Raw genomic sequence first — 71,701 nt, 5'->3', positions numbered from 1 at the left:
GTGTGTCTCCTGTCTGTCTGTCTGTCTGTCTGATGTGTGTCTCCTGTCTGTCTGTCTGTCTGATGTGTGTCTCCTGTGTGTCTGTCTGTGTGTCTGTCTGATGTGCGTCTCCTGTGTGTCTGTCTGTCTGTCTGTCTGTCTGTCTGTCTGATGTGTGTCTCCTGTGTGTCTGTCTGTCTGTCTGTCTGTCTGATGTGCGTCTCCTGTGTGTCCGTCTGTCTGTCTGTCTGTCTGATGTGTGTCTAGTGTCTGTCTGTCTGTCACTCTCTCTCTTGGCCCAGCTGTTTTTGGTTGCTAGGTGACCGTTGGCAAGGGCCGTAGCAACGGCCTGTGAGGGAGCTGATTTGAGAGCAATTTCTGCCTCACATCTCGGACGTCAAACTAGTGCTATTTGGTCAAAATCATACATGATATCGACAATTTTTTTTCACGATCGAGCCAGAAAGGCCTTAAAGAACACACTCATTAAGTTTTGTGGTCCTAGCTTCAGAAATGTGGAAATGGCAGCGAGTTAAAAAAGCGTGCAGTTTTGGAAATCCTTCTCCCGATTTACATTGGAGTAAATGGAGCATTTCAGAGCTACTCTTGTCGGTTAGCGGTCGATAATTCAAAAACCGTAAATCCTACCGATAAAGTGGACACATTGGGAGAAAGAAGACAAGTGTGGCTACAAGTCTTGAAAGTATCACTGTTTTTGAGCCTAATTTGTGGCCAGGATCGTCACGGAAAGAGAAAATCTCTGAGCGAATTTTTGAATCTCGCTCACTCTGTCAGTTGGTCCTCTCCACTGTGCTGCACGAACATTCCGCCATACACACTCATTGAAAACCCTGAATTTCTCCAAAATCACTCACCGCCATTCAAGGGTCACAGTTCAAAAACTACACATCGTAGGAAAAAAGTTCAAATACAACAAAAATACTCAGGACTTGTGCCTACATTTTAAAGCTGGAATGGTGTTTCCACGTGAACGTATGCCCGAGCAGGAGATGTTTGAAAAACATCGCAGATTTGCGAGTTTTTTGACCTCGTCCCATTCATTCCTTATGGGAAATTTGTCGCAGTTTTTCGCGACGTACGTCGCGAAAAATTTATATTTTCCTGAGAAAAATAATAGCATACCGAGTCCGCCCGAGCCGCACGTTTTGATATATTTTTTGTTGGTATTTGCTCAACGGTGCGGGGCGTGAAAAGTGCCAAAAAGTAGCGGGAGGAAGAATAATAATATTAAGAAGAGGCGCGAGCAATAACAATAGTGGGCTGTGCTCCGCACAGCCCACTATGGACACCTATAGCTCTGCTATAGAGGTGTCCATAGTGGGCTGGCGAGCACAGCCCACTAACTAGACAATTCCCCGCCGGGAAATCGCGAGAGTGGGCTGTGCGCTTTGCCCCGTGAAGAAAAAGCAAACATGGCATCAGCAAAGTTTCCTCACCATCAAGCGGGAAAGGCCTTAAGGAACACACACATTAAGTTTTGTGGTCCTAGTTTCAGAAATGTGGTAATAGGAGCGAGTTAAAAAAAGGCCGCAGTTTTGCAAATCCTCTTCCCGATTTACATTGGAGTGAATGGAGCAGTTGAGAGCTACTCTTGTCGGTTAGAGGCAGATCAATCCAAAACCATAAATCCTACCGATAAAGTAGACACATTGGGAGAAAGAAGACACGTGTGGCTAAAACTCTGGAAAATATCACTGTTTTTGAGCCTAATTTGTGGCCAGGATCATCACGGAAAGAGAAAATGTCTGAGCAAATTTTTGAAGTTCTCTCACTCTGTCAGTTGGCCCTCTCCACTCTGCTGCACGAACATTCCGCCATACACAATCATTGAAAACCCAGAATTTCTCCAAAATCACTCACCGTCATTCAAGGATCACAGTTCAAAAACTACACATCATAGGAAAAAAGTTCAAATACAATTTAAATACTCAGTACTTGTGCCTACATTTTAAAGCTGAAATGGTGTTTCTACGTGAACGTATGCCAGAGCAGGAGATGTTTGAAAAACGTTGCAGATTTGCGACTTTTTTGGCCTCCCCCCATTCATTCCTTATGGGAAACTTTATCGCAGTTTTCGCGACTTATGTCGTGAAAAATCAACATTTCGTAAAGCTGAATAATAGCAACCCGAGTCCGATCGAGCCGCACATTGAATGAGCAAAAAAATTATCATTAAATGTAGTTTAAATGTTGGGAAATATACTGTGTGTGCGTTTGTGGGCATGTGAGTGCACGCTTAAGCATTGCTGTGTGTGTGTGTGTGTGTGTGTGTGTGTGTACATGTCTCTCTGTCTGTCTGTCTGTCTGTCTGTCTGTCCGATGTGTGTCTCCTTTCTGTCTGTTTGTCTGTCTGATGTATGTCTCCTGTCTGTCTGTCTGTCTGTCTGTCTGTCACTCTCTCTCTTTGCCCAACCAATTTCGGTTGCTAGGTGACAGTTGGCAGGGGCCGTAGCAACGGACTGTGACGGAGTCAGTTGGCCCTCTCCACTCTGCTGCACGAACATTTCCCCATACACAATCATTGAAAACCCAGAATTTCTCCAAAATCACTCACCATCGTTCAAGGATCACAGTTCAAAAACTACACATCATAGGAAAAAAGTTCAAATACAACAAAAATACTCAAGACCTGTGCCTACATTTTAAAGCTGGAATGGTGTTTCTAGCTGAATGTATGCCAGAGCAGGAGATGTTTGAAAAACATCGCAGACTTGCGAGTTTTTTGACCTCATCCCATTCATTCCTTATGGGAAGTGTCTCGCAGCTGTTCGCGTCTTACGACGCGAAAGATTAATATTCTAGAGAACTGAATTACAGAGTCCGATCAAGCCGCACATTGAATGAGTGAAAAAATGATCGTTTAATGTCGTTTAAATGCTGGGAAATATACTGTGTGTGTGCGTCTGTGTGCATGTGAGAGCACGCTTAAGCAGCTCTGTGTGTGTGTGTCTACATGTCGCTCTGTCTGTCCGTCCGTCTGTCTGTCTGATGTGTGTCTCCTGTCTGTCTTTCAGTCTGTCTGATGTGTGTCTCCTGTGTGTCTGTCTGTCTGTCTGATGTGTGTCTAGTGTCTGTCTGTCTGTCACTCTCTCTCTTGGCCCAGCTGTTTTTGGTTGCTAGGTGACCGTCGGCAAGGGCCGTAGCAACGGACTGTGAGGGAGCTGATTTGAGAGCAATTTCTGCCTCACATCTAGGACGTCAAACTAGTGCTATTTGTGTGGCTACAACTCTGGGAAATATCACTGTTTTTGAGCCCAATTTGTGGCCAGGATCGTCACGGAAAGAGAAAATTTCTGAGCAAATTTTTGAGGTTCTCTCACTCTGTCAGTTGGCCCTCTCCACTCTGCTGCACGAACATTCCGCCATACACAATCATTGAAAACCCTGAATTTTTCCAAAATCACTCACCGTCATTCAAGGATCACAGTTCAAAAACTACACATCATAGGAAAAAAGTTCAAATACAACTTAAATACTCAGGACTTGTGCCTACACTTTAAAGCTGAAATGGTGTTTCTACGTGAACGTATGCCCGAGCAGGAGATGTTTGAAAAACGTTGCAGATTTGCGACTTTTTTGACCTCGCCCCATTCATTCCTTATGGGAAATTTATCGCAGTTTTTCGTGACTTATGTCGCGAAAAATTTATATTTCGTAAAGCTGAATAATAGCAACCTGAGTACGATCGAGCCGCACATTGAATGAGCGAAAAAATTATCATTAAATGTAGCTTAAATGTTGGGAAATATATTGTGTGTGTGCGTTTTTGTGCATGAGAGTGCATGCTTAAGCATGGCTGTGTGTGTATGTGTGTGTGTGTACATGTCTCTCTGTCTGTCTGTCTGTCTCATGTGTGTCTCCTGTCTGTCTGTCTGTCTGTCTGTCCGATGTGTGTCTCCTGTCTGTCTGTCTGTCTGTCTGATGTATGTCTCCTGTCTGTCTGTCTGTCACTCTCGCTCTTTGCCCAGCTGATTTCGGTTGCTAGGTGACAGTTGGCAGGGGCCGTAGCAACGGACTGTGAGGGAGTCAGTTGGCCCTCTCCACTCTGCTGCACAAACATTCCCCCATACACAATCATTGAAAACCCTGAATTTCTCCAAAATCACTCACCATCGTTCAAGGATCACAGTTCAAAAACTACACATCATAGGAAAAGAGTTCAAATACAACAAAAATACTCAAGACCTGTGCCTACATTTTAAAGCTGGAATTGTGTTTCTAGCTGAATGTATGCCAGAGCAGGAGATGTTTGGAAAACATCGCAGATTTGCGAGTTTTTTGACCTCATCCCATTCATTCCTTATGGGAAGTGTCTTGCAGCATTCACACTAATTATTGTATCATTTATACAACACAACAAATGCGAGAAAGTCTTTTGTCAGCTGGCAATGAAAGTTAACACATGAGCTAAAACAGGCTGAATCTCGCCCACCCTACTTGTTGTTTCTTCCCATGGCGCCATTCAATGACAGCTGAACAGTTGGAAATGGGATTCCCATCGTGGTCCATCTTGGAATCATCATACCCCCTTATGGCATCAGTTTTTATCTTGCTGAGCTTCCCAAAATCCTTCCCTTCACTCTAATGCACCACGGCAAACTTCCTCTCCATGTGTCCTGAAGAGGTCAAATAAATCAAATCTTTGCTTAGCTCAGCAATCAATAAATAGAGTGGACAGAAAATATGAATAAGCTAAAAAACCTTTTTCGGACAAAAAACACTTAAGGTATCTGCAGGTTTAGGCTAGTTAGATTTAATTTTTTTTGATGCCGCTCAGAATTAAATTTAAGACAAATGTCATATATATCGTGATATACAATTCTGTTATCTAAATTGATAACAACAAGCACATGATTTGATCTGAAATATTTGAAGGAATATAATTGAAAATTGCATTTTTGGTTTTATACCACACTTTACATTACCACGCAGCTGAATGTGACATAAATCTTGATTTCACATAGATGAGCACATATTGTGATGTACAGTATATCGATATTGAAAAGTCCTGATGATTATTGTGATTTTTACTTCTTTCATATAGCCCAGCCCTACCTGAGAGCAGCCGCCACAGCCTACAACCAACCAGAGAGGGTCTAGTGCAGGGGTGTCAAACTCATTTTCAGCCCGGGCCACATCAACATTATGCTTGCCCTTAAAGGGCCGGTTGTAACTGTAAGACTGTATGAATGTAACTACTCCGTAAAATATTGTAACAAATAAGTGTCTCTGCATTTAATTATTATTTATTCAACTGTACAAATATTGAACAAGCATTTACATAAATGTAAAAATATATTTAAGCACATTGCTCTGTAATTATAACTGGTCCCTTTAACTTATCAGGTTAAGAAACCCACCATTACTCCATCAATCACACATCAAACTTTTCAAATTAATAACAAAGATAAGCCAAATATGATCACACACAAGTTATTACATCAACTTTGTTCAAAATGTTTTTGTCACTGTTGAGTTGGGCAGAACTATGGCACACAAATACTTCTGAGCTGCTAAAACACGTCTCACGTGTGTGGCATTTTAGAAAAACAAAAAGCAGAGAGCCTTGCAGAGTTAATGAGAGATGGTTTTGATTACAGTAAATATTTGAACACATACACCTGTAAACACACTGAATATGTGGCATTAACAGAGCACATGAAAAAGCACCAGGAACTGAGGCCGAGATGCTTTGACAGACAGGAAAGTGGGCAACATTGTCCTGTTCCAACTGGGACCTCCACAGGTGTAGTTTTCGCTGGAAAGCTGTGACCATGTCGGACTTCTTGTGTGATGACTTCACTAATCCAACCAAGCCCGTTTTTCCTCCACACATTGCAGATGCACCATCGGTAGTTAACCCATCAACTTGTCCCACGGTAATTTAGTTTTACTCACGGACCTTTCCACCGCATCAAAAATGTTCCTGCCCGTTGTCGTCGTCCCATGCATGGCAGCTACATCCAAGAGCTCGTCGCTGACGGTGAAGTCTGCCTTCACGCCTCTTATGAAAGTGGACAGATGCACTTTATCCATGTTGTCCGCGAAAAAGCAGGTAACTGCGTGACTCTTCGGCCAGCTGTGTTGTCAGATTGTCTGCTAGTTCCTTAACTCGGTCTGCGATGGTGTTTCTTGACAAACTGATATTGTTAAAAGTCTGATTCTGGTCGGGGCACACCTGCTCACACACCTTTAGCTTGCACCGCTTCACAAATGCGCCCTCCGAAAAACACTTGGACGCTCGGGTGATTTCTTCAGCCACAATAAAGCTAGCTTTCACTGCTGCATCACTTTTAGCGGTAGCTTTGGTGAACACATTCTGCTGCAGCTGCAGTCTGCCTTTTAATTTGTGGACAACTTCTCCATCACTTCTTAGAAATCCGCTTTAGTCAAACGCTGATATGGAAACACTGGGATCTCGCGGCAGGATGCGGTCTTTTCGCGGGTCACACAATGCACGTCGGGTTATCGGGTCATCGACATGCATTGTGGGAGATGTAGTTTATGGTCACTGTACACTGTAAAGCAGTGTAGACTTTTATTTTAAGACAATTGTATACCTTTTAAGCTCTCGCGGGCCACATAAAATGACGTGGCGGGCCGGATTTGGCCCGCGGGCCTTGAGTTTGACACATATGGTCTAGTGGGTCTGGTGTTTGCTATAAAAGACAATAGAGAGATGCAGGAAACACATCACTGGCTACAAGATGTTCTTGATTATGGTTACAATGGCCAAAGGCTGTGCAACCAGATATAGTTCATATATAATATAAATAATTATTCTATTTACTGATTTAAAGGGATACATGTTAAGTTTAGAATCAAAAACAAATATTCTGTAATATTGCAGCAAACAGAATATTATGTATTATATGCTTAAAACGATAAGCTTTCCCGTTGTAATCTATTCATTCCCCATGTTTCTGTCTTGTAAACTGATAATTCCATGGGACAAATGGATCTAGTTAACAGCTGTGCAGTCCTGATCATCTGCTACCTTAACTTTACCCATGTTTATAAACAAACACACGTGGCTATGCTGTATATACATCTCACAATGCTCTAGTGAGAAAATTTATCTTGCATGCAGATTATGTGACTCACCTGTAGCTAGAGGAGAGACCCCGTCGCTCTATTTTGTTTCTCATTAACGTTAGATCTTTTTTCATCTGAGAAATTATCATTTTCGCTCTTCAGTACGGTGGCCCTGAAGGGCAAACGACAGCGACAAAAAGAAAAACACAACAACATTAACAAAAACACAATCACAAAAACAAAAACACAACAACATTAACAAAAACACAATCACAAAAACAAAAACACAACAACATTAACAAAAACACAACCACAAAAACAAAAACACAATTACAAAAACAAAAACACAACAACATTAACAAAAACACAACCACAAAAACAAAAACACAACAACATTAACAAAAACACAATCACAAAAACACAACAACATTAACAAAAACACAATCACAAAAACAAAAACACAACAACATTAACAGAAACACAACAACATTAACAAAAACACAACAAAAACACAACAACATTAACAAAAACACAATTACAAAAACAAAAACACAACAACATTAACAAAAACACAATCACAAAAACAAAAACACAACAACATTAACAAAAACCCAATTACAAAAACAAAAACACAACAACATTAACAAAAACACAATTACATTAACAAAAACACAACGACATTAACTTCTACCGGAAAGGGTAGGTACCTTCTACGACACGGATCAATGCTGATTGGACGAAAGCACGTCCGTCTTTTTAACAGGTGGGAAGGGCTGCTTTACGCCACACCAGAGGGCTGTACTGCGAAGCCAGTTTAATGGGTTAGCAGGTATGTTGAGTCTAAAGCCAGGCTTCTCTGTACTACAACGGTGGCTCTCTTTTAACCCGGCTAGATCACCATGGTAACTTATGCTTGGCTCCTAACCTGGTCCCGACCAGGTTCTATTAAGAGTTTCAGCTCAAAATCGGCTATAAAAGCGCCGCTGTTTCACTATGTAACTCATTCGGAGATGGTGTCACCATTCATTGAGAACCCGGTGGACCTGGGAGCAAGAATAATTCGGGCAGCACTACGACGTGAGCGGCGCTGATCCGCTGGCATTTCCTGATGAAATTCTCTATGAGCGATATAGATTTTCAGCCGAGGGAATACTGTACACTCACATATCGAGCAATAAAACTATATAATAATTAACTTACAAGTTAATTTGCAAAGAAGCACAAACAATAACAATGAAACCCCGCGACATGATGTGCGGTCAATATGACTACTTGTGGCTGAAATAGGTTAAACATATATTGTCTTTGTCTTGCGTGTGATTTATATAAAAACTATTCTAAAATAAAATACAAAGTTATTGCACATTTGAAAACGGCCAAAATGACCATCTCGGCAGTTGAACTGCTAGCAAGCCCTCACTTGAACTCTTTACTGCTACTAATTATTACTCCGTGCTTCGATCAGCTGAGCTGGCTTCTCTTTTGTCAGAGTTTACAAAAACGGAAGTAAATTAAAATGTGGCGTTACAGCGTAATGGTTGAACAAAGGGGATAATTGAGTACAGTAATTTCTATAGTTGCAAGTAGATATTGTTATATATTACTAACCTCCTAATCACCTAATGATGCAACTTCCACTTCCTTTGTGTGGGTCCAGTGCAGTTGAACATGTGAAATAAGTTGACATTTGTAAATTCCTGTAAGTTGCAGGGAAATATTGATATAGATTTCTAACCATCTAACCTTCATTTCTTCATTCATGTCCTGTTATTTCACAGCCTAGTAGATGACCCTTGAATAGTTTCACCCCTGTAATCATTCATTGGTATTTCACATAATTACTGAATAATCAACTCTGGTAACAAGTACTGATTGGGAAGTGCTATGTGCATGCCATGTACAGGAAAATATGTTTCTAGGTATTGTACTGTACACATCAACGCTTAAATATAAAAGTGGCTGGTAAAAATGTCGAGTGGCTGGTAGATTTTAGAATTTACCAGCCACAGTGGCAGGTGGACAAAAAAGTTAATTTCCATCCCTGCTACGCACACTCAGTCTCACTTTCAATAAAACACACACGCGCATTCTATAACTGAGATCAGTAAAATGTGAAAACAATATAGACATCATTCAAAAATGAAAAAGATAGTTGTTGCTTCAGTTTATTTATTTTTAAATGGATGAGGGTTAATATGTAAAAGTTGCACAATATTGAGCATTCAGATATTAAAACACTAAGGGCTTAATATAATATTGATCATAATATTAATCATTGTTAACTTAAGCATTTACACCGTCAGCACTTTTCTGCCAGCAGCCCTCCCTCGCTCTATTGGCGGCGACAGTTTTACTACCGTGATGGTTTCTTTGAATTCTTCATAGCCTTGCATAATAAGAATCTGCTCATCTTGAGTAAAATATGTGGCCCGGGATCGATCCGTTTTCGCACAGAAGTAGAATAATATGACGTCAAACGCCCCCTTTTATGTGTAAGCACGCAGAGCACAAAGCAGAGAACCGGACTTGACAAATTAAGTTGATAACCACCGTTGCAGTACCGTTTAACTCTGATTGGGGACTTGGGGCTTTGTTGAGCTGCATCATGAGCACAAAGCCTGGCTATGTTGAGCCCCCTTCACAGTACAGGCCTCTGGTGTGACGTAAAGCAGCCCTTCCCACCTGAAAAAAAAGACGGACGTGCTTTCGTCCAATCAGCATTGATCCGTGTCGTAGAAGGTACCTACCTTTTCCGGTAGAAGTTAATGTCGTTGTGTTTTTGTTAATGTAATTGTGTTTTTCTTAATGTTGTGTTTTTGTTTTTGTAATTGTGTTTTTGTTAATGTTGTGTTTTTGTTTTTGTAATTGTGTTTTTGTTAATGTTGTGTTTTTGTTTTTGTGGTTGTGTTTTTGTTAATGTTGTGTTTTTCTTTTTGTCGTTGTCGTTTGCCCTTCAGGGCCACCGTACTTCAGTGACAGAATACTTTAATCCCCTTTAACGTTAATTACTAGGCTACATGACTCAATGTATCTGTTCCTGCAAACATGAGGGTTTTCGGTTCCACTTGTGTTATTACACTTATCGTATTAGAGCTAATTTATGTGAACATAATGTTACCTTCTAAAATGCGCCACTTTGGGTAATGTTAACGGTTAAGATTAATGTTAGCTAAAAGTGACTGTCAAGTTAGCTAGCTAAATGAACGCTGAAAATGAATTAACTTTAGCCAGACAGAAAATCAACTGTTACATGAAAAAGTCAAATTTAAGCTAAAACATTTAAATACATTCGTAAATTCACTTACCTCTAAATTCACCCAACTGTGTAGTAGCAAAATCTGGTGGCCGCCGTCAAGTACCGCCGTTTGTCTTCATTCAAAGATGCAACGTTACTTTTGTGAGATCTCACGAGATCTCGCACAATGTCCCTTCCCGGGCACCGTACACACCGTACAATCCCTCCACTGAATGTAAAGTTATCGATAGTTTGCTAGCTTTTGTGAGATCTAGCGAGATCTCGCACAATGTCCTTTCCTGGGCACCGTACAATCCATCCACTAGATGTAAAGTTACCGGTAGCTTGCTAGAGGTAAAACTGGTTACAGCGTGTTTAATATACAGCATGGATAACAAGGACATAATGTTAGCGTTGCTTACCCAGTCCAGATGACTAACGTTAGCAACCCTACAAGACAGTAACGGTAATAGCTATGTCGAAAAGAAAACACAACGTTACTCCTAACACAAGAGAAAAAGATTGGTTGAGAGAAAATGTTCTAAGATGTACTTTGACAAGATGGAAAAAAAAGGTTTGTGCTACATCTATTTATTAATGCATGTGTAATTAATAATTACAGTGATTCTTTCCTAGTTAACGTTACTGTCGACTGTTTCCTTAGGAAAGTCAGCAGAACTTTGACTGACATTGAAAAACACACTGCGCAACGACATGCAAGTGTAGCCCGGTTCTTGTCCTCTCTGTCTTACGAGCTTAAGGTATACGTTTTAACAGTTATGTAATGTTATAAGATACTATTTTACTTATAGCCTGCCATACAATATCATTCAAGCCCTGACATGTGTGGACATACTGCAACAGTTACGAATAGCTTCACCAAAATGTGCACAGCTGGCACAGGTGTTTTTCATGTTGTTTATCCATAACGTACCTGGTGTTTAAAGACCTTAAGGCTGATGTAACATCATGTTAAAACGATCGGTAATGTTACAGCATTTACAGCAACTACTGTTAGTCAGCTAACTATTCACCTCATGATGTGAATTCAGTTCAATTCAAATGGCTTTACTGGCATTCGTTTCAACAACAATGTTGCCAAAGCATCAAAATACACGTTGTCTAAATATTTGGACAGTACCGAGTAACAGTAATATGAACCTTAATACAAGATTAAGATTGGTATGTATTGCATACAGTATCCTATTTATGCATCTGTGGCGAGGTGGAAGCTAGGGGTGAGTGTTGCCGAACAACGCCACCTGGGGAATTTCGCCACAGGAAGTAGTTACTGTTTTGCTAGGAGACTATAAGGTCACACAGGTTCGTAAATCACCACTGGGCAGGAGACAGTGTTCAAAATATAGAAATACTTTTATTGTACAATGGGTTTTTTAGTTTCAAAATTTACCAAGCCATCTCACATTAATCACTGGGCCACAAAAAGGGGATGGACAGAGCTGGGCTTGCCACGGCGGCCTGAAACCAAAGAGGAGGGAGAAACAAACCAAAATAATAATATCACCCGTGACACTGCACACCCACGCAACTGAGAAGTGAAGAACCCGCCACCAGGGATTGGGTCGCCGCTCTGAGCTCCAGCACCTGTCCACAAGGAGAGAGGGAGAATTAAAATGGCCTCACAGTCTGGCTGGTATCTCTCACACACACAGACACACACACACACACACCAACAATAAAGTATTACAAAAAAAAGGAACCCAAAATAACCAATTAAATCTTCAAATACAATTAAACAAAAACGATGAAAAATAATACAAAAACTCAAATTTACACTTAACAATAAACAAATTAATAAATCAAGCTTTTCCTCAAATCAATAAACCCATGCATAAGCCCCCAGAGAGCCCAGCATTAGGGCTCTGATGACAGCTCTGTGAGGGGGATGCTGGACCCAACCTCAATACAGAAAACCCCCAAAAAAAGAAAACCATAATTATTTTTTTTAAATGACACCGAAACAGCTGCCTAAAATCAGCAGCAGCCAAACAATGGAGCCACACAAAACAGCAGCGTCGTCCAGGGAGCCGTGGCGATGAATGAATGTTTAAATGGACCTCACCGGCGCAGCGTCACAGCAGGCCAGGTAGCAGAATTATTGCACGGCTTCTGCCTGATCCAAACTGTGGCACAGAATGTTAACAATTAGCCGGGGGTCGAGCAGCGGTTAGAAGGGAAAGAGGAGGACGGACAACGCCGACTTACCACGAGGACGCACAACCACACCCAGGAGGGCTTCCAGCGGAGCAACGCGGCCCCCACGGCGACAGCAGCCTGCCACACTACAGCAACAAAAAGGAGAACCGTGTCACCGATGCGCCCTGCGGCACACTAAGTGGGAAGGAGGACAGCGGTGCGCATACCTGTTGTGCAACGAGAGGAAACGTGCGCCAAGAAGATCCGCCACGCCAAACCGGGCTCCACCACACTCCGACACGCCACAAAGGCTCAAACACCTGCACCAGCTCTGCCACACCGGGCCACAGCCACCACGGAGGATGAGCAGAACCGGAAAGGAGAAAGGGATCGCAGGTGTGACCAGGCCAGTATAAATAAGCGCGCAGCGCCGCCCATCAATCAGTGCGTCAATCAAGGGAGGAGGAGGGGGGGCATGTGGGAAAAGATGAGACCGTCCTGCCACATAACCATGAATGCAGGGGCGTCGCTAGGAGTGCAAAACATCCGGGGCTTTAGCCCCGCGCAGTGTTGCCTCAGTTACCCTGAAAAAGTAATCTGATTACTGATTACTGATTACTCCTTAAAACTCATTCTAAGCTTGATAGTACTTTGTCGCCAGCACAGAGTGAACAACAAACCGTAATATTCTCATCTTTAGCTGAGAGGAACTCAAAATAATGACTATATTTCCAGCTAGAAAACGCGCATCTCTCTCCTCCCTCCATTGTTGTTGTGTTTGTGTCACTGCGTGGTATTACACGTGAGTTGTGCTCGTGCTGAAATGTGACTTGTTGCAAACGTGACATCACTCCCCGAGCAGAAATATATATTTTTACTAAGGAAAAAACAATGATAAGTAACTATAATCTGAGGTTTGGAAATATAAACGTGTTAGATTACTCGTTACTGAAAAAAGTGGTCAGATACCGGCATCACTGCCCGCAGATAGAGTCTTTTTTAACAGGTCCGGGGAAATTTCGAAAATTTCGAAAATTAGGCTGTTTAAAGATGCAATTTCAACGTAGTTTGAGAAGGAACGGAAGGCCAATCGTCGGGGTCCTCATCGTCCTATTTTAATCACAAATAAAGCTAATTTTCCCTCACTAGGCCTACAGAGTAATGTTTACATTAAAGATATTATAGTCAAGACCTGCGCTGTGTGCATAGGCTATTAGAGCAGGTACATTCCCTATTATAATTTCTTGGCTTCATTGTCTATCTGCATCAGGCCTACAGGAGGCTTTGTAGGGTATTAAGAGACAAACATCTTCATTTAACATCGTCAATAAACCCACAAACGTAATACAGATCTGCAGCATTTAATGTAATAAACCCACAAATGTAATACATTTTCCACAAGAGCCGCTGCCGACTACAAACGTAACACGCGATTTCCCACACATGTAATAACTGTTACGTTTGCAGGGATTTGTTTGTGGGGACGTGAAAATCTTTATTGTAATAACTTGCCACAAATTTAATAATACAATGAATAATGGTCGGGGTGGTTGTTGTTTGTTTGTTTGCCCATACACCTACTAAAACTGACCGTGGGTGCAAAATCCAGCTGCTGACTTTTCGCTGTCACACAACGGATACCCCATGACCAGAGTGTCAGTTGGACTTCAGAGGAGCCGGAATTCAACACTACTAGAACTGCCGTAAGCGGTCATCTGGACCGCTAGATTTAAACTCTATAATCTGTCATGTAAATACTAGGGCCGGGACTTTAACGCGTTAATTACAAATAATTAATTACGCAAAAAATAATGCGTGAAAAAAATTAACGCATTTTAATCGCACTAATTTTTGCACCGCGGAACGTTTCTCACTGGATGAGTTTCAGGGGTACCGATTATACTGGAGCACCAACAAACGTTCATGCATAGCGTTCATGCAGTGTTGGGCAGTAACGTCGCTACAAGTAGCGGCGTTACTAGTTTAACTACATTTCTCAGTAGCGTGGTGGTAGCGTCGCAACTTTCTGAATGAAATAGCTTTTCAGTAGCTTAGCTCTTTTATTGACCAAGTAGCACGGTAGCGTCCACACAAGCTACATTTTTATGAACACCTCTGAAGTTCAGCGCAGCGGAGCTTGCTGTTGCGGTCTGAAATGAAAGGATAAGTCGGTGATGCCACCGCCAACATGGCCGTGTATGTGGAGCCGACGGAAGCACTTCCGTATGACGGTGACACCACGGACTAATCCTTGCATACAACGTCTCTGCTGCACGGGAATACAGACAGGTTAGCTTCGGTGAGTTACGTTACTTGCAATTTCTACAAAACCAAAGTATGGTGATTAGTCAAAATGATTAGCTTAAAATGTATGTAGATATAGCTACTACTACAGAGTGGGCTCAATAAAAATACCACTTTTGAAACTGCCAGTTATATGAGACACTGGTTGATGGATAGAGTACTTTATTAATCTCAAAGGGAAATTAAAGTGTTACAGCCACTTGACATAAATCAAAATCCAAAAACAATGAGGTAGGTAAAAGAAACAAATACAATCAAAGGCTGAATTATATACAATAACTAAATAGACTAACTCAAATATCAAATATAAATTATAAAGCTGAAACTAGAAGACTAGAGAACCTTAACGAAAACTACAACTATAAACTATGAAAAAAAACAAAAAACAGTGTTTTGTTGCTTAAGCTTCTGTATTCAGTCATTATTCGATGGTATACTAAAATCCATGTGAAAAAAATTGCTTCTCACTGTTCTCAGGTCAAATATTTATATGCGATTAAAATGTGATTAATTTCGATTAATTAATTACTAAGCCTCTGATTAATTCGATACATTTTTTTAATCGAGTCCCAGCCCTAGTAAATACCCAACTGAGTGATGAATGCATTCATTGTGTCATGATATTTTTTTTAAAAAACGAAATAACGAATTAACACCAAAGTGTACATTTACAAGTTTAATTATAATTAAACGTAGTTATTTCGTTTTTTAAATGTAGGCCTATATTTAACAATATTCATCACACATAGTAAACCGTAATTATTGTATATTTACACATGATTTTAATAGAGAAAACTCAGAACAAGAAAATGAACTATTAAAAGTAACTTATTTATTTTAACACTTAATAATATATAATAAAATAATAATAGTAATAATCGAAAAAGCTGTAAACGAGCTGATCTAAAACAAAGACAAACAAAGAGTCGTTGTGATCACTGGTCACAGTCTGCTAGATTACCTCCGCTCTCGTACAGTTACCACACGGGTTTGTGGCATTTCAAGTGTCCGACGTTTGGCTCCGTTTGCACTGCCTCGGTGTCTGTGTCAGCGAAGATGGTCAGTGGCGGTCTTCTATAACATCCTTGACCTGGCTGGGACCAATGCCCACATCTTATTCAAGGAGCACCAGCAGCAGGAGAGCCCGGAGGAAAGTCCTGCAGCAGCGGGCAGAGGAGCTGAGGGCAGAATACACGGAGGGGAAAGGGGCCGCGGCAGTCGGCACAAGGTGGGCAGCAGCGGAAGCAACCACTGCAGCAGCAGACACAGACACGGAGGCAGTGCCGGTCCAAAAGAGCTGCAAACGGAACCAAACGTCGGACACGTGTGTGGTAACTGTGAGGAGAGCGGAGGTAATCTGTGACCAGTGATCGCAACGGCTCTTTTTTTTGTTTTACATCAGCTCGTTTTCAGCTTGTTCAATTATTATTATTTTATTATATAGGCCTATTATTAAAGCCCCTGTACAGACTTTTCATTTAGTGTTGATTTTGGCGGCCCCGCTGGACGAAAGCGGTAGTGTTTTTCCAGAATGAAGACTGCATTTCCCATGAGCTCTAGCGCCCACTGTCGTGAAGACGTTTGTCTGGCCGGCGCGTGTAGATTTGTTTTGGAAACGTCGGAATGACGACGGGACTTGCTTTGAACACTTTTTTTTTAGCAGCTATCTGCAGCGTGCATATGGACGAGGTAATGTGTCTATTTGTATTTCTACTTAATATAATATGCCGCCGGTGAAACAAAGTAATGCTGCTGTTGCACTGCAATTTCCCAGCTATATATATTACCCACGGTGCTACAGAGCTAGCGTTACAGCAAAGTCACAGTGATTGTGATGGATGTTTTGTTCTAAGTAAGAAACTGAATCATTTATAATGACAGAGGATATTACCGATGCATCATTGCAGGTCGGCTGGGCTGATACACACAGCTGAAATGGATGCGTGATCTAAGACGTTTGTTGTCGTTTTCACGAGTGTAGTATCTAGAGCTAATCTAGTGGTAATGTTAGCCAGCTTTGTTGTAACAACATGAATTCATGTATTGCTGTAAACTACGTCCCGCATTACATTTCATAAATGAAATAAAATTTACAAACCTGTCTAGGAGGAATCGGGCGAATTATGGATCCGACCCTCCCTTCAAGCCCCGCAACTCTCTCCATCTCTGGAAGGAATCGCCAATGTTTATCCGTGTTTTAGCCCTAGCTCGATCGGATTCCCTCTCTGCCTTTCGTTGGTCTTCGGTTCTAATTCTTTTTCTTTTCTTTGTCTCATTATCAGCCATGACAAAAGTTTTAGCTCGGTTAGCACTGGCTAGCGTAGCAACAAAACAGCTATGCCGTATCACTTTGGCCGTATCCTGAATGTCGTCAGTTCCGGTCTGACTGCCGTAAATCGTTTCGTCAGTGGTCCGACCCGACCAATGCCTTTCAGAGGTATAGAATTAGACTACTTAGAAAAAGCGTATCTTCACGCTGATGGGCTCATTTGCTGTTGTAGGTAACAGAGACACATCAGCAGAAACCAGAGACTTTTCTATATCCAGTTAAAAACTCCGTACAGGGGCTTTAAGTGTTAAAATAAAGTGTTTCATAATCAAATAAGTTACTTTTAATAGTTAATTTTCTTGTTCTGAGTTTTCACTATTAAAATCGTGTGTAAATGTGCAATAATTACGGTTTACTATGTGCGATGACATGAATGTTGATAAATGTATAGCCTAATTAAACTTATTAAAATGTACATTTTGGTGTTATTTCGTTTTTTTGTTTTTTTGAATATCATGACACAATGAATGCATTCATCACTCAGTTGGGTATTTACATGAGAGAATATAGGATTTAAATCCAGCGGTCCAAATGACCGCATACGGCCGTTACTGTTGAATTCCGGCTCCTCTGAAGTCCAACTGACACTTTGGTCCAATCAGAAACATATAAATTGTCTGGATCTAACTCTAGGGTTGTGGAAAGCGCATTGTTATGCCCTAACCAAGATATCGATCATTAAGATTAATTGGATCAGATCCGACTGGAATGAACCCACCACAGTGATAAACTGATTCAGTTCACCCGCCAGCACACAAACTCACCCGCATTTGGCGGAGGCAGGTTTAATTTCCATCCCTGTTATAAACGCTGCAGTGGTACTAAACAGCAGGCTAATAGAAGGGCTCTGGTAATTTCAGTAACGCATAGGGGAAATAATAACACTGATGTTGAATTTGCAACAAATTATTCGGACTCTGGTGAAAATGTGGCATTTGAGGCTGCTGGCCGTTCAATATGCAGCCAAATAAAAACCTTTCACCATTAGACAATTATATATATATATATATATATATATATATATATATATATATATATATATATATATATTTTTATTTTTTTTTATTTTTTTTTTCAAAGCACAGAGATCCGGGGCTATAGCCCCGAATGCCCAGGTCTAACGACGCGCCTGCATGAATGTATATTTGAGTTGAACTTGTTACAGTAAATGTTCTCTTTCTCTCACTAACTTTACAATATTATTGTAACAACAACTATCTCTCTGTTTCTGCCCCTTACCCCATCTCTCCCCCTTTATCTTTTTGATGAATAATGGACTTGTGTTCCTTTTAGGAAATTGATGGAGATGCCAGCCAAAGCGAAGAGCAGAAAGCAGAGCCTTTCACATTAACACAGGTTTTTACAATCTTCTCTCTCCCTCTCTCTCTCTCCTACTCAGACACACACACACACACACACACACACACACACACACACACACACACACACACACTCGCTTAAACTACAGCTAATATCTCTGTCTTTGCCCCTACCCCATGTCTCTCCCTCTTTATCTTATATTTTTGATGAATAATGGACTTGTGTTACTTTTAGGAAAGTGAGCAGAACCGTTCACATTAACACAGGTGAGACAAACTACAGTTTTTTACAATCTTCTCTATCTCTCCCTCCCTCTCTCCCTCTCTCTCTCTCCTACTCAGACACACACACACACACACACACACACACACACACTCGCTTAAACTACAGCTAATATCTCTGTCTTTGCCCCTACCCCATGTCTCTCCCTCTTTATCTTATATTTTTGATGAATAATGGACTTGTGTTACTTTTAGGAAAGTGAGCAGAACCGTTCACATTAACACAGGTGAGACAAACTACAGTTTTTTACAATCTTCTCTATCTCTCCCTCCCTCTCTCCCTCTCTCTCTCACACACACACACACACACAAACTCTTAAACTACAACTACTATCTCTCTCTCTGCCCCACCCCATCTCTCTCCCTCTTTATCGTATGTTGATGGTGAATAGTGGTCTTGTGTTCTTCTCAGTAAAGTGATGAAGATGCCAGCCAAAGAGAAGAGCAGAGAGCAGAACCCTTCACCTTGCCACAGGTGAGACTACAGTACACACATTTATGAAGTTTATTACATAATTTGGTATGAAATTAAATTATCACAAGACAACCAATGCACTGACAACATTCACACATTAATTTCCGCAGTTCATGTAAGTGTACATACACATTCCGTCCATCCTCTTTTTTGATTCTTCGTGTGTTGTGAATTCCATTGAATTTTTTGTGCTAAGTGTTGTACACCAAAAGAAAGTTATGTAATGGAAAAATAAAAACACATAACCTGATAAGTTTTAATACAACGCTTCTTTTTCTGTAATTTTAGGACAGTGTACCTCAAGCAATAGATGATGTCCACTCCCATGGACTAACGGAAGGACAAAGTTGCATCTCGATTCTCTACTTTACATTGAGACACAACACTACAGGTGTATTGATGGAAGACCTGCTGAAACTTTTGAAGTTACATACTGCTGGGACAAGTGCAGTTCCAGCAAGCAAGAGTAGTAAATACTATGTTCTATTGCGCGTGCATGTGAAAAATATGAATGCGCGTGCGCATGCACAATTTATGATATGATTTATGTCTGTTTATGATCTATTTTATGAGTGTTTATGGTCTATTTTATGTTTGTTTATGGTCTAATTTATGTCTGTTTATGGTCTAATTTATGACTGTTTATGTCCGGTTTTATGTCTGGATTTATGTCCAGTCAAATGGTTCTTATATTGTTGATGTTTACTCAACCTCCTCTGACCCCCCTGCATCCTCTGACCCCCATCCTCTGAGCTTCACACCTGTGAACTGCATGTCTTGTGTGTGTGTGGGGGTGTGTGGGAGTGGGGTGTGTTTTCAAGCTCTTCTGCAACCACCCATTCACGGTGATCTTGGGAGAGTGTGTGTGTGTTTAATTTGTATTTCTTAGATGTTTGTCAACTTTATGGCAAACAGGTGAAATAATTTCAGAGTGTCCAGGAACAAAATGTGGGAAGGAAATGGGTACAGACAACAGCTGTGATGGTGGGGAGTGTGTGGTTAATTTGTATTTCTTAGATGTTTGTCAACTTTATGGCAAACAGGTGAAATAATTTCAGAGTGGCCAGGAACAAAATGTGGGAAGGAAATGGGTACAGACAACAGCTGTGATGGTCTTTGAAGGCAGACAACTGGTGGAGGAAATTATCTTGTCTGGTGGTTGGAGACATTAAGTTTTGACACGTATATAGCAGACCACTGCTAAAGTCGTGAAACAGGAAAAATCTCTTTCCCGTGATGGCGCCTCAGAGGAAATGGCTGGAGACAACGTCTGGTGGTGTGAGACAGTAAGTTTATGAAGGTTCTTACAGACACTCTGTCTAAACTGTGTTTAATACAAAGAGGGGATATCTGGATTTTGTGTATCAATATTATAAGTTGTGTTTTAGTATTCCTTTGGTGTTGTTTAATGTAAGAAAGTTCTTCAAGAGAGTAAGCATGTATAGTTAAATCAAGGGTTGGCCTTTAAACATGTGGGCAGACACACTGAAAAAACTGATTCTGGTCATTAGTATATTTTGCATGTTTTAATGTAGCTTTTTTCATTGATTTTAATGTGTTATGGAATCATTCATATATTTTTTAATTAAGAATTACATGTATTCCCACTTTTTAAATCAATCGTAATTTACTCGGTTAAAAGTTAATAGAAAAAAATATGGGCAATTTAATTAGCTGGTACTGCGCATGTGCAGACTGTGCTGGAGCAAAATGAAATTCCGCCACTTCTTTCCCTTCCTCTTTTTCGGTCTCCTTCTCTAAAAAAACGCAGTAGGTCAGAAAATGAAATCATGGTAGCTCTGTGGTAAGCGATGGTAGAGTTCGGTGGTAGCAGTAACCAGCAAACATGCGAACATGAAATTCACGGATTTGGTAAACATACATTTCCATGGTAACTGCGAGATCCACCAATCAGACATGTCGCTGTTACATTCGCAATGGTTTGTGGGATGAGTAGTTCCCTTAAGATAATTATGTACACCGTCTTGTACCTTTGCTTTTTTCCCGTTTTCCTTTTTTTTTTTTTGTTGCTCCGAATTAAATGTTTAATGGTCTCGATTCATTGCATAGTTTATTGGATTGGTTCCAGGCTTAAACCTCTTTATATATGAATTTTATGAAACCTCAATGGAGCGAATGAATGGGAAATTCAAGTCCGGAACCGGAGCCGTTAAAAAGGTGGGCCGTGACTGTTGAGCTCTTCGCTCATATCCAGCAGGCTCAGCAATTTCGGTAAGTAAGCAATAACCATGTGTGGTTTATATTTATACCAAAAGATTGTTCTGTTAACACTCTCTCAAGTATTGTATTAGTTAGCTATCACCATTGTTGTGTTTTTGTTGTTACATTTAGGTTACCCAAGCCATTGCGGCGAACCTACATTTAAACTAGCTTAATTTCAAGCCTAATAGGCTATTTTGCAGACTAGTTTTAAGTATGTTTTCTAATCGTGTTTGTGTGATAACATTAGGAGAATTAAAATCTTATGAAAGTACGTTGTAAAAGGGGCTTATGGTGCTTTTTTCCAGCACGGGGTTAAGGAGAACTTCGGTCGATTTAAACATGCAGCTTCATTGCTCAAGCTACCCTTGACGTGCCAGTACCGAAGACGCCAACCATTTCAAAGCTCCGCGAACGGAGATTTAGCATTGACAGCTAACAGCATGGGGTCAGAACTTCACAGTGTTTTAAGCCTCTTAACATGCATAGTTAAAACAGTGTGTTTGTGCAAGGGGCTACATATCGGTTTGTTGACGTCCGTGTGTTCCGGTAGCTAGACCAAACTAGTTTATCCGTCGAGCGTGCGCTTAACAGGCTTAACAGGCTATTGTAAGGCTCATGGCTCATGACAGGCTGTAACATGGACATGTACATTATGAACAGAAACACGAAAATGCTGTAATATGTTTCCGTCTCAGCCAGTGGGGGAGTAATCACACGCTCGACGGATCGACTAGTTTGGTCTAGCTACCGGAAGACACGTATGTCAACAAACCAGTATGTAGCTCCTTGTGTATGTAGCTTCCTCGTATGGACGATCGGCCCAAACTATGCAAAAATTGTGCGTTTACACAAAAGAGCGTTTCCATGTGGACAGCCTCTGATGTGATCCGTGTGATCAGCTTTACCTGTGCTGCTTGTTGACACAAGTTACTTATTATCTGTCAATTAATTTTGTTGTCCCTTACCAAGCTTACCAATTTTGTTTTCATTACTGCTCATTTCGCAGGTTTTCCTGCTATTTTGTCGGTCTCCTTGACGTTGGCATGATGTGAACCCAACTCTTTCCGACCACATTGTTTTGGTAAGTGCATTTAATAAATGCTGAAATCCCCTTTTTACAAAAATGTTCACTACAATGACTACTGGTAGAAAAATGTAAATGCACTTGTTGTCACTTAAAGGTGGAGTCGGAGATTCTGGATAATGCTTGTTGTCAAATATTTTATGTGAAAATCAGTGAATATCTCCTCACGATCCACTATGCGTACGTACTGTGTGTCCGCCAGGAAAGAAATCCAGTGTTATACAGCCTAGGCTCTGTAAACAGGCATGGTGCTAGCTACGGTTGGCGCCCTTTATTTACATAGCCTTTGTTTACATACAGTACACACAACATAGGCCATGTATTAACACCAACAAAAAAATCATCGAACACACAGTACGGACAGGTAACAGCTTGTGAGGAGATATTGTTATGGATTTCAATCTCTTAGTATGCCTATTTAACAAGCTTTCATTTATGTTTACATTACTGCTCATTTTGCAGGTTTTCCTGCTATTTTGCCGGTCTCCCTGACGTTGGCATGATGTGAACTCAACTCTTTCAGACCTCATATTGTTTTTGTAAGTGCATTTAATAGCTAAACGCTGAAACGTCCTTTTTACAAAAATGTTAACCACAATGACTGCTGGTAGAAAAATGGAAATATATTGTTTGTCCCTTTTTTTTTTTTTTTTTGTTAAAGATGGATGATTTTGCTCGTTTCCTGATTGTTGGTGTGATGTGAACCCAACTCTTTCTGGAAGTCATTTTGTTTAGGTAAGTGCATTTAACAAACTTGAGCTCATCACTGGTGCACATCAATGAGAGGAGCTCTCATATTCATGCTGGAAAAATATCACTACAAAGACTCAATCGTGATTTAGCATTTTCTATGTTTGATTTTGCATCTTTGTTCTCTATATAGTATGATAATGACTAACGGTAGCAAAACGTACAGTTACTATCTTTATTTAATCACAGTTGATTCACACATTCACTCATGTAAAATCTCCCCCTACCCCCCTTTCTGTCTTTGTTGTTTGTCTAGTTTTATGTGGCAGTGTAAAGAGTGTGTTGCTGAAGTGTCTAGGCGGTCAGAACTTCTTAAGCATTTGAGACTCAAACATAGTCATTTTGGGCATGGTCATCATATTAAGTGTATATTTCCTGATTGTCCATGCCTTTTTAAGACTTGGAATTCACTTTCCACACACTTGTCGCGGAATCACAGCAATGCCTCAAAGCACTCTGACAGCGTGACAACATTTTCCTGTCATTTATGTGGCTTTAGTTAAATCGTAACCGAACGTGACTATTTTGTGCACATTCGGCATCATCTAAAAAACAACGAGACAGTCACTTGTGTGTTCAAAGGCTGTGAATACAAATCCAATGTATACAGCACCTTTAAGTCGCACAAAAGTCGGAAGCACAGCTTTCATTCACTGGTAGATTTTAAGGATGGAATAGTAAAAGGAATTTGTCTAGCTGGAACTGAGGAGCCTGGTGTTTCAAACAATGATGACTGTGTTAACAGTCAGTCTGATGTTGAATTAGATACTTTAACGGATCAGCCAGAGATAGTAGAAAAAAAAGTTGCCGCAGTGTTATTGAAGCTGGAAAATATCTTTCATGTTCCAAGTACTGCAGTTGATGAATTGTTGGAAGAATTACAATATTTGATGAGCGAAGCATCTTTGAATAGTACAAAACATGTGATACATGAAACACTGAAGAGTTACAACCTGCAAGTTGGTCAGTCAGTCATTGATGAACTTGCTTCTGCCCTGAGCACTTCTAATCCTGTGTATAGGTCTATTGGTAAAGGCTGTCCTTTGGCCACATCCTTTAAGCGCAAGAAATACTACAAGGACAATTTTAAGGTTGTCGAACCAATAGAATATATTTTGGACGACAAAGATAGAAGTACACTGCAGTATGTACCGATATTAAACTTTTTGCAGCAGCTTTTCAGTGATGGTCACATTCTTAACAAAGCATTAGATAGTCATCTCGTATCAGGGGCAAGGGGAGAAGAAGTGACGTACAAGTCTTTTCGAGATGGTTTGTTTTTCAAAGACAACCATTTTTTATCAGGAGGTGAGTTGAGAGTGCTACTGAATTTGTATGTGGACGATTTCGAGATTTGTAATCCGCTTGGCACATCTCGTAAAAAGCACAAGATCTGTGGCGTTTATTGGAATCTCAGCAATTTACCACCAGGTAGCCATTCTTCGCTGTCCTCTATTTATCTGGCCTTACTCTGCAGGTCTGAAGATGTGAGGAAATATGGCTACGAAAGAGTCCTAGATCCATTATTAAGGGATCTTGTTATTTTGGAAAATCAAGGAATTTTTATTGCACAGCTTGGAGATTTTGTTAAGGGCACAATACAGTGTGTCATAGCAGACAATTTGGGAGCACACGGAGTTGCTGGATTCATCGAGAGTTTTGCAGGTGAATACATGTGCAGGTTTTGTGTGGCACGCAAGAGTGAAATTCAGGAGAATGAAGTGTGTTCAGGTGCATTTACTCTCCGAAGCAAAGAGATGCATGAAATGCATGTCAGATCAGCACAGGAAAATGGAAAACATTGTTATGGTGTTAAAGGGAAGTGCGTTTTCTCTGCACATCTTTCTCATTTCAATGTCTGCACCGGCTACCCTCCAGATATTGCACATGATATATTTGAAGGGATTTTACCGGTCGAGCTGGCACACTGCCTCAACTTGTTCATTGCCAAAAAATATTTCACACTAGTCAAACTAAACGAGTCCATTCAGAAGTTTCCTTACAAGTGGACAGACAAGACTAACCGTCCTCATGCTATTCCGAAGACATTCGCATTAAAGAAAAGTATTGGAGGAAATGCTCATGAAAATTGGGCTCTTTTGCGGTTCCTTCCTTTTTTGGTTGGAGAGTTGGTCCCACCAGATGAGCCAGCATGGCAGGTCATTTTGGACCTTAAAGAGATCGTTGAACTAGTTGTTGCACCAATGCACACAACACAATCCATTGCTTTCCTCGAAGCCAAGATCTGTGACCATAGACATGGGTTACAAGAAGTGTTTCCAGATATGAAGCTTTTGCCAAAACATCATTTTGTCGAACATTATCCACACATGATCACATTTTTTGGTCCACTAGTTGGGATGTGGACAATGAGGTTCGAGGCAAAACACAGTTTTTTTAAGCAGGTTGTTCGTCACACACATTGCTTTAAGAACATACTCTTGACCCTGGCAGTGAAACATCAGTTCATGTTGGCATATCACTTGCAGTCAACCACAGTGGAAAAGTCCATCTTGACTGTTACAGCTGTCTCAACTGTTTCTGTTGACATTTTGCATCAGGCTGTACAGAAAGTTCTGAAGCAGAAAAACCCTGATATTACTCACATTCAGCTCACAAAGAATGCATCTGTTAATGGCGTGAACTACAGGGAAGGGATGGTTGTGGTCCATGGTTCTGTTGGTGGCTTACCAGAGTTTGCAGAAGTTATCCAGATGTTTGTGGTGGAAAATAACCTGAGCTTTATTGTGAAAGAGTTGAGCGCTTGGTATAGGGAGCATTTTAGGGCTTTTGAGTTATGTCCCACATCACAAGTATCTGTCCTTCAACTTGCTGCCTTGGTAGACCAGTACCCCTTGGCAGATTACAGGATTGGAGGACGGCGAATGGTGACACTTAAAAGATTCATACACATAGAAGGTTAGATCATTGTAATTTATGTGTTCAATTATGAATGATACTAACTTATACTAATACACAAAAATGGTAACAAGAGGGCTGCCTAATATTTCTTGCAGAAGGACTCATTTGGTTTTCAGCACTCAAAAAAATCATCCTTCTGAGATTTTTTTTCTGTTAGATATCCCTCATGATGCCATTCATTACAGAAGTTTGCATGTCAAGGGAAACATTGGTGACTAACAAAAAGCAAGTTCAAAGTTTGAAAAAAAATTGTGTGACGGTATGTTCTTGCTCGAATCAGTTCATAATGTCAATATATTTAAATGACATCAGTATCAAATATTAATATCTATTTTTTTTTCTCCTTTTAACCGTTAGATTGAAGAATGGCACAGCAACTTAAGTTGAGAGTCATTGTGGGCGACAATGACTATAGAAGACTTGATCTCCAATCGGGAATGTCAGAAACTTTGACAGACCTCCACAATACAATTCGTCAAGCATTTGATATTCAAGCAGACTTTCGTATTCAGTTCATTGATCCTGACTTCAACAATGAATTCATGAATGTTATGTCAGTACAAGACATACAGGACAGAAGTACAATCAAGTTGGTGTACATGCCAAAGGATGTAGGAGTGAGTCCATCTTCTCCAATGCAGAGTGCTTGCAGCCCTTCCTTATCTTGGTCACCAGTAAGCAGCCACTCCTCATTGCCCTCGTCATCCTCAACCGATTCTGAGAACACCATCATTCTGTCACATTCAGACAGTGAACTGAGAGCACACGCATGGCCACGTGAATTCCCCATTCCTCGCTTTCAGTACGATGTAGAGTTGCAGCTTCAACGTGGAAATGAGAGCTTCAGAGAAACGGGCTCTCTACTGAAGATCACTCCAGGGCTGAAGTCCAACATCTTGGAAAAGCTAGCCGAGAACATTTTCCAGTATACTGCATATCCACAAAATTACCAAATGGATGAAGTAGCAGGGGCACTCGTCAAAAAATTTCCCTGTTTGAAAGAGCAATCTGCAACTGGTTATTATGGCTGGATGATTTGCCTGAAGTATAAAATGGCTAATTACAGGACAAAGATGCGAAACATTGGTTGTCCAGAAGTGACTATAAATGCTTTGAAAAACAAGTCGGGGGATGACTGCCGCCCAGCCAAAAATGTAAAGAAACCTAAAAAGGCTGAAGTCAACTATTGTCCTTCAAACCCTGCTGGTGAAACGGATGAAAGTCTTGAAAATGTGAGGGTTGAACTGTTGAATGAAACAAGAAGACGAAGAGACAATGGACCATGTTTAAGAGAGAAGATGTCGAGAACATTCTCCTACAGAAGAAGAGAGGTGGTGCAGGGAAATCTAGGTGCCGAAGAGATTAAAACCAGGTGGCCTGCACTTTTCCGTAATGATGAGGTAAGAACAGGGTGGTTGTTTTTTACCACAGTGTAATTCTTAATATCACATTTTGGTGTATGACTGCTGAAACCTCAATAGTCACAAAGAAGGCTAGGGGACTTTTTAAAGTAAATACATTCCCTATAGTATTTGATCACTTGCTGTGGTAATTAATTTTGGCCACTTGAGGGCAGCCAGATATTTAAAAGACATTTAAAAAGCAAAAATACTAGCAAGGTTTAAATGATCAAACAGACCATGGGTCTAGATTCTTCTCATTACCTTATAGTTATACCTGTTTTTATAGATACATGCTGAATTCCAGCGCATAACAACAATCTCTCTTGAAACGACCTTCATGGCGCAGTTGGACAGCCATTTAGCCCAACTGACATCAGTTTTCCTGAAGAAGGGAGGTGTTTCTGGCCAAAAACTAGCCAAACACCTGGTGATATTGCAAGAGGTAAATATGAGTATACACTGTTGTATAGAAATTGTAATATAAACTGGAATACGTTTTTAAAAATCTACCCGTCTACTACAATATACAGTAGCCTTGATTATTTGAGACGGTGCAACAAACGTTTCTTAGGAATTACGACTCCATTTATGATATTTATAATGAATTCATTGCATTTCTTTTTTAAGATTAACACAGGTTGAAAAAAACAATTTATTACCTAGATTTTTTTTTTTTAAATTGATGTGTTTAAAGAAAAATTATTTGTTATAATAATTGTTATCCTTTTACACAGCCTACAAGTGATGTCAATCTAAAAAGGGCAGCAGTCCTCAAGGCACTTTGCATCTATCTTGGTGAGGATGATGGACATCTCATTCGGGAGTATATGGTAAGCCATTGTAACTGGTCACATTGCTGTCTTGTATTCAGAAAATGTTTTTAGCTCCTATTGTTACTCCTACACTAGATATTACAAGGTGCATAAAATGACCTTTATGTGACCTCAAACCTGATTTGACAACATAACTAGAGCAGCACTGCTACATTTCTGCTGACCATTTTTATGAAGTATCAGTTTAAAAAAATATATTTTACATACCTTTAGGTATGGTTGACCATAGACCATAAGGTTGAAAAGATTTATTAAAAAAACAACTATAAAAATGTATTTGACTCAAATAATTAATGGCAAGGAATGCTGAAAATGCAGAAATGTTCATGTAAAGTGTGTCATTAAAATTAAATGGTGTATGAAAAGGTTTTTTAAATTTTCTTTTCAAATTTTTCTTAAAACATACAGGACATCCAAGGAGATGATATCCACAGAGACATACAGACACACTCCATGGGCATCTTTGTCATCAACAAGGAAGGTGAAGAAGCTGGACATTATGATGATATTGGCATTTTTGTTGAGGGAGTCGTCATTCTGGACAATATCGGATCTATAGCCCGAGCTTGTGCAATGATGCTGGGAGTCATCTATGCGCTGAACTTGGCTTACCCCAAAGAGCTGAGATACTATTATGAATATATTCAGAAAGTGCTCTTCAGAATGGATGGTGAAAAGCTTTCCCCCAGAATCCTTGGACTAAAAAACAAGACTGCGGCTGTACAGTAGGGTGTTTGTTTTTTTTTTTATTTGTTTTTTCCGTTGTTCCCTGCATAGCCTGTTCTCTGCAGAACCTGTTAGAGCTATGGCACTGAGGAAAATGCTGATCAGCACTTAAACTGAAACTAAAACACTGAAGACTGTTTGATTTTGATATTTGATATATTTTTATTGTCTGCTCTTTCCTGGCTCCCCTACAATGTAAACTGTCTGTGTGCAGTAATCTAAGGCTTTGACTTGATCTTTTATATTACTTTTTGGGTGGCGGATTCCAATTTTACAGCCAATGAGACTGACATCGGCTTGACTGATGTGTTTTTTTTTTGTTTTTTTTTCTGAACCTGAGCTCTGGAAATTTGTTTTGTGTTTAATCTGCATTGTTTGGGGCGCAAAAGAGAACATTTATGTGAAATGTATCTTCAAGGATGAAGAAGAACTTCAGTGCTATTTTAGTTTTTGAGCATTTACCATCTTCCAGCTGTGGGTGGGCTGGTACAATTGTTTAATCATGTTTTCAACTTCAGAACTGCCATTTCACCTTTTCAGTATTTGGTGCTACAATTCAAGGAAATAAAATAAAGTGAAAATATTTTGTTTGCTTTGTCTGTTTATTAAATGTATTTAGCCCAGCTAGAATGGCTTCAAATGTTAAATTGAACGTAACTGTATGATGTCGAACTTAAATAAGCAAGTATATCTGAATTAACATAATTCAGTTTAGTAAATTGAAGACAATTATTAGGAATTCTAACAAAGTATGAGTAAACTCTATTCAAAATAGTTTAGTACAATCAACATAACATTTTTAATATACTAAATACATTTATATAAACAAAATTTTAAAAATATATCTGTATTTAGATGATTTTATTTCATGCAACCACTTGACATATAAAAATTAAGTAAATTCAAAACAAAATGTTATACATTTATAAATGTATTTGGCACAGCTAAAATGGCTTAAAATGTTTAATTTAATTGAACGTAATTGTATTATGTAGCACTTAAACAATTAAGTTTATCTGTATTAACACGATTCAGTTTAGTAAATTGAAGACAATAATTATTAGTAATTCTAACTAAAACTATGAGTAAACTCTATTCAAAATAGTTTAGTACATCAACGTAACATTTTTAATATACTAAACAAATACATTTTATATAAACAAAATTTAAAAAATATATCTGTATTTAGATGATTTTATTTCATGCAACCACTTGACATATAAAAATTAAGTAAATTCAAAGCAAGATTTTTTTCAGTGCAGTCTTGTAGTTAACAAATTCAGTAATCTGTATACTCTGTAGAAACTGTATAGCGTTTGTATGAATGATGAGTAGTTTTAATAACTGTTTTTAATCGGTGAATGATATATCTACCAGTTAGTTATTAAATTATATTTAATTTATATAGAGTTTATTTTAGCCGCTATTTTTTATTTCATTCAAGGTTTATAAAACATACATTAATAGATACTAGCAGTGTTTGGTGTCTATGTAAAATACTTTTTTAACACACACACACATATATGTATATGTATATATTTATATACAACTTGGGATTTTGTTTAATTCTGTTTTCATGTGTTTTATTCAGGATAAGCCTGACAGATTAACACTCTTTCGGACCATCCCTTTTGTTAACACCTGGCGGTATGTGGGGGAGTTGGGTGGGGGGGGAGTATGCATACCTTTTTGGCCGTGTGGTCGTCCCCTACAGGGCGTGTAATCACACTGTATATATGAGCTGCACAACTGAGTTCATTTCACCTTCGGATTTCTTCTGAGCAACAAGGGACCCCTGCGTAGTCATGGCAAACAACGATCTTATCAAACTGGAGAATTTGATCGGAGACGTCGATGGTATGTCACGCGGTCATTATCCTAGCGCAGCCGCTGTGAATGTCCAGCGTACTAAAAAGAAGCGTGTAGTGGGAAATATGACGGTCAATGCTAGAGCTAACGCTAGGATGGGGATGGATCTAGAGTATGCGGGTCTGAACGGGTATATTTATTCTTTAAAATACCACGATGGAAGAGTCAAGATGAGCGTCGACTGTCAGGCAGATTCTGGTTTTGGGGACGATGTTGGACGTGGCGGTTCGATGTCTGCATCTGCGTTCGGTTGTCTGCTCAGATCTTGACCAGCCAGGATATCCTGAGACAATTTATGTTTCGCAGTTGGTTGGCGCCACAGGTCCGGAGATTTATCGGGTTGTGGCCGATCGTTTTTTTCACAAGCAAGATGATTTTATTTTTATTAGTGTGTGTGAAGCGAGATCGACTCTACAATTGTTATGAGAATATTAGAAAGCGCCTTGTTTTTGATGATATATCGCCTGGCATCCAGAGCAGTCTCCTGCCTGCCTTGTGTAGGCCGAAAATCATCAGACACACAGACTGCTAATAACAAATGGTAGGCATACTGTGAACAATTTCAGTTTGTAATCATGTTTACAACTACAGCTATGTGTTAATTTCAGATCTGTCTCTAAACGTGATGTCATTTATCTTTTTTCAGAGTATAGTCCTGCATCTCCACTCATTTTGGCAGCAGACACTCCAGCTCCATATAACTCGGTCTGGCCCCCTCCTTGGTCCCCTGTCTCATCTTCTCAGCAATCGCTTCCTTGGGAAACTCTCACATCCACTCAGCAATCGCCTCCTTGGGAGCCTCATACATCTCCTCAACAGTTTCAGTTTCCACACACGACTGTGTGTGGGGGTCCCTGATGATTTCTACGAGATCCACTTTGATCAGCTTACAGAGAGACTTTGGAATGAGCGATTTATTTCGGCCATTCAAACATTCTTAACTACCAAGGGAATCTTTGTTAATGATTTTAGAATCCAAGGAGCAGCTGAGGCCATACTGCACGAGCTGAAATCGGTAGTGAGAATCACAGACAAAATCACCAAGATGTATGAGACACAAATTGGCAAGGACTATATAAAAACTGTGCAACTAAGTGTTATTACCAACTTCTGGGAAGGGGAAGAGCATTGACGTTCCTTGTGACAACTGTATGGTCCTACATGACATTTTTTTTTTTATGTTTTATTCTTTTCTTTTTTTCCTTTTTCTTTTTTTTTCATTATTAACACATTTTTCAAAGTGTGTGTGTGGTGTGTGTGTGTGTTTGTTTAAAAACTTGACCATGTTTGTAATGGTTACTATTATTAGAAGTTAATGTTTGATATTTTGTTTGACTTTAAAATAAAAGCCTGTGTAGGATGCACATGCGTGTCATTTCTGTCTCATCCTTAACATGGAAAGTACAATGCATAAGATTTACCATGACCCTGCTAATCCAGGAGGTCTCGGCAGCGTCTACAAACTTCGCAAGGCTGTGAGGGATTCTACGGGGGCTGCTCCTGCGGTATCAGACGTGAAACACTTTTTATTGGGACAAGATGTTTATACACTTCATGCCAAAGCAGCTAGACATTTTCCCCGGAACAGGGTTTTGGTTAGCGGTGTTGACAAACAGTTCCAAATTGATTTAGTAGATATGAGTGAATATTCTGACGAAAACGATGGTGTGAAATTTCTGCTAATGTGTATTGATGTGTTCTCTAAATACGCGTGGGTCAGATGTCTTAAGAATAAATCGGGCATTAATGTTACAAAAGCTTTTAACAACATACTGAGTGAAGGTCGTATACCTACAAAACTTCAAACGGACGCTGGCACAGAGTTTTATAATAAACACTTCAAACAGCTATTGGATCGGTATGAAATCCAACATTTTTCAATATCAAACGAAACTAAAGCCAGTGTGGTGTAGCGTTTTAACAGAACCTTCAAGACTCGAATGTGGAGGTATCTATCGTCTGTAAATTCACATAGATATGTGGATGTGATTCAGGACCTGACCGCTTCCTACAACAAATCTCATCACAGATCAATAAAAATGGCCCCTAATGCTGTTAATAAACACAATGAGAAAACGGTCTTTAACAATTTATATAAGTTAAAAGCTCAGAGATCGGTAGCCTTCAAATACAGTTTGGGCGATAAAGTGAGAATTTCAAAACTTCGCGGTGTGTTTAGAAAAGGTTACGAGCAAACCTTCACAGATGAATATTTTACAATAGCCGAACGTGTAGCAAGAGATCCGCCTGTGTACAGGTTATTAGATTGTGGGGGTGAGGCCGTGAAAGGCACATTCTATGAGCCAGAGCTGCAATTAGTAATTATTGATAAAACAAAACTTTCATAATAGAAAAAATATTGATGAGAAAAAAATTAGGCCGCAAAAACATGGTTCTTGTTAAATGGCTGGGTTGGCCTGAGAAATTTAACTCGATGATTCCTGAAAAAGATATTGTTAATGTGTGATAAAAGACGTGCTCAAAGGCTGACCAGCACGCATTTTGAATAGGTGTTCATATACATCAGAGCTATGGAGAAGAACGGCTTTTACATCACCCTCCCCAGTAATGCTTCATCCCATGTATATCCAAATAACAAGATATGGCAATATCGGACTAAATTAGCTAAACCAATAGTTTTGAACGAGCCATATGAAGTCGGTGTTATCGAAGTCCAGTATCCCCGTGTTTGGAAAAGTTTCCCGGAAGAAGATGCTGATGTGGACATCTATGACTCTAAAACAAAGAAAACATACATCATATCTCTGGCGGTTGGATTTTATGATACTATACCTAGAATACTTGAGGAATTTAATGCAAAATGTATAGTAACCCCACAAGTATCACGCATGAGTCCAGTGTACAATAACATCACAAATAGAGTTATTTTTTCAGGTGCAGAAGGCTGCAGTTTAACATTTAAAGGCCGTTTAGCTGTGATCAATATACCTGCCACCCTAAATTTAAAAAAACAACACACTGCTCCACATCCTGCGGATATACACGCAGGAGTGTATTATATATTTATCTACAGCGATATTGTAAATTATCAACTAGTGGAGGATAGTTATGTACCGCTTCTCCGCTGTATAAATGTGTCAGACGAGCCCAGGCGTATGCCCACTCTGACTTATGACAAGCCACACTACACATCGCTCTGCAAAGCAGTGATAGATGATATTGAGATCTCACTAAAAAACGATCAAAACCAGTATATCCCCTTTGCATTTGGTAAGGTAATCATCAAGCTACACTTCAGGCCTATGAAGCAGTTTTTCTAAGTACTGTCTGTAAAATGACACACGTACCCTTCACTCGTGATGATGCCAGGTATATGGCATATTATATGAATCAGGCAGGGGGTGAGTTACAGGGTTTTATAGGGGCTATTACTCAATATGGCAATGGGTTAGGAGGGATATTTCGTAGTCTATTTAGGATGGCTATGCCTTTGTTAAAAAGCGGGTTCAGCCTAGCTAAACCACATTTAAGGACTGCGGCTACAAATATAGCAGGAGATATTGTATCGAATATTGCCAGAAATACAATGTCAAGACATCAGGATGGGAGTGGCATGCTGGTGTAAAGCAGAAGACCTTTGAAAAGACCCCCTTCCAGACGTGGGTGTAGCCATAGTGTGGTTAAAAACGTAAAACTGTTGTTAAGAAACGCAAAGCAGTCAAAAAGAAGTCAGTCAGCAGGAGTTACAGGGTGCCGAACAGACGCTCCAGGACATTGTCTAAAGACATATTCTAGGCTAAAATTCTAAAAAGACAAATCATGGCACTCATTCATAATCAGTCTGAAGAATTTGTAAAGATCGAGTTGGATCTGTTTACCATTCCCTACACCCAGACATCTATTGAAAAATCTACTTATGTTGAAATCCCTCCGGTTTCTGCAATTACGGACACAGGTCCTCTGGAATTTTACATATCGGCTAGTGGGGAGGACTACCTAGACCTGAATGAATCGTGTCTTTATACACGTGTGAGAATTACTAATTCAGACGGTACAAATCTGGCACCAGCAGCAGACGTTGGATTTATAAACTACCCAGGATGTACCTTATTTTCACAGGTTGATATCATGCTGGGAGATAGGCTTATAACCCAGTCTTCCAACACGTACCCATGTCGAGGCATAATTGAGTGTTTAATTAACTATGGAAAGGACACTTTGGACAAGCAGTTCAGCCCGGGTTTGTTTTGTAAGGACACCAGTGGCCATATGGATGATGCATCTATAGCTGGAGCCAACACAGGATTAGCGACTAGAGGCGCATATACTGAAAACAGTCGGATTGTGGAGTTAATAGCCCCAATACACGCTGATTTGTTTTTTCAAGAAAAACTGTTGCTAAATGGTGTGGATATTTCTCTGAAATGTATTCGCTCAAAAGATGAATTCTCTCTTATGACTGCTGTAAATGCACAATTCCATGTTAAGATTATGTCAGCCAGCGTGTTTGTAAAAAAGGTGTCTGTTGCCCTCACTGTGCGCTTAGCTCACAGCAGAGCTCTACAGCATACTAATGCTAAATATGCTATAGACAGAGTCGCTTTGAAGACTTTCTCCATCCCTGCTGGAACTAGAGTGTGCAACCAGGAAAATATATATATTGGTCAGATCCCTAAATTTGTTATTGTAGCATTTGTCGATAACGAAGGATATACAGGAAGTTATACCCGCAACCCCTTTAATTTTGCAAACTATGACACAGAGTTTATAAGTCTGTATGCCGATGGACTGTCTTTTCCAGCAAAACCCTTTCAACCGCTTTTTCAAAGAGGTCATTACACAAGAGAGTATTATCAGCTGATACAGACCACAGGAAGGCACCTAAAAGACAGGTCACTGGCCATATCACGCAGCGATTTTGGCGCCGGTTATACATTATTCTGTTTCAACCTGGAACCTGATGAAGGGAGTGCAGGAAATGTATCGCTAATCAAAACAGGCAACGTAAGGCTGGATTTAGAGCTCCCTTGCCCCGGACGGTTAATTAGGGCCCGAGCAGGGAACCTGCAAGGACCCTATTGTTTTTCTATCGCTTTTTATTATTAGGGCCCGAGCAGGGAACCTGCGAGGTCCCTATTGGAACCTGCGAGGTCCCTATTGTAATCGTAATGATTATTATTAGGGCCCGAGCAGGGAACCTGCGAGGTCCCTATTGTAATTGTAATGATTATTCTGATTTTTCTTATTCTATTTTTTTTCCTTTGTCCAAAATGATCGCATTTTTCACTGCCTGAACATACCCCAAAACTCACCAAACTTGGAATATAAGTCACACCTGGCGAAAAATTTTATAATCTATTGTCGTCCTGAATTTCCACCACTAGGTGGCGCTGTTATTAAGGAAAGCGCGTTTTGGCTAATAACTCCCATATACTTTGTCGCACGTTCAAAAACCTTACATCCACGCGTTCACTGGATTGTGCTGAATCTGGTGGTATAGGCCACGCCCATTTGCGCCTACCGTTTTTTTTCGCTACGTCGCAAAATGTCGAAAACCTACTTTTTCGAACTCCTCCCAGGCGATTTCACCGATTTGCACGAAACTTGGCACACAGCATCTCTGGACCCTCCTGACAAAACGTTATTAAAGGATTCTAATTAAAATAAATAATTTTGAAGTTAATAAATAACAAATTCCTGCAGATTTGGCTCAAAACAGGAAGTGTTGGATATTTCCACAGTAGTCAGATCAAATGACATGAAACTCAGGATACTACTTCCCCATGAGCCCCTGAGGCCCTGTGCAAAATTTTAGGCGATGACCACAAGGTGGCGCTCTTTAAATTGATGTATTTTATATCTCCACAACGGTGCATCGGAATAAGACGAAACTTGGTACATTTATTGTCAGTGCCCTCCTGAGGACATCTGACAAAGGGTTTACCGATCCGCCACTAGGTGGCACTCTGGCGTCACTTTAATTGTATAATTGGCCCTGTGCCCACACCATAACACTTATGGAAATGAAATTCATAAAGGTGCTATAGAATGGCCCCTGTGACACACTCACCGAAAATGACCACCAGGTGGCGCTATTTTCGATGCAAAAGCGTTTTTGGCTCATAACTCCCACTTAATATGTTGCATATTATTAAACCTCATCCCTATGAGTTCCCTGCATTCAGCTGAATTGTTTGGTGTAGGCCACGCCCACTTTCGCGCTAACTTTCCATTTGCAAAATCGCGACAAATGAAAAACCTACTTTTTCGAACTCCTCCTAGGTAATTTGAGTGATTTGCACCAAACTTTGCGTGAAGCATCTGTGGACCCTCCTGACAAAAAGTTATCAAAAGAATTTTGATAGGCCTTAAAATGCCTGAAATATAAAATGACAAATTCCTGCATATTGTGTTGAAAACAGTCAATCTTGCATATTTTTACAAAATAGTATCCGATTATCACATAAATGTTCATAATTGTGTGGTATCGCCTATTGATGGTCTGTGTAAAATTTGGTGCAAATCGGCCCTTAGATGGCGCTCTGGTCGCAGTCTAATCATTTTGAATGGAAAGTAAATGGGGAAATCTTCAAGTCCTCTTCAAAACTCATCGACCTTCAACCTCTCCTTATCCCTCATACTTTGAGCTAGACACACCATTCTAACTTTTAAAGAGTCAGAAGACCTCAAACTATTGGGCATGTATTCAGTTTTTAAAGCACACGTTAGCCACACCTGGCCTGCTATCATCATCAACAGCGTCAGCAACAGAGTTTTGTCCAGTGTTAGTTTTGTAGAAGCGTGTGCCTTTTAGAGATGCTTCATTAGATCAGAGTTGCTTACAATGGACGTGGACAAATGAGATTAAAACAGTGTCTGTACTTCCATTTTGAAAACATCAACTTTCCCTCCGGACTCGCCATAGCCGCAGTTCCCCTCTGCTAGTTTGAGTGTGTGAGGCTGCTGTGTGCGTGTGTGGCTTGTGTGTAAACCGAACATTGCCACTGATTGGCTTAAGAACTCTCACTCAATGTTAGGGAGCCAATCATCATCACTTATGCGGTTGTCTCGCTCCTCCCTCCTCCCTCACCGGAGGAAAAAAAATTTCAGACCATCGACTCAGTCTTTGTCCGGGGAATTATGCAGCAGTTCACACAATTTTTCTGACTTCAGCGTACATTATTCACACCGACAATAGCAGGCCACCGAATTATAAAGCAACGACTTCCTCAGCGGAAGGTGTTGCTTGAGCAAGCCCCGACGGCAGCAAGCCCCGGCGGCAGCATGCATCGACGGCAGCAAGCCCCGACGGCAGCATGCATCGACGGCAGCAGGCCCCGACGGCAGCATGCATCGACGGCAGCAGGCCCCGACGCGCGTGGACTGCGAGGGCCCGTTCAACGCTGCTTGCAGCTTTAATTCTTCTTTTTTTTTTCCTTGTACCAAAATGATCGCATTTTTCACTGCCTGAACATACCCCAAAACTCACCAAACTTGGAATATAAGTCACACCTGGCGAAAAATTTTATAATCTATTGTCGTCCTGAATTTCCACCACTAGGTGGCGCTATTATTAAGGAAAGCGCGTTTTGGCTAATAACTCCCATATACTTTGTCGAACATTCAAAAACCTTACATCCACGCGTTCAGTGGATTGAGCTGAATCTCCTGGTATAGGCCACGCCCATTTCCGCCTACCGTTTTTTTTTCCTACGTCGCAAAATGTCGAAAACCTACTTTTTCGAACTCCTCCCAGGGGATTTCACCGATTTGCACGAAACTTGGCACATAGCATCTGTGGACCCTCCTGACAAAAAGTTATTAAAGGATTCTAATTAAAATAAATAATTATGAAGTTATTAAATAACAAATTCCTGCAGATTTGGCTCAAAACAGGAAGTGTTGGATATTTCCACAGTAGTCAGATCAAATGACATGAAACTCAGGATACTGCTTCCCCATGAGCCCCTGAGTCCCTCTGCAAAGTTTTAGGCGATGACCACAAGGTGGCGCTCTTTAAATTGATGTATTTTATATCTCCACAATGGTGCATCGGAATAAGACGAAACTTGGTACATTTATTGTCAGTGCCCTCCTGAGGACATCTGACAAAGGGTTTACCGATCCACCACTAGGTGGCGCTCTGGCGTCACTTTAATTGCATAATTGGCCCTGTGCCCACACCATAACACTTATGGAAATGAAATTCATAGAGGTGCTATAGAATGGCCCCTGTGACTCACACACCAAAAATGACCAGCAGGTGGCGCTATTTTCAACGCAAAAGCCTTTTTCACTCATAACTCCCACTTAATATGTTGCACATTATTAATCTTCATATCTATGTATTCCCTGAATTCAGCTGAATTGTTTGGTGTAGGCCACGCCCACTTTTGCAGTAACTTTCCATTCGCAAAATCGCGACAAATGAAAAACCTACTTTTTCGAACTCCTCCTAGAGAATTTGACCAATTTGCACCAAACTTTGCATGTAGCATCTGTAGACCCTCCTGACAAAAAGTTATCAAAAGAATTTTGATAGTCCATAAACTGCCCGAAATATAAAATGACAAATTCCTGCATATTGTGTTGAAAACAGACAATGTTGCATATCTTTACAAAATACTGTCTGATTATCACATAAATGGTCTTCATTGTGTGGTATGGCATGATGAGGCTTTGTGTAAAATTTGGTGCAAATCGGCCAATAGATGGCGCTCTGGTCGCAGTCTAATCAGTGTCAATGGGATCTTCAAGTCCTCTTCAAAACTCATTGACCTTCATCCTTTTCTTGTCCCTCATACTTTGAGCTAGACACTCCATTCCAACTTTAAAAGAGTCAGAAGACCTCAAACTATTCGGCATGTAATCAGTTTTTGAAAATCTTTTACGGTTTTCAAATCATCACAGTTTTGGTTTTAAGGATTTTTAGGACGTCTTCTGATTTTATAATGGGTGTGTATTGGGTGAGCTAGACTGCGTGACATCATAGCTACAGTGGAGAGCAGATGGAAGAACTGGAGAAAAAGTTCTCTTCAGCTTGATTTGTATCCCACGTCTTTTACTTCACATAGACAATATATACAGGGAAATGTAGAAAATCTTGTTGGCTTTCAGCTGATGGTCTTATTTCAGATGTTGGACTTACACTTTTGGCTGTTTGTGGTTTGTGACACTGCTGCAGGGAGACAAATTCAAACAGTACAAAAGTCAGTTCCCTGAAACAGTACTGAACACCCCCATGGAGGCTTACCCACTGCTGTCTCACATCTACAGCAATGATGAGTTCAAAAACCGTAGTGGAGCTGTGGCTCTGTACCAGCTGGTCACAGAGTGCAATCGTCAGGAAACCTTTTCAGAGACTGTGGCTCTGCTAAACATCCTCATCACAACTTCTATGACTACAGCTGAATCTGAGCGGTGCTTCTCAACACTGAAGAGAATCAAGACCTTCCTCAGGAAGATAATATCTTCTTAATGCAGTTGCCATGCTCTGTATGGAGAAGAAACGTATCAAAGACATCCACAACTTAAACCACAAAGTCACTGAGAAATTTGCATCTTTCAAGAAGAAAAGTGCTAAATGTATGTATAAAAAGTACAACTGAAAACACCTGAACAGTTTCTTCACAGGTTTAATATGTTACTACTAATTGTCACCATTGTTCTGCTTCTAAGGCAGCGGAGCAAAACAACCCACCTTTTCTCCTGTATTCTTTTCAGTTTCATGAAACCTTAAGAACCATATAACATTGGAAGTTTAATGTGCAGTGCTGTTGTTTTCATCTGACCACTACATGTCAATACAATGTTTGTAACAGTATTCATTTTACTTGATCTGTAAGTGTTAAAAAGATAATATTACTAATGATAAATGTTTGGAGATTTGTTTTGACATTTTATGTGATATATAGATATAATCATAATACATATCTTTATAGTAATAATGGAGTTTGGGAGGCGTTTTCCCATTTCTTCTTGTGTGGACATTTCCTACTTTGTCTCTGCTAGTGCTCCAGCATATGTGCAGCCACAGAAACTGTAAGATAGCTCTACAGGTAAAGGTCCAACAGCTCCCTCTACTGGTGCAAAGAGTCAGGACATGCTCAGTCACAGAAACTGTAAGAAAGCTCTACAGGTAAAGGTCCAACAGCGCCCTCTACTGGTGCAAAGAGTCAGGACATGCTCAGTCACACTAAAATGCAGAAGACCAGTCAGTGAGCAGACCGTGTGGAGCCGCATGGACTTTCTGTGTGTTTCCCTAATGATGTGTGCATTCTTGAGGAAATGTAAGTGGTTTCTGCTTGTAGTTATGGATAATTTGATCACTATTGCAGTTTACACATAGCCTGTGTCTCAGTAGTAGTTAGCTGCACTTTGCTTGCACTGCAGCTACATTTGGATTGTGAGGACTTAATGATGAATATTTCGTTTTTAATGCCGATTTTTCAACTCAGTCTGTTTCTTGGGATTGTGACCATGCTCATTACAGTTTAAAGGTCGAAATATGTACTGTGGTTAACAGTCAGTATATAAAGCTATCATGCTGTTTAGCCGTCTATAGGTTCGAACACTGTACTCGTGAAACCCCCCCCTTGAGCTGCAATTTCATCCTCTTCTTCAGATTTCATCATGCAGCAGGTGACATCTCACATCCCATCAGTTAATCAGTTCTTCTCTGACCTGGCATCGACTCAGTCTTTGTCCGGGCAATCATGCAGTAGTTCACACAGTTTTTCTGACTTCAGCGTTCATCATTTCAGACCGGCAATAGCAGTCCATCGAATTATGAAGCAACGACTTCCTCAGCGGAAGGTGTTGCTCGAGCATGCCCCGAAGGCAGCAAGCCCCGACGGCAGCATGCATCGACGGCAGCACGCCCCGACGCGCGTGGACTGCGAGGGCCCGTTCAACGCTGCTTGCAGCTTTAATTTTGATATGTTATTCTTGCATACGAAACTTAACAAGTGTGGGATGAAAACTTGTGCCTGTGGGCCTCCTGCATGGTTTCTCTCTTGTGATATAGAGGGCTGTAAAAGCTAGCATAGATAAGAACTCAGTTAAGGAGTTCATCCTGAAGGGTGTTTAGTAACCTCTTCTGTGTAACCTCTCCTGGGGATTTGTGTTCTGACAATGGTTGATGTATGACACATAAACTATGTAATGTACATGTTAAATCTATGTTAAGCTGTGGTGGATGTGGAGATAGTGGGAATGTTTATTTTTAGTGAGTTCACATGTAATCTTGTGACTGCTGCGATTGTGTGTATTGGTTTCTACTATTATAAAGGATGAGGAGAGACTGCCTCTCTTCAGACATCATCTATGTGCTGCTGATGTGAGACTCTTGCTTACAAGTGTCACACCGCGGTGAGGGTCGTCCTGTCTTGGGTTTTCTGTCTTGTGAATTTCATGTTTTATTTTGAAAAATAACTCTCCTCTCGTTTCAGGTCACTTGCCCTTCCTTCTGTGTCACCGGTCTGACGTCTCCCCTAATCCCTGATTGTTCTCACCTGTGCTCCCTCCCCTGATGTGTATATAGTCTGTGTCTTCCCCTGTCTCGTTGCCAGAGTATTTCGTCCTGCGTGTACCTCAAGCCCTTGCCACAGCCATTGTTTCCAAGACCAAGAGTGTGTTTGTATTCTCGATTCCTTTGTTTTTTCCTCAGAAGAGTGATTCCTTATTTTGTAACTTTTTTCAGCTCAGAGTGAAGCTAGGTTTTGTTTGCTGTTGAATTTCCTCCCTTGGAGTGTTTTCTGTTATTTTGTATTTTGGTTGTTGTTTGATTATCCCTCCTCTGGAGCGCCTTCTGTTCTTTGTTATTAGATATATCAGTGTAGAGTAATCTTTTGTAGCCCCTGTATCCTCCCTTTTGGAGCGTTCTATGTTGCTTAATTTTCATAGTTAGTCCTCGTCAAAGTAGATCAGTTTTTTGCCTTTTATTTTTCCCTCCATTTGGAGCGCTTTCTGTTTTGTTTTTTTGTGTTCTCCTCGCCTTGTCCCCTTCCCCTTTCCCCTTTTCATGTTACTGGTTTATGTAGAGTTTCATAGCCGTTGTGTTGTCACTCATCTCTCAGGAGAAACTCAGGTGTTCAGAATAAAATCTTGGTTTAACATTTCTCGCCCTGCTTCTGAGTCCTCCTTCCAGCCTAGGCCTGACAGCAAGCAGTAAAGAACTTGTAGAAAAGAAATATTGTGTCAAATGTGGTGTCTTGACCAAATCTCATCTGAACTAGACAAGCGACTGCTTTTCAGCTGCCACAACATGTAAAATAAAACAGAGCATTTTTTTTCCTTGGCTGTTAGACTGTTATCAGACTTTCCTAGAGATTTATTAGCGACACAGAAATTGTACTAAAGAATGAAACCACAGTGACATTGATATAAAAGCAGTTTGATAGATTTGGGTGTTTGTACTGTGGAGATATCACCAAGTCAAACAGTGATGAGACATGAGATTTTCCTCAGAGGATATGAATTTCTACATTTTAAAAATATACTGTCTGAAATTTGAAGCATGTACAGCTTTAGTTTGGCCCATCTTTGATAAAGAAGTTTCTGAAGCTCATGTGTCATATTTTCTTTAAATATAAATTGTTGAGATGGTTTTATTCAGTTTGAAGCTGAGGTCAAAGGTCATGACCAAGACTTTTCTCATTAACTGGCCCAGGTTTGCTCCTCTTGATTATTTGGTTGGTTAATCAGATGAGAACATGGGGTCTTATGATGGTCATATATGAATGTATGGTGAGAAGCTGTGATAGAGAAAGTCTTTTGATTTGGTGTGTCCTCAGTGAAGTGTATCAGTCTCTGCAGTAGCTTCCAGCTGCAGCAGTCAGTTCAGTTTCTGAGGGAGGTTTTTGTACGACGCTTTTTCACTGTGTGAACACAGCTTGACTGTTGATCCAGTGATAACTCTTACAGTAGTAAACTGCAGCATCTTCAGCCTGAACTCCACTGATGGTCAGAGTGAAGTCTGTTGATGATCCACTGCCTGTATAACGACCTGGAATCCCTGACATTCTCTCACTGGTTCTGCGTATTAACAGTTTAGGAGTTTCTCCATCTTTCTGTTGGTACCAGTATAAACAGTAAGCATTGTTACAAGGATAAGCAACCTGTTGACTGGTCCGACAGCTGATGGTGACGGAGCCTCCCAGAGCAGAGCTCACTGCTCCAGGCTGAGTCACTGTGACCTGACCTCTGGACTCTGAGGACACAGAGACAGAAACATAAAGCAGCGTCATGGTTCTGTGGGCTTCATGTCAGAGGGACGGATGTTGATGGAGGAGAGGAGTTTGATTCTCTGGACTTTACCTGTGAAGCAGCAGCAGAGCAGAGTCCAGATGAGGACGGAGGTCAAAGTCATGTTTGTGATGAGGAGGATTTCTGTGTCTTCTGTTGTCATGAAGGACAGCTGTCAGTCATCCAGACATTCAACTCTCAGGACTATAAACTCTCCCAGAGCACTGGAGCATGCTGCTGCTGATGCAAAGTGGCTCTCTATGGAAATGTTCTGACTGACTCCAACAGGGACTTTGATCGCTCTCATCATGCTGCTTATCAATCAATCAATCAATCAATGTATGATAGAAGTGATTAGTGTCAGCTCTCATCTGTATGTGTCTTTGGTTTGAGGTTGATGTTCAACTTTTCTTCAGAGTATTTTGTGAAATCCTCCTAATTAACTGCAACATAACTCAACATCATTGTTGAAAGAGTTATTGGAAATTGTTTGTTTTGTTAAATCATAATCTACAATGAACACGTGTGTCTGAGAATTAGTTACAATTAGCAGGAGTTATTAGAAAGCTTTTATTTTGAAATGCTTTAATTCAATTGCTTTGAAAGACAAATGAATTTTGCTTGAAGAAATTTGTCATTCCACAATAAAAACATTAAATACATATTCCTACATTTAGAGTCTGCGTTTAACACTCAAACCATCATAATCAGCCACTATAACATAAATTAGGTAAACTGGGAACGTGTTTGTTGAGTGTGTTTGTGTCAAAGTCAGAGAGCCGTGTCTCTCTACAGTCAGAGGTTTTTGTACGACGGCTCAGTCAGTTTGTATCACTGTGGTGGACTTTTGGTGGAGGAACCAGACTGGATGTTAACTGTAAGTACATTTGTCTCCTTTAAGAACACAAATGTTGTATATTATCTATGTGAACTTCATGGCTGTAGTCCCTATAGAAATAATTTACCTGATATTTGAAATGTGATGTATTTAGAATAATTCTTGAAGGCTTCACAGTGTCATTAACTAGACTGAAATCCACTCATCTCAAACTTTATCTTTAATTTTCAAGATTCGGATCAATTTTTAGTAGAAAAATGACTCAACATTACTCTGTATGAAAATATGTTTGAAAGATTAAGTTTAAATATTCTGACTCAGTAATTCAGTCAAAAACATTTGGTTCAGTGTTTAATGTGCATGTGTATTACTCCATGTTTCTCCCAGCAAACTATTTTAAAGTCAGTCCATAATTTTCTTTATGGGTTTTAAAAAGTGGTAGTAAACAGAATTAATCTGATTGTCTCAGTAATGAAGTCTGACTGTTCAGTGATGATTTCTGCTGACATAAAGAGAACAAACACATTTGATCATTTATGATGTTTTGGCTCTAGACAAGAAATATTTAAGAGAGTTAAAACATTAAAAGTCTCACAATCTTCATCGTGTGTTTCACCATGAACCTCTGAATGTTAACTTTATTAACTATAAAGTATGCAGTAGATTTACAGTGTGCCAGTTTGAACTTTTTATCTTTAGTACTGAAACCTGTCTGTTGTCATGGTTCAGCAGTGATGCCTGTCTGTTGCCATGGTTACTGGACTCAGAGAGGGAAGTGAAACTTTTCAGATCAGTTTCATCCAATCTGAGGAAGACCAGCAGAACCAGAGGCCTCCTCTGCTGCAGCCAACAGGACGGAGTTCAGCTGACCTCATGTAAACTTTATGAATCTCTCTCTCTGCAGTGGGTCGAGTCGTCCCCACCCTGACGGTGCTGCCCCCCTCCAGTGAGGAGCTGCAGCAGGGGAAGGCCACGCTCATGTGTCTGGCCAACAAGGGCTTCCCCTCAGACTGGAGTCTGTCCTGGAAGGTGGACGGCAGCAGCAGCAGCAGCAGCAGCAGCAGCAGCTGGGAGCAGAGCAGGAGCCCCGGGGTGCTGGAGAAGGACGGCCGCTACAGCTGGAGCAGCACCCTGAGGCTCCCTGCAGACCAGTGGAGGAAGGTGGGCTCTGTGACCTGTGAGGCCACCCAGGGCTCCCAGACTCCAGTCTCAGAGACACTGAGGAGAGACCAGTGTTCCCAGTCCTGACCTGACTCACTGGGACTCTGCTGCTGGTTTTACTCTGCTACTGCTCTCAGTCTGCACTCTGTAACTATCTCTCTCTTTCATCTGACATGTTTCAGCAGCAATATTTACCAGCTTGTTGCTGCGTCTCAATATTATTTCACTCTTTCCACATAATAAAGACGTGTTGATCAAAGAAGCTGTTTTCATGTTTATTATCATCAAAGTGTGTGAATGATTTTATCTTCATGGTGTCAGTGACTTTATTAAATCCAGAGACAAACCGAGCTGTGATGATTTTAAAACTAATGTGTGAGATCACATCATGTGCAGCCAAATACACTGAATATTAAAGGAGGTTGTAAACTCAGACAAAACTCATGATTATAATTTAAACAGTACAAACCAGTGATGACAGTAGTATAACTTAATAACTTGTTTCCACAATTAATAAAATCCCCTCAGCACTATAAAAATAAATCTCTCTTGTGGTTGCGGCAGAATTGTTTGTAATGATAAAGATGTATACAAAACTCATTTTAATTCAAACCTCCAGTCATCTCTTATTACTGCTTTGAGATAATGATGAAGACTTGTTGTTTTAAGTGTGTCCAGAGGAAATGCATTCCCCTTCAATTAAATGTTGAAACATTTGAAAACTATTTTCAAAATCTGTAATAAACAGCATGATATCATCTGTGTAGAGAGAAATAAAAAGAGTGAGATCAACAAAATTATTCTACAAAATATTAATATGCTAAAATCTTCAACCAGAAAGATTAATGAAGGATGGAAAAAGCAAAAAATAAAATTGTTGCTGAATTTCATACTGCAGAAATGTTTTTGTCTTAATCATAATTTTTCTATTTTTGTTGTAATGTAAAACACAAAACATGAATAAAACCTCATATTGACATGATAAATAATTTTACAACTTGAATGAAACCTTCTTTTAATTGATTCAGTTTATACTTTAACTAATGAGTATTTGGGGTTTCTATGAAAAATGGTAGAAGATTAAAAACATAATATGAATAATTTTAGTGTCCACATGTTATTAAACTGTAGAACTGAAGTATTTCAGCAGAGGTTAGCATCTACAGACAGAAGAATGTTTCAATCCCTGTTTTACTAAAAGTATAAAAAGCAGAACTTTTTGGATTAAATACAGTATATTTAGTGTTAAAATGTTGAAAGTGATTATTATTGAAGACATTCTTGTAGTGAAACCTCTGTTGTTTAGTGTCAGTGCAGCTGTTGAGTCAGATCAGTTCCTCTCCAGCTGAGGAAGGTTTTTGTACGACGCTTTTTCACTGTGTGAACGAGCTGTAACCCTGCTGACAGTAGTAAACTCCTGAATCTTCAGCCTGAACTCCACTGATGGTCAGAGTGAAGTCAGTCCAAGATCCACTTCCACTGAAACGACTTGAAACTCCAGACTGACGGCTTGTAGCTCCATAAATCAGGAGTTGAGGAGCTTGTCCAGGTTTCTGAAGGTACCAGTGGAGGTTGCTATAAACACTTTCACTGGTTCTACATCTGATAGAAACAGTCTGTCCTGCAGCAGACGACTGAGCTCCAGGAGACTGAGTCACTGTGATTTCTCCTGATGAACCTGGAAAACATGAAAAAGAGGAGAAGAGTTATTGAGACAAATCCAGTTTGGAGAAAGATGATCAACATCCAAACAGAAGAGGATGATTTGTTTAACATGGAGAACAGATGGAAGAAGGTCCATGCTGCTTGTTTCAGTGTTTCTCCATCATAGCAGAACATCACTGTGGTGAACCTGGTGGCATCCTGAAGCAAAGTTTTCAGCAGAGTCTCACCTTGAACAAGGAGCCCCAGGGTGGCCAGCAGTAGAATCAGTGACATCATCATTGTGCTGCCGGCGTGTCAGTGGCTGTGAAAGGCCTGGACAGCCACTGATCAACACTGGCCTCTTAACGGCTGGGAGCAGAGAGGCAGGACACATATGCAAACACACAGAGTCAGTGAAGTGTAGCTGTCCTCAACACATCAGCCTGTTTCCTCCTCACTGCTGAAGGCACTGACCAAAGATTTACATACTGACATGTAGAGGATACTGACAACACCAGGAGTCAAGTGATCCAGTCATTTGTGGACAGTTTGCTTCAGTCTGTCCAGTTTGGTGACATGACCTTCTCTCACAATGATCAGTGACATTGGTCATACTTTGTTTTTGAGTAATGAGACATCATAAGTTGCACTTTTTGTGAAACTACCCCATTTTTATTTCAACTTCAAATTCAGCTTTATTCATTTATATAGCACTTTTCATACATGAAGGCAGCCCAAAGTGCTTCACAGAGCAAAATTCTAAACAACAGACAACAATAATTTGATGAGTAAAAAGCAGACGGATAAATAAATTCAAATGCATAGAAATAACAACAATTACAAAAGTGATAAAATTGGATTAATAAAGAATAAGTAATTGATTAAGTAAGTACAAGCATGGAGTAAGAAATTAATATCTATACAGCTAAGAGTCATGACAAAAGACCTAAGCAACATAAAATAAATAGCATGAAAATAAATAGAAAAAATACAAAGATTTTAATGACAAGGCACCCTAACTAAAAGTCAGGTGTAGTGTCTGTGTTTTTCTTACACATCCTGGGGTCCAAGAAAGTAGTGAATAGAGGGAAGAAAGCATGGGATAGGACCAGATGCTCCCCTGTAGACAAATGTGGGAATACGACATGATAAGCGTACCCAGGCAGACCCACCCTTCTTTCGTTTCCTGTTGGATAGATGTACCTCTAATCTATCAAAGTGACCAATTACGAGAAGTGGGCGGTTATGGACAATAGGCTCTACAAAGGCCCCACACACCAGAGAGAGAAGGGTGTTTTTTTTGGTAGAATTCATAAGATCGAAGGCGATGATGTAGCAGAGGGCAAAGTGTTTGGCATAACTTTGCCACTGATTTGAGAACACCAAACGTGCGGCCGCACTCTGTTTGGATGCAGGCATTTTGAGATCTGTTTTCAATAAAAATTGCCCTATCATTCCACCCAGCCTTGCTTCCACAGAATCTTTTTATCAACATACTACACACCAACACCTTTGATGACGAGAGCCCAGAGACGACACGGGCTAAAAAGATATGACTTTAGATGCTGTTTAAAAACCTCCACAGAGGTGGAGTCCCTCGGATCCTGTTTCAGAGACGAGGGCCATTATGCCTGAAAACTGACTCGCCATGTGTTTTCCCAGAAATCTTGGGGACAACCAAGAGGCGAGCTGCTGAGGATCTGATGAACCTGCTGGGTGTATATCTATGAAGCATCTCAGAGAGATAAGATGGTGCCAGGCCATTTAGTGATTTAAGAACTAGTAAAAGGATCTTAAAATCTATTCTAAGACTACTGGGCAACCAGTGCAGGAACTTTAAAATAGGTGCTATGTGTGTTCTCTGTCTGGTCATCGTCAGAACTCGGGCTGCTGCGTTTTGAACTAATTGTTTTTTTTAAGTATTTTTTTGGCCTTAATGGCTTTATTGATATTGCAGCTGAAGAGGGTAACAGGAAACAGGGTGAGATAGAGGGGGAGTGACACGCAGCAAAGGGACCCAGGCCGGGAGTCGAACCCAGGTCCGCTGCAGAGCCTCAGCACATGAGACGTTCTACCAACTGAGCTAAATGGCGCCCCGTTTTGAACTAATTGAAAGCGGCCGATTGTTTTTTTAGGAAGAGCAGTCAGAGTGCATTACAATAGTCCAGCCTAGAGGTTAAAAAAGCATGCATCAGTGTTTTTGTGTTAGCCTGCAGGAGAAATGCTCTGACCTTGGAAATGTTTCTCAAGTGATAAAAAGATATTTTGGTGACATTTCTGATGTATGTGTCAAATCTCAGATCAGAGTCTAAGATGATACCAAGGTTTCTCACCTGGTTCTGTGTCAACGCCTCATGACTTTAGGTGCACAGATACTTGATCTCTCTGAGCTTTTGCCCCAAATATTATGACCTCTGTTTTCTCTTCATTCAGTTGGAGGAAGTTCTGTGAAATCCATGTATCCATGCCAGTTATGCAGTTTATCAAGCTATCCAGTGGGCTAAAGTCATCTGGGGATACAGAAACATATAACTGGGTGTCATCTGCATAGCTGTGAAATTCAGTGTTGTGCTTTCTAATAACATCACCAAGTGGCAGCATGTATAAATTAAAAAGGACTGGGCCTAGAATGGAGCCTTGTGGGACCCCACAGGTTAAGACATTTTCTCTGAGGAGGAAACACCCATTGAAACAAAGAACTCCCGGCCAGTCAGAGGTGAATTGAACCAATCTAAAACCATTCCTGACAGACCAACCCAGTGTTCAAGTCTATGGATAAGAATTTCATGGTTGATAGTTTCAAAGGCTGCAATGAGGTAAAGGAGATCCAGAACTGAAAGATTATTTAAGTCAGTATTTGTTCTCAGGTCGTTTACTACTTTGACCAGTGCCGTCTCTGTGCTATGTGGGGCTCTATATCTGGACTAAAACGTCTCCAAGATGTTATTTTTTTTAAAAGTGTGTACTTGATTAAAAACGACTTTTTCTAAAATCTTAGATAAAAAAGAGTGGTTTGATATGGGTCTGTAATTATTAAAATCTGATGGATCCAAGTTACTTTTTTTAAGAATAGGTCTAACCATGGCAGTTTTTAAGAAATCAGGGAAAGTGATGGTGAGTGAGGAGTGGTTAATAATCTTTAATAATTCCTCAGAAAGACAATCAACAGTTAAAAAAAAGGGGTCGGTATGGGATCAAGTAAACAGGTAGAGGGTTTGAAGTTGGAGACTTATTACTGTCTGAAATTGGAGGCATGTGCAGGTTTAGTTTGGTCCAACTTTAATAATGAAGTTTCTGATGCTGATCTGTGACGTCTTTTCTTTAAATGGATACAGTTGATATAGTCGAGATAGTTTTGTTCAGTTTGAAGCTGAGATTAAAGATCATAAACGAGACTTTTCTCATTAACTGGCCCAGGCTGGCTCCTCTTGATTATTTGGTTACTCAGATGAGAACAAGGGGTCTTATTCTCCATGGCAACCCGGATGCGAGAGGACGCTGGCGTGAATATCGCCGTATCTCGATTCGGACAAAACAGCTTTTTTCTGGTAAAAGAAGAAAGCCAAGTTGTCTTTACAAGCTCTGAGGCTGTGCTACTACCTTCGAAGCCTGCACACCTGAAGAACTGGCTCCATGGACTCACTTTCTCCACTGATCACCTTCTAGCCTCACCGCTCAGCTGTTAGCTTCACTAATCAGCTGTTAGCATGACAACGCTAACTTATATGCAGACATACTAGATGTTCTGTGGGCTGTCCATCGCTGCTCCGCTGGTTCTCGATACACCACAACCTTGGGGTTATTCACCACCTGGCTCCATTGTTGCTCTCCTCTGCTGCTGTGGTCTCTCCGGTTCCCAGCGATGTTGGATGGTCGCTGCTCCGCCGTTGCTGGTGGGGTCTGTGGGTGTTCAGCGCGGTAGCTCCTGGACTTCTGCTGTTGCTTCGCCCCAGTCTCCGTAGCTGGGACTGGATCTCTGGGTCTCCTGCGTTGCCCCCCGCTGTGTGCACGGAGCCTCCAGAAGCAAGTTCACATCTAGATGAAAGATGCTGTTCCCTGCGGTGCAGACGGCTGTATTGACGGTGCGCGGCTGTTCCCTCCGTACTGACTGACAGGCGCCCCATTTATTCTTTGATTTGTTTGTTTTCATATATGTTTGTTCCACTTTGTTAAGTGTCCTTGGGTACCCTGAAAGGCGCTATATAAGTTAAATCTATCATTATTATTATTATTATAGTCTTTATATTTAAATGTATGGTGAGAAGCTGTGTGTGTGTGTGTGTGTGTGTGTGTGTGTGTGTGTGTGTGTGTGTCTCCTCAGTGAAGTGTATCAGTCTCTGCAGTAGCTTCCAGCTGCAGCAGTCAGTTCAGTTTCTGAGGGAGGTTTTTGTACGACGCTTTTTCACTGTGTGAACACCCACTGATGGTTGATGGAATGTGCACTCTGACAGTAGTAAACTGCAGCATCTTCAGCCTGAACTCCACTGATGGTCAGAGTGAAGTCTGTTGATGATCCACTGCCTGTAAAACGACCTGGAATCCCTGACATTCTCTCATTGGTGTTGCGAATAAGCAGTTTAGGAGTTTCTCCATATTTCTGTTGGTACCAGTGCAAACAGCTACTGCAAGGATAAGCAACCACTCGGCTGGTCCTACAGGTGATGGTGACGGAGCCTCCCAGAGCAGAGCTCACTGCTCCAGGCTGAGTCACTGTGACCTGACCTCTGGACTCTGAGGACACAGAGACAGAAACATAAAGCAGCGTCATGGTTCTGTGGGCTTCATGTCAGAGGGACGGATGTTGATGGAGGAGAGGAGTTTGATTCTCTGGACTTTACCTGTGAAGCAGCAGCAGAGCAGAGTCCAGATGAGGACGGAGGTCAAAGTCATGTTTGTGATGAGGAGGATTTCTGTGTCTTCTGTTGTCATGAAGGACAGCTGTCAGTCATCCAGTGTTCAACTCTCAGGACTATAAACTCTCCCAGAGCACTGGAGCATGCTGCTGCTGATGCAAAGTGGCTCTCTATGGAAATGTTCTGACTGACTCCAACAGGGACTTGGATCACTCTCATCATGCTGCTGATCAATCAATTGATCAGTTTATCAGAGTATTGATTATAAAATATTTTAATAACAATTTTATATAATTTTGGCTTCATGCTTATCATAAAAAAATGTTTTAAAAAGTCATCTGTTTAATTTAAATGAATTTAAAGAGAAAATAAAGTTTAATATAAAAACAAATATATATGAAATAAAAACATGTTTTGTGTAAATCTGTGTCTCTGTGTTTTCGTCACTTTTCATGTCAGCTGATGATATTTTACAATCAGAGACTGATTCAGTTGAGTGTGTTTGTGTCAAAGTCAGAGAGCCGTGTCTCTCTACAGTCAGAGGTTTTTGTACGACGGCTCAGTCAGTTTGTATCACTGTGGTACACGTTCGGTGGAGGAACCAGACTGGATGTTAACTGTAAGTACATTTGACTCCTTCATAAGTCAAATTTTATGTTACTTCTATCTAAATATTACAGCTGTCGATCTTACTACAATATTTTGTCTGATATTTGAAATTTGACATATTTGGAGTAATTATTAAAGGCTTCATAGTGTCGTTAACAGACTGAAATCCACTCCATCCAAACTTTATCTTTAATTCTTTAACATTGTGATCGGTTTATTCTGAAAAACTACTTGGCTTTATTGTGTATGAAGACAGGGTTTTTAAAAGCTTAAGTCTTAATATTCTGTCTCTCTCTTCCAGTAACTTTTGGGTCAGTGTCTCATGTGCAGAGGTATTACTCCATCCTAAAGGACAGCTGATGTATTTTTTAGTTTGAAGAAGTAGTTCAGTAGTTAACAATGTTCATATGAATCTTTTATAAAAGTCTGATTGTTCAGTGATGATTCCTGAGTACATGAAGGCAACAAACATATATCATCATCTGATTTGTGTTTAAAACAATAAAGGTCTCACAATCTGGATTTTTGTTTCAACTGCCGACCCCTGAACTTTTTGTTTGTTAGCTAAAGAACATAATCTGTAATAAAAGCGTGCCAGTTTGAACTTTTTATCTTTAGTACTGAAACCTGTCTGTTGTCATGGTTCAGCAGTGATGCCTGTCTGTTGCCATGGTTACTGGACTCAGAGGGGGAAGTGAAACTTTTCAGATCAGTTTCATCCAATATGAGAAAGACCAGCAGAACCAGAGGCCTCCTCTGCTGCAGCCAACAGGACGGAGTTCAGCTGACCTCATGTAAACTTTATGAATCTCTCTCTCTGCAGTGGGTCGAGTCGTCCCCACCCTGACGGTGCTGCCCCCCTCCAGTGAGGAGCTGCAGCAGGGGAAGGCCACGCTCATGTGTCTGGCCAACAAGGGCTTCCCCTCAGACTGGAGTCTGTCCTGGAAGGTGGACGGCAGCAGCAGCAGCAGCAGCAGCTGGGAGCAGAGCAGGAGCCCCGGGGTGCTGGAGAAGGACGGCCGCTACAGCTGGAGCAGCACCCTGAGGCTCCCTGCAGACCAGTGGAGGAAGGTGGGCTCTGTGACCTGTGAGGCCACCCAGGGCTCCCAGACTCCAGTCTCAGAGACACTGAGGAGAGACCAGTGTTCCCAGTCCTGACCTGACTCACTGGGACTCTGCTGCTGGTTTTACTCTGCTACTGCTCTCAGTCTGCACTCTGTAACTATCTCTCTCTTTCATCTGACATGTTTCAGCAGCAATATTTACCAGCTTGTTGCTGCGTCTCAATATTATTTCACTGTTTCCACATAATAAAGACGTGTTGATCAAAGAAGCTGTTTTCATGTTTATTATCATCAAAGTGTGTGAATGATTTTATCTTCATGGTGTCAGTGACTTTTTAAATCCAGAGACAAACTGAGCTGTGATGATTTTAAAACTAATGTGTGAGATCACATCATGTGCAGCCAAATACACTGAATATTAAAGGAGGTTGTAAACTCAGACAAAACTCATAATTATAATTTAAACAGTACCAACCAGAGATGGCATTAGTATAACTTCATAACTTGTTCTCATAATCAATAAAAGTCCCTCAGGGGTGTATAAGAAATCTCTCCTTTAGTCTCTGCAAAACTGTCTGTAATAGTACAATACAAACATATTCGAAACTCATGCGAGGAACAATTTAATTAAAATCCTCCAATCGTGTCTCATTACTGCTGTGAGATGATGATAAATACTTGTTTCAACTGTATACAAAGGACATACATCACCCTTTAATTAAATCTTGATATATTTGAGAAATACTTCCTAAATCTGGAAAAAACAGCATGAGATCATCTGCGTAGAGAGAAATAATAAGAGTGTGATCAACAAACTTAACCTTCAAAATATGTATGTGCTGCTTTCTAAAAAAAATCTTCAACCACGGACATTGATGATGGATGGAAAAAGTAAAGAATACAAGTTTTGCTGAATTTCATTCTGCAGAAATGTTTTTTTTCTACAATCATAATTATTTTTTGTTGTAATTCAAAACACAAAACATGACTAAAATCTCATATTTACATGATCTATATTTTTACAACTTGAATGAAACCAGGTGTTTCAAAGATTAAATGCTATGTCTTAAGTATTGAGTATTGGGTTTCTCTGAAAAATGGTAGAAGATTAAAAACATATGAATAATTTTAGTGTCCACATGTTATTAAACTGTAGAACTGAAGTATTTCAGCAGAGGTTAGCATCTACAGACAGAAGAATGTTTCAATCCCTGTTTTACTAAAAGTATAAAAAGCAGAACTTTTTGGATTAAATACAGTATATTTAGTGTTAAAATGTTGAAAGTGATTATTATTGAAGATATTCTTGTAGTGAAACCTCTGTTGTTTAGTGTCAGTGCAGCTGTTGAGTCAGATCAGTTCCTCTCCAGCTGAGGGAGGTTTCTGTACGATGCTTTTTCACTGTGTGAACGGTGTGCTGTAACCCTGCTGACAGTAGTAAACTCCTGAATCTTCAGCCTGAACTCCACTGATGGTCAGAGTGAAGTCAGTCCCATATCCACTTCCACTGAAACGACTTGAAACTCCAGACTGACGGTTTGTAGCTCCATAAATCAAGAGTTGAGGAGCTTGTCCAGGTTTCTGAAGGTACCAGTGGAGGAGGTTATAAGCACTTGTGCTGGTTCTACATCTGATAGAAACAGTCTGTCCTGCAGCAGACGACTGAGCTCCAGGAGACTGAGTCACTGTGATTTCTCCTGATGAACCTGGAAAACATGAAAAAGAGGAGAAGAGTTATTGAGACAAATCCAGTTTGGAGAAAGATGATCAACATCCAAACAGAAGAGGATGATTTGTTTAACATGGAGAACAGATGGAAGAAGGTCCATGCTGCTTGTTTCAGTGTTTCTCCATCATAGCAGAACATCACTGTGGTGAACCTGGTGGCATCCTGAAGCAAAGTTTTCAGCAGAGAGTCTCACCTTGAACAAGGAGCCCCAGGGTGGCCAGCAGTAGAATCAGTGACATCATCATTGTGCTGCCGGCGTGTCAGTGGCTGTGAAAGGCCTGGACAGCCACTGATCAACACTGGCCTCTTAACGGCTGGGAGCAGAGAGGCAGGACACATATGCAAACACACAGAGTCAGTGAAGTGAAGTTGTTTTTTAATGGTTACTCTCTCTGATTAAATAATTCTTCCATGAAAGGATTGACACACTTTTATATTTAGGACTGAAACCTGTCTTTCGCATGGTTCAGCAGTGATGCCTCTCTGTTGCCATGGTTACTGAGCTCAGAGAGAGAAGTGAAACCAGTTTAAAGATCAGTTTCATCCGATCTGAGAAAGACCGACAGAAGCAGCAGCCTCCTCTGCTGCTGCTGCTGCATCGACTTCAATCAAACTCTTGTCACAAACCGGCTCAATGTTCGTGAAAATGAGGAGAGACAAGTCAGGTTTTTAAGTTTCACCAAACATATTTATTGGCAATCTTCTGAAAGAACTATCTACAAAAGCATGAGGTGTGGAAAGTATCAGCATCAGTCATGAATGCAGGGTCCGGATGAGTGAGGCGTGTGTGTGTGTGTGTGTGTGTGTGTGTGTGTGTTGTATGCCAGAACACCAGAACGAACCCAGATCCTCCATAGGTGTGGAGCCTAGGAGAGAGAGAGAGACAAAGGCTGTGTTCAAATTCCGGGGCACCATCCTTCGGAGTGCGTATTTGAAGTGCAATTACGTCACTAAGCCGCGCGAAGCCTGTCCAAATTCAAAGTGTGCTCCAAATGCTCCCCACAAATGCCTCCTTCTTTTGCCTGTTCCTGGAGGACACACCGCTACTATCCTTCGCGGCTACAAATTGCCCAAGATTCATTGCGCGCCTAAAGAGAAGAAATAAATAAATAAATAATGGCGACCTCAAGTGGCGCAGATCTCGCATTCAAATGTAAGTATTGGGTCTATACTCCGTTTTTAGTCATTTGAGCGTCAAACGCCAGATATGTTAAACTTCAAGGGACCTTAAAACCTCAAAATATCAGTTAAAATACGTTGGTAATGCTCAACTTAATGCCTTTTACTTTCAACCATTAGACGTTCAGAGGTTGACTTATATCGTATATCGTATTGTGACTGTGGAGATGTTATAGACTCGTTTTACTTCTTGTACATAAATGGACTAAGATGAACAGATTTAGATCAGGCTGTGATCCGTGTAAAGTCTAGTTAAACGTTGGAATAAAGAGCTATGTTTATGGTTATCCTTATGATGATTATATTTTTTTGCTGTATTAGAAATCTTTTAGGGAGCAAGCAGAGAAGCTTCATCACTGTCCGAGGTCAGAACAACATTAGTTCACAGGGCGAAACATTCCGCCGACTGGATGGGAGTAAAGCAATAATATATAATAATAAATAGCCGATTTGTCAGTCCTGATGTCACTTTTTGTAAATCTTTGCATCCCTGTGTTAATGTGATCTGATGTTTACCTTTTCTCTTGCTTCGAGGAGGGAGGATGAAGAAGGACACGAGGCTGCAGAGAGGATGGAGAGGCTCTTCTCTGCTCCAGAGGACAATCCTTACATTATTTCTGTTATTTAGTTACTTCATGAGTTATTTTTTAATTATTTGTTCATAATTGTTCATTTTATATAATTCATGAAATAAAATATAGTTCTATTGTTACACATTGTCTATTACATTCAGTATTTACAGCTTAAGTACAATTCATAACAGCAAACGGCATCAAGTGCTACTTTTCAGGGACAACAAGGGATTGAATGTTTTATTTTATTATTAAGGTCTTAACATTTACGACTATTTACAAAATTACAGCATAAATAACTATTTAATTCACTATTAACAGAACAATTATTATTAAAAACAATATTAAAACAGTTAGAGATGATGTACAGTAACAGGCTGAGCAGGAGTCCCTGCAGTGCTGCTGGGCTGGATGGTGTCAGTGGGACATCATCTGGGTCGGTACTCAGGGTGTTTGGGGGTCCAGTCTCTTCTGTCCACCACGTCGTCCATCAACTGGGTCTGCAGTTCTGACTCCATCCACGGCTGCCATGTCACTAAGAATGTTTTAAGAAAGAGACGAGAATTATAATTTCATACTCTAAGTATAATATTAATAATCATAATAAATTACAGCAAACAAAACTGTCTACCAAACATTTCAAATACAATGCCTTTAAAATCATATAAAAACCCTAAGTGGCGATCAGCAGTTTATATGTCAGCATTAACGTAATGTATCTGTATGTTAATGAGCCCATACTGTTAGCTAGCTAATAATGATAATAATGATAACATTATGTGGGTTCAATAACAGGTTTACCTCTCCACGGTCCTCTCACCCGGAGATAAACCAGAGCCACTTCTCCTCTTCCTCCACAAGCACGAGGATTAAAAAGGAAATCAGGAATTCCTGAAGCTCGAACAGATCTGACAGTCAAACTTTACTCTTCTTGTCACTTTCGCAGACCTTACTTCACCAGAAATAGTTAGGTGCGGGGCGGGGCGGGAACATCTGGTGACGCAACCAGGAAATGCTGCGAAGGGTAGACCGTCCAATTTCACAACAGGCTGACGCTGCATGCAGGTCTCTCTGAAGGACCCTGCCTTTGCTGGCGGCGAAGGATGGGTCCTTGAAGGATGCTGCCCCTGAATTTGGACACAGTCAAAGAGACCAAGCCGTTATTTGTAGCCTTGGTAGAGGCCTGACCAGGTGTCAGCACCTGGCCTTAACGACCCTCCATGACTGCCAGCTCCTGCAGGAGGTGATCAGCTGCATCCTGGTGAGGAAAAAGGGAGGGGTCGTAACACTCTATTAACTTCACTTTACTGCCACTCAGTGGTGACACTGAATAGCATATCTTTGTTGTCATTGTAACAGATACAACGTTAAGTGCAGTCCCTGTTCAGTGCAAATAAATCCATATGAATTAATAAAATATGCTACCACTTAGAGCTGTAAGGACACACGTATCAAAACCGAAATCGCAACACTCAGATCCACGAACCTTTCTCGCGGTGTGATAAGGCAGAATCGCGACACAAGTTCCTGTCCAGATTCAGCCCTATGAGTAACAATAAGTAGCTCCTTTCACACAGAGATGACGCATTAACACCACAGGTGGTTCACCAATTCTCCGCCGATGGTCGTTCACTCAGAGCGAAGCACTGCTGGAGTGAAGATGAACCAGGAGAAGACGCATAAAAGCCGCAGCCGTGGTTGACCAATTTTCCGCCGACGGTGATTCACACACAACGAAGCATCTCTGCTGTACTGCCGTGAATTCACACAGAAAGCCGGCACTGCAGCTCCTAAAGAGGCATGACACGTGTCAATAACCCTGTCAATCTCGCAGGATGGAGGCTATTTTCCGAAAGTTCACTGAAGTCTCGGTCCGGAGGGCTGACGGTCGCAGAGACTTTTTTTCATCACAAACACTCGGTGAGTTTTTTGCCGGTGACAGACGCTGATTTTCGGTCAGAAATGTTGCGAGGAGTTGTTAGGACAGGCGGGAGGACGGGCGCTTCTCCACTATATCTGTGGTATCTTTTTCCTCATATAAGTTGCCAAGGACAGTTACAGTTACTGCGTTTCTTTTGTTTGGTTCTGTAACGTTGCTTTGTGGGACATTTCTGTTTATTAAGTTGAGTGAGAGACCTGTGCAGTCATCAGACTGTTAGCCACGCCCTCCATATGCAGCTGGCTCATCCATTCACACTGGTTCAGTTTCCCAGTACTACGCCTCTGATACTATCAGACGAGTTTCATACAGAAGTTATTAAATGTTACAAAAATAAAATGTTAAATTTTATTCTAAAAAATCGAGGTTTGTATCGAACCGTGGGTCAAAAATCGTGATACAAACCGAATCGTGAGTTTGGTGTATCGTTACAGCCCTACTACTGTATGCATATCAATGCTAAAAACACCATAGAAGACACACCCATACAGACATCCACATTCAAAAATTGCACATAGCCCATTTGACAAAGGTAAGTGGTGATAACTATGCTTCAGTAGCACTATTTAATGAACTTATGGCTGTTAGATAAAAACAGTTTCATAGTATGGTTGTTCTGGTTTTCATGGACCTGTATCTCCTGCCTGGCGGCAGTAGTTTGGCCAGTGTGTGACCAGGGTGTGATGAGTCCTCTACGATGGTTTTGGCCTTTTTGAGGCAGTGAGAACTGTGAAGTTCTTCCAGAGAGGGGAGAGTGCAGCCAATGATTTTCTGTGCTGCCTTTGTGACCCCCTGATGCTTTTTTCTCTGTGCCACAGTGCAGCTTAAAAACCACACACAGAAACAGTATGACAGTTTGTGAAAGCACTTCATCACCACAGGGGTGAGTGCTACTGGCCGGTAGTTGTTGAGAGTGTTGATGTTCGTCTTTTGGGCAGGGGGACTTTAGGCAGGATGGGACAGTGAAGTGGGAGAGTGACTGGTTGAAGATCTTAGTAAAGTCCCCCACCAGCTGGTCTGCACAGTCCTTCAGCACGCGTCCGCAGACACCATCAGGTCCAGCCGCTTTCCGCTGGTTGACTGCCCGCAGCGTACGCCTCACCTCCTCTACCGTGAGGATGGTGGCGCTGTGGGCTGCTGGATGTGGTGTGGCTGCCTCTGGTGGCTTAACCTCAAAATGGGCAAAGTGGTTCAGCACTTCCACCAGTGAGGCATCCCCTTCACCAGTCCCGAGGTTGGTCTTGTAGTTGGTGATGTGCTGGATTCCCTGCCACACCTGCCTGCTGTTGTTGCTGTCCAGGTGGTCCTCGATGCTCCTCCTGTAGTCCGACTTGGCCTTTCGAATTCCCCTCTTCAGATTGGTACATGCTGCGCAGTAGAGAGCCTCATCACCTGATCTGAAGGAGGTGTTCCTCTCCTATAGCTGGTCATCCCTAATCATCCAGGACTTCTGGTTGGAGTAGACCTGGACGCGTTTGTCCACTGTGACAATGTCTATGCAGCTCTTGATATAACACAGACCACTGTCCATAAACATATCCACGTCTGGATGTTCACAAATGTCGCAGCAGGTCCTGTTGAAGCAGTCCTTCAGCTGCTCAGAGGTTCCATCAGGCCATGTTTTAACAGTCTTTGTGATGGTAGGAGCAGCTTTCCTGAGGCGGTGTATGCCGGGACTGAAAGCAGTGACAGGTGGTCGGACTGGGCCAGGTGTGGTAGTGGGCTGACCCTGTAGCCCCGCTTGATGTTTGAGTGGACCTTGTTCAGTGTGTTAGCTCCTCTGGTTGCGTACTTTATGTGCTGATGGAATTTTGGGAGCACTGCTTTTAAGTCCACGTGGTTGAAGTCCACTGCAACAACAAACACTGTATCAGGATACCTGCCCTGCTGACTGCTAATGACACTGGAGATTTCTGCCAAAAGATGTGAGATCTACAAACTTTAAAATATACTTGACATAGATTTAATGTGGTCAATCTGAGCTTCAGGTGGAACATTTACACATTTGACCTTAAAAACAGTTGATCTGAATTATGCACATCTTCACCTGCTTTAGTTTTCTTCTTCTTTAACATATATTTCTACTGAATGTAAAGAGCCCCCTGTATCCCCTTGTATATAAAGTGTACATGTACAATGATATAATTTACTTTCCCGTTGTTATATTTACTGTTTTTGTTGATAAAACAAGCAGACACAACAGAAAATGTAAAAACACATAAACACAATATGGATGTGCCACTGTGACTGACGCTTTGCCTGCTGCCTCTCCAGGTGATAGTGGTCTGGCTGATTACAAATAATCAATAAGAGAGGGTCGGGTACTAGGCTCTCTCTCTCTGTCTCTTGCCTTCACCATTCCACCTTCTATCCAGAGATGCAGTCAGTCAGCCTAGATGCTGGCTATGGTGTTATGTTTTGTTTTATGTTTATCTGATGGGTGCACTAGTGTAGCTTTGGTGGCTTTCTTTCAGCTAGGTTTATTTGTTTCTTTGTGTTGGAGCAGAGCGTTAGCCTCCAGCGCTTACGGCCCTGGTGGGTTGATTCAGATTCAGATTCAGATTCAGAATACTTTATTAATCCCCAGGGGGAAATAGTTTTTGTTCCAATGCTCCATGCAAAGAAGAAATAGAAATACAGCATGAATGGAAACAAGCGATAAGATGAAGATGTAAATAAAATAAAATATTGAAGTAGGCATTAAATAAAATAAAATATCAAAGTAGACAATAAAATACAAATAAATAATAAAATAGTATAGTATACAAACTGAAATATATACAATATACAATGAAATGGTTGTAACATTATAAGTTAAATGAGAATGAATAGTTATATTGCTTGCTTTGTTTTATAAATAGCCAAATGAGTCCGATCATCAGAGGGAGGAGTTGTACAGTTTGATGGCCATAGGTAAGAATGACTTCCTGTGGCGCTCAGTGGTGCATTTAGGAGCAATCAGTCTCTGGCTGAAGGTGCTCCTCTGTTTCGACCAGAGCGTTGTGGAGAGGGTGAGAGACATGCTGAAGTATCACCCGCACCTTCTGTTGGGTTTAAATCTGTTAAGAAATGAGACACGGACACGGAGATTGTCTTTCTTTGCAAAGGGGAAGAGCAGAAGTCAGCACACAAAGTCTGGGCTCCTGAGTTCCAATGAGCTGCTCTCCCCAAGCATCTTTTATTCACCTACAACAGGGCGTAAACGTATATGATTGGCTCTTTGCCAGTACATATGAGTCATACAGTTGTTATGCACGATGGAGAAGTACACGTACACACTTTCGGACATATGGCCTTCAGCATCTATCCTTCACACAAACATTCTTATGATGTCCACCATCACTTATTCACACAAGATGCCATTCGAGGCCTTGTGGTCCCACCGGAGGGTGAGTGTGTTTTCTTCGCAGTACTTTTCCAGGAGCTTGGTACATTTCCACAAACATATAAAGAAAGACAAGCAGGTTATATCAATGCAATGCAAGAAACTGATAATATAAGCATAATTTTTCCAACACCTTCCACAGCATCCTCCTGTCTGATACTGCTGCCAAAGAGTCCAGCTCCACCCCCACAACGTCACTGGCCTTTCTGGTCAGTTTATTGAGTCTGTTAGCATCGGCTACTCTCAGTCTGCTGCCGCAGCACACCACAGCAAACAGTATAGCACTGGCCACCACAGACTCATAAAACATCCTCAGCATCGTCCGGTAGATGTTAAAAGAGCGTAGCCTCCTCAGAAAATAGAGGCGGCTCTGTCCCTTCTTGTAGAGGACTTCAGTGTTCTTAATCCAGTCCAGTTTATTGTCAATGTACACCCCCAGATATTTGTAGTGTTCAACAATGTCCACGTTATGCCCCAGGATGGAAACTGGGGTCTGGGAGGCTGCCATTTAAATTAAGGTAATTCTCAACATGGTGATCACAGTTGTCTGGCTCAAAATGTTCAATGTCCCTAGCTATAAACTCAAGCTCTTCAAGGCGGAGGTACTCTAAGCTAGCGTTTCTATGGACATTGACATCCCATGCTGCAGTTCTGTCTAGCTGAGAGGCAGGGGCAGGACAGCTGTTATCACTCTCATGGAGGTGCGGAGAGGAAGTAGGGCACTCCTAGAGTAATCTGGTCCCCCTTTCAGAGGGAGGGGCACTGATGAAGGTGTCATGCATCGGAGACTGGGAGCAGTGGGTAGAATATCTTCTGGGGGATAAACTACCTGTGACCGCACTGTCTGTTTCAGGAAGATGGAAAGTCATGTTACTGTTATCTCTGTCTCTCAGTGGAGGTTGAGAAACTGACTTCATTCCCAAGGACTTAGGGTCAGTTGAGAATTGTTCACATCTTCTGAGCGGAGAGGGAGTTAATCTTCCATCAAGGGAGGAGTTTGAATCAGAGTAACCAGAATCACATTGGCTGAACGACTGTGGAGGGGAGAGACGTCCTGACCTAAGCCTTAAAAACTCCTCCTTGTGTGAACAAAGATCTAACTTTGCTGAGTGCAGGTCATCTAAAATATGCATGGCCTTCTTAATAGCCATCTGAACTTCATGGAGGAGACTAGAATTATGCGCTCTAAGGAGACCTACCTCCTGTTCTCGGGTTGTTTTGCTCTGAACAGCAAGGCTGGTTTGCCTGTGGAAGATCAGAAGCAAACATGTTAACAACTGGCCTGTGGATGCTGTCTGCACATAGCAACTCTCCTTCAGTAGGAACTCTGTCTCTTCATTGCACTCAATGAGATTTAACCTGCTAATGACTTCAGGGCAGCCAGGTTTACACTCTGTGCCAGGGAAGAAATAAATTGCTCTACACAGGGGCTCTCCATTGTTAAGCAAGTTGTCTAAACAACGATCAGTGTAGTTGGCTATTGTGTTGCTTGGCAGACACTCTGTAGTGTAGCTTGGGGGGAGTACACTCGCCTAACCAAACTGTGTTATGGTCTACACTATAGGGGGGTAGCTTCCTGTGGAGAAGGGGGGCTATGGCACAATCTAAAGGCTCTGTGCATACAGATTGGGGCCGATAAAGATAAACACAGTTCACAGCGTAACTTTGTTTACCAAACCTTAAACATGCACTAACTGGAATGCAGGGTAGTTACAATCAGACAATTGTCTCTTAAAGTTGACTTGGGCTGAAATACGTGGTAAAACACCTAAAGTACAAAACTTCTGTTTCACAGGGCTGGTAGCATGCTGTGGCTCTCTCTCCGGTTCTACTTCTTACTCATGCTGAAATGCAAGGCTGTAACAGCCAAATATAATCTTCCATGTATCACAGGGCCGGTGGAACGCTGTGATTAACATGAGGAACACTTAAATTTTAATCAAATTATGACAGCTTGACTACAATGCATTGAATACAGGATATTCAAATGCTGAACTGAAATTCTCACAATTTCCACAGAGCACTTTCAACTTGAATTGATAGCAGCAATAGCAAATGGTTTAAAGTGGCAGTTAATAACCTGAAAGATTTTGATTAATCAAATGGGTTATAGATTTGTTTGATAAATCAGTTCTCATCACACTACAATTGTTTGTAAGTACAAATCAGTGTCTACTCCTGTAGTAGACTAGTGGTGGTTAAATATAAAGACTTTTGGCTAAGTGGTTCGAGAGGTGAATCTCAAATTTTAACACTGATCGAATTATGCTGAAATTAATAGTACACATTTATGAATGATTGCCAACAGTACACTTCCTCGCACGGGGCACCATTAATGTTGGACTTGTTTTATGTTTATGCAATATTACAAGGGAGATTTAGGAAGTAGAGGGTATCGAGGGAGAGAGGAGGAACAACGAAGGCGCTGGAGTTTTGACCATCTGGTCAGAGGGGGATCTGTCACTCTGACCAATAGTAGCTCAAACCTGAATTTTGCACCTAAGTGTGAGGAATGGTGAATTCTGGGACACTGAGTTCAGTTCAGAGGCCATTTTGAAATCCACAATGAATGACTTCATCTGTGGGTCCCAACAGCACGATGGAAAAAGGAAAGAATACAAGTGTTTCTTAATTTAAAATGTTTATGTTTTGATAACAATTTCTATTTTTGTATTTTACTGTAATGTAAAACACAAAGAATTTTCAACTTGAATTGAGCCAGGTGATTTATAGATTCAGTTTATACTTCAACTAATGAGTATTTGGCTTTCCTTGAAAAATGGTAGAAGATTAAAAACATAATTTTAGTGTTCACATGTTATTAAATTGTAGAACTGAAGTATTTCAACACAGGTTAGCATCTACAGAAAGAACAATGTTTCAATCCCTGTTTTAGTAAAAGTATAAAAAGGCCTGGACAGCCACTGATCAACACTGGCCTCTTAACGGCTGGGAGCAGAGAGGCAGGACACATATGCAAACACACAGAGTCAGTGAAGTGTAGCTGTCCTCAACACATCAGCCTGTTTCCTCCTCACTGCTGAAGGCACTGACCAAAGATTTACATACTGACATGTAGAGGATACTGACATCGTCAGGAGTCAAGTGATCCAGTCATTTGTGGACAGTTTGGTTCAGTCTGTCCAGTTTGGTAACATGGCCGTCTTTGACAATGATTGGTCACACTTTGTAGAGAACACTTTTTTGAGAAATTAAAGTTGTACTATTTGTGAAACTAGATCATTTTTATTTCCTACCTGTTTGACTGTTATCAGACGTTCTTATAGATTTATTAGCGACAGCGATTAGTGAAATTATTCATTTTAAAGTAGTCATATGATTCCCTATTTCTACCAGTTAACCTAGTTCCTTGGTGTCCTAATGAAATGTCTGTTACATGCTCTGGTCAAAATACCATAAGGATTAAGCACAATAGCAGTTCAACCCCACCAGAACAGTCGCATTTGAGTGCCTGTCTCTTTAAACGCAAATGAGACACAGGTAACCCACCCACTTCTGCCACCCCCTCCCCTACACTCTCATGTTTTATAGGGACTAGGCGGAGCTCTGCTACACAACAAGGAGGTAAACTTCCTGAAAAGGTGGCAACATTCGGGGTGAAAGGTCACAAACCAAAGTGGTGTGAATTCCACATTGCGTGTTTTATCTCCTGTATTTTGACCGTGGCAGCCCACAAAAACATGACTGAGTCATCTTTTTTCACAATTTGCCTGCTGATAGGCCCTCCAGAGTCCCAAATTTACTTAATCAAATGATTAAAAAGGTTTTGCATAATATGTCCCTTTTAAGAGGAAAACAGGCGAGAGGCGTGAAAACCTCTCTCAAATTAAATTCAAACATCTTAAGTTGACCCACCGAGCAAGTTGAACTCTTATAAAATAATAATACGAGGTAAAAAATGGGGATCCTCTATAGGTCAATACATGAAACTGATGCAGTGTTTCTCAAAAATGTGTATTTCAAATTGTACAACATTTCTTTTAAACTTAAACATCCTGGTCCGCTGGTGCTGAAGGCAGCTGTGTTGCTTCCTGGTCCGCGACTTCAAAATATTTCAGAACTGCTCCTGCGAAGACAAAACTCCTCAGGTTAGCAAGCAAAAGATCCTGAGCAAATATTCATACAATATAACTGAGTTATGTTTCACTAATGCAGAAATTCATAATCTGATTTTATATTAAACATTGTAAAATTCAGCACAGTGTCCCTCTAAAGAACTCAATTTTTCAAAAGTTGTCACTTTTAAGCTGTTTTCAACACATTGTACTGGTTAGAGTTATAAGTAAGGGATAATGTTAAGAACGGCTGTCAATATCGGGAAAATAAGTCCCGACAGGATGAACAGGGTTCACGTCGGGGTCTGATTCGTCCACCGCCATTCTATACACTATCCCGCTTATTACACAGCTACTTGCCAACACGAAAAAAACTTCACACAGTGTGTCTTTTTACAATTTGCCATTCATAGTGGTTTTTCAGCAGAGAAATATAGTTTGCCAGAGCGCTATTTTGCTATTTTTTTTAATTCAGTTAATGTCCATCCTCTTCTATTTCATCAACGTCTTTGTCATCCAAAACTTTGTGCGTTTCGCTTCTTCCTCCTAACTGCTTTCCTCTCTTTTTCTTTTCTTGACCGGTGACGACAACTCAGCCTTTTGCCAAGAGTCGAAATCACCGTATTTTCCAAAAATATTAAAGTTAATGTGAAACTCATCCATACCAGTGGCCTAGGAGTACGTTTTTCCAATATGAAGTAGATTACAGATCAGCTGACATCACTTAGCGACTGAAGACGCTGGGGTGAAAAGTGACCGGACTACTTGCGGAGCAAAGATTTTAGAGTGCTGAGTGGAGCATTATATAGCATTAAGAAGAGCCATGTAATAAAGAGTTATAACAAACATTAAAACGATGATTACTGTCTGATTTGATAATTCATGCTTGAAAGGATTGAGACACTTTTAGGACTGAAACCTGTCTGTCGTCATGGTTCAGCAGTGATGCCTCTCTGTTGCCATGGTTACTGAGCTCAGAGAGAGAAGTGGAACCAGTTTCAAGATCAGTTTCATCCGATCTGAGAAAGACCGTCAGCAGCAGCAGCCTCCTCTGCAACAGCCATCGACTTCAATCAAACTCTATTAACTTCACTTTACTGACACTCAGTGGTGACACTGCAGACTTCTGCTAAAAGATGTGAGAACTAAAAACTTTAAAATAAGCTTGAGATGGTTTTTATGTGGTCAATCAGAGCTTCAAGTGGAACTGTTCTCTTCATTTGAGGAAACGTTCAGGTTTTTGATGTGGACAGAACATCATCTGAGTGTGCGAGAGTGTGTGTGTGTGTGTGTGTGTGTGTGTGTGTGTGTCCTCAGTGAAGTGTATCAGTCTCTGCAGTAGCTTCCAGCTGCAGCAGTCAGTTCAGTTTCTGAGGGAGGTTTTTGTACGACACTATTTCACTGTGTGAACACAAGCTGACTGTTCACGGTTATGATGCTCTGACAGTAGTAAACTGCAGCATCTTCAGCCTGAACTCCACTGATGGTCAGAGTGAAGTCTGTTGATGATCCACTGCCTGTAAAACGTCCTGGAATCCCTGTTTGTCGTCGACTGCTTCCATAAACGAGGAGCTTATGAGCTTCTCCTTGTCTTTTTTGGTACCAGAATAGACAGGGGTAGTAGGGGTGTGAGCCACAATCATCATCAACCTCTTGACTGGTCCTACAGCTGATGGTGACGGAGCCTCCCAGAGCAGAGCTCACTGCTCCAGGCTGAGTCACTGTGACCTGACCTCTGGACCCTGAGGACACAGAGACAGAAACATAAAGCAGCGTCATGGTTCTGTGGGCTTCATGTCAGAGGGACGGATGTTGATGGAGGAGAGGAGTTTGATTCTCTGGACTTTACCTGTGAAGCAGCAGCAGAGCAGAGTGCAGATGAGGACGGAGGTCAAAGTCATGTTTGTGATGAGGAGGATTTCTGTGTCTTCTGTTGTCATGAAGGACAGCTGTCAGTCATCCAGTGTTCAACTCTCAGGACTATAAACTCTCCCAGAGCACTGGAGCATGCTGCTGCTGATGCAAAGTGGCTCTCTATGGAAATGTTCTGACTGACTCCAACAGGGACTTGATCACTCTCATCATGCTGCTTATCAATCAATCAATTGATCAGAGTATTGATTAGACAATATTTTAACACAAATTTTATATCATTTTGGGTTTGTGCTTATCGAAATAAAAGAGTTTTAAAATGTTGCCTGTCTAATTTAAATGAATTTAAAGATGAATTAAGTTTAATTTGAAAATGAATATATATGAAATAAAAACATGTTTTGTGTAAATCTGTGTCTCTGTGTTTTCGTCACTTTTCATATCAGCTGATGATATTTTACAATCAGAGACTGATTCAGTTGAGTGTGTTTGTGTCAAAGTCAGAGAGCCGTGTCTCTCTACAGTCAGAGGTTTTTGTACGACGGCTCAGTCAGTTTGTATCACTGTGGTACACGTTCGGTGGAGGAACCAGACTGGAACTTGGAAGTAAGTCAAATATTTAAATGTTTTTATCTTTTCAGTTGCAGTGTTTCTTTTTTCTCTTTAAATTTGAAGAAAACTGTCTCTTCTCTGTATTTATATTTGATATTCGCATGAATACGTTTTTGCTAAGAAACAAAGTTCACTTCAGACATAGAAATTCAAAAACTCATTGATGAATATGAAGACAAAAAATATGAAGCCAGAAGATAAATGATTATTTTAAACTTTAATAGTGAATCTTGTAGGCTGAGTTCAGTCAGACAGAGTCAGAGCCGTGTCTCTCTACAGTCAGAGGTTTTTGTACGACGGCTCAGTCAGTTTGTATCACTGTGGTGGACTTTTGGTGGAGGAACCAGACTGGAACTTGGAAGTAAGTTTCTGCACCTCTGGAGCAGCACCCTGAGGCTCCCTGCAGACCAGTGGAGGAAGGTGGGCTCTGTGACCTGTGAGGCCACCCAGGGCTCCCAGACTCCAGTCTCAGAGACACTGAGGAGAGACCAGTGTTCCCAGTCCTGACCTGACTCACTGGGACTCTGCTGCTGGTTTTACTCTGCTACTGCTCTCAGTCTGCACTCTGTAACTATCTCTCTCTTTCATCTGACATGTTTCAGCAGCAATATTTACCAGCTTGTTGCTGCGTCTCAATATTATTTCACTCTTTCCACATAATAAAGACGTGTTGATCAAAGAAGCTGTTTTCATGTTTATTATCATCAAAGTGTGTGAATGATTTTATCTTCATGGTGTCAGTGACTTTATTAAATCCAGAGACAAACTGAGCTGTGATGATTTTAAAACTAATGTGTGAGATCACATCATGTGCAGCCAAATACACTGAATATTAAAGGAGATTGTAAACTCAGACAAAACTCATGATTATAATCTAATCAGTAAAACCAGTGATGGCAGTAGTATAACTTCATAACTTGTTCTCATAATCAATAAAATACCCTCAGGACTGTTGTAGTCGCCGCAGAATTGTCTGTAATAATAAAAACATATTCGAAACTCATGTGAAGAACAATTTAATTAAAATCCTCCAATCATCTCTTCTTACTGCTGTGAGATAATGATGAATACTTGTTTCAACTACAAAAGGAAATGCATTCCGTTTTAAGTAAATCAAGAACATTTTTGAATATTATTTGCTGAATCTGTAATGAACAGCATTATATCATCTGCGTAAAGAGAAATAAAAAGAGTGTGATCAACAAACTTAGCCTACAAAATATTGATATGCTGCTTCTGCTAAAATCTTTAACCACAGAGATTAATGATGGATGGAAAGAGTAAATAATAAAAGTGTTGATGAATTTCATACTCAAGGAAATGTTCTTGTTACGATCATAATTAAACATGACTAAAATCTCATATTTACATGTGAATAATTCTACAACTTGAATGAAACCTTCTGTTTCATAGATTCAGTTTATAGTTTAACTAATGACAATTTGGGTTTCCATGAAAAATGGTAGAAGATTAAAAACATGAATATTTTTTGTGTCCACATGTTATTAAACTGTAGAACTGAAGTATTTCAGCAGAGGTTAGCATCTACAGACAGAAGAATGTTTCAATCCCTGTTTTACTAAAAGTAAAAAAAAAGCAGAACTTTTTGGATTAAATACAGTATATTTAGTATTTTAAAATGTTCAAAGTGATTATTATTGAAGATATTCTGGTAGTGAAACCTCTGTTGTTTAGTGTCAGTGCAGCTGTTGAGTCAGATCAGTTCCTCTCCAGCTGAGGGAGGTTTTTGTACGGCGCTTTTTCACTGTGTGAACGAGCTGTAACTCTGCTGACAGTAGTAAACTCCTGAATCTTCAGCCTGAACTCCACTGATGGTCAGAGTGAAGTCATTCCCAGATCTACTCCCACTGAAACGACTTGAAACTCCAGACTGACGGTATGTAGCTAAATAAATCAGGAGTTGAGGAGCTTGTCCAGGTTTCTGAAGGTACCAGTGGAGGACGTTACTAACACCTGTGCTGGTTCTACATTTGATAGAAACAGTCTGTCCTGCAG

General features: G+C 40.8%; 1 protein-coding gene, 1 long non-coding RNA gene and 7 gene segments (V, D, J or C); 3 read left to right on the top strand and 6 right to left on the bottom strand.

Moving 5' to 3' along the window:
* Positions 1-11,663: 11,663 nt before the first annotated feature.
* On the bottom strand, positions 11,664-12,865 carry LOC115577905 (uncharacterized). The gene is made up of 3 exons (XR_003983301.1): positions 12,655-12,865; positions 12,497-12,573; positions 11,664-12,414 (listed from the first exon to the last, which is right to left on the bottom strand). It is a non-coding gene; the product is annotated as an uncharacterized LOC115577905 (long non-coding RNA).
* An 8,474-nt stretch (positions 12,866-21,339) lies between these two features.
* LOC115577896 (uncharacterized) lies at positions 21,340-29,660 on the top strand. 4 transcript variants are annotated; one of them, XM_030410770.1, is made up of 8 exons: positions 22,100-22,197; positions 22,366-22,440; positions 22,906-22,982; positions 23,105-23,178; positions 26,473-27,515; positions 27,805-27,960; positions 28,253-28,348; positions 28,760-29,660. In XM_030410770.1, the coding sequence occupies exons 5-8, from the start codon at positions 26,481-26,483 to the stop codon at positions 29,078-29,080; spliced, it is 1,608 nt and encodes a 535-aa protein (XP_030266630.1). In that variant the 5' UTR covers positions 22,100-22,197; positions 22,366-22,440; positions 22,906-22,982; positions 23,105-23,178; positions 26,473-26,480; the 3' UTR covers positions 29,081-29,660. The 4 variants fall into 4 exon arrangements, 2 of the variants coding, with proteins under 2 accessions (XP_030266630.1, XP_030266631.1); XM_030410771.1 differs by lacking the exons at positions 22,100-22,197; positions 22,366-22,440; positions 22,906-22,982; positions 23,105-23,178 and adding an exon at positions 26,024-26,112; XR_003983300.1 differs by lacking the exons at positions 22,100-22,197; positions 22,906-22,982; positions 23,105-23,178; positions 26,473-27,515; positions 27,805-27,960 and adding an exon at positions 21,340-21,368 and having other exon boundaries at positions 28,284-28,348.
* A 14,122-nt stretch (positions 29,661-43,782) lies between these two features.
* LOC115577903 (immunoglobulin kappa variable 4-1-like) lies at positions 43,783-44,276 on the bottom strand. The segment is given in 2 exon segments: positions 43,783-44,117; positions 44,225-44,276. Coding segments are annotated over 2 exon segments (387 nt in total).
* A 2,934-nt stretch (positions 44,277-47,210) lies between these two features.
* LOC115577911 (immunoglobulin kappa variable 1-39-like) lies at positions 47,211-48,240 on the bottom strand. The segment is given in 2 exon segments: positions 47,211-47,829; positions 48,044-48,240. Coding segments are annotated over 2 exon segments (357 nt in total).
* Positions 48,241-52,197: 3,957 nt separating this feature from the next.
* LOC115577902 (Ig kappa chain V region 3547-like) lies at positions 52,198-52,685 on the bottom strand. The segment is given in 2 exon segments: positions 52,198-52,526; positions 52,634-52,685. Coding segments are annotated over 2 exon segments (381 nt in total).
* Positions 52,686-53,108: 423 nt separating this feature from the next.
* On the top strand, positions 53,109-54,590 carry LOC115577908 (Ig kappa-b4 chain C region-like). The segment is given in 2 exon segments: positions 53,109-53,267; positions 54,081-54,590. Coding segments are annotated over 2 exon segments (492 nt in total).
* Positions 54,591-55,300: 710 nt separating this feature from the next.
* On the bottom strand, positions 55,301-56,388 carry LOC115577910 (immunoglobulin kappa variable 1-39-like). The segment is given in 2 exon segments: positions 55,301-56,027; positions 56,244-56,388. Coding segments are annotated over 2 exon segments (360 nt in total).
* Positions 56,389-69,512: 13,124 nt separating this feature from the next.
* The window catches only part of LOC115577906 (Ig kappa-b4 chain C region-like), an 11,190-nt gene continuing 9,001 nt past the window's right edge, over positions 69,513-71,701 (top strand). The window contains 1 exon segment of the C gene segment in view: positions 69,513-69,679. Within this exon segment, the coding sequence occupies positions 69,523-69,679 (157 nt within the window).
* LOC115577912 (immunoglobulin kappa variable 1-39-like) overlaps positions 71,431-71,701 on the bottom strand; it is a 693-nt gene continuing 422 nt past the window's right edge. The window contains 1 exon segment of the V gene segment in view: positions 71,431-71,701. This exon segment is cut by the window's right edge and continues 51 nt beyond it. Coding sequence covers positions 71,448-71,701 — 254 coding nt within the window.

Source organism: Sparus aurata, unplaced genomic scaffold (assembly GCF_900880675.1).
Source record: "Sparus aurata unplaced genomic scaffold, fSpaAur1.1, whole genome shotgun sequence".
In the NCBI taxonomy this organism is placed as follows: domain Eukaryota; kingdom Metazoa; phylum Chordata; class Actinopteri; order Spariformes; family Sparidae; genus Sparus; species Sparus aurata.
This window is presented reverse-complemented; position numbering and strand designations above follow the sequence as displayed.

Coding starts and splice junctions, on each gene's coding strand:
- LOC115577896 (XM_030410770.1), top strand. CDS start 26,481: ATGGCACAGCAACTTAAGTTGAGAGTCATTGTGGGCGACAATGACTAT. Junction 27,516..27,804: donor CACTTTTCCGTAATGATGAG/GTAAGAACAGGG, acceptor CTGTTTTTATAG/ATACATGCTGAATTCCAGCG. Junction 27,961..28,252: donor ACCTGGTGATATTGCAAGAG/GTAAATATGAGT, acceptor CCTTTTACACAG/CCTACAAGTGATGTCAATCT.